General features: G+C 39.6%; 1 long non-coding RNA gene across 1 annotated transcript; it reads right to left on the bottom strand.

The window, feature by feature from the left end:
* Positions 1-22,042: 22,042 nt before the first annotated feature.
* LOC141374929 (uncharacterized) lies at positions 22,043-64,881 on the bottom strand. Its single transcript, XR_012382140.1, has 3 exons — positions 64,709-64,881; positions 52,697-52,746; positions 22,043-23,381 (listed from the first exon to the last, which is right to left on the bottom strand). It is a non-coding gene; the product is annotated as an uncharacterized lncRNA (long non-coding RNA).
* Between the last annotated feature and the right edge of the window lie 7,208 nt (positions 64,882-72,089).

Genomic DNA, 72,089 nt, shown 5'->3' with positions numbered 1-72,089 from the left:
ACCCCAACTATAGGGACTCTACTAATTTTTACTGGAATTTTTTTAAGATATGATAATCAATATCCACTCCCTGTATTCCGAGTTCCTTTAAGATCACTGCACAGTCCTGTGATTAAAACAAGAAAAAACATCAGTATTCTTAATGGGAGTGGAATGTTCCAGTCACTATTTTCACCTGGGAAAAAAGTTGAGGGACTAGAAATGTCCTTCCAAGTCCTTGACTCATGGAGACCTCACTCTTGAACACAGGGCTGCGTGCTTGCCTCACCTTGGCCACATCTCAGCAAATGAGGTCACTGTGACAAGGGGGCGGTACAGGTGGCTCCACTTGATCCTCTCTCAGGCGAGCCTCACTGAGCATGAGCTTTTCCTCTGAGAAACATAGTCAGCAGCATCTTGCAGCCATGGCTTCACTGCGGCCTGTGGAGAGCTCAGAAACTGTAGTCACCCTAGAATATTTTCACTCATCTTCCTGTACTTACCACAGGAAATACCACTGACCAGTGAGACCTTCATGAAATGCTCCTGTGGTGGGTCATATTTTCGTATTTTCTCTTGCTTTTGCTGTTTATGTGTGGCAAAGTACGTGCGTGGAGGTGTCTTGCCTGCAGCCTAATTTCTTTTAAACTCTTAAATATCATTTTCAGACCCTGCTTCTCTGGCCCTAAGCTAATAGTTATCTTCCGTTTATCTGCTTAATGTAATTCACAGGGTAAAAACAGCCTTTGGCCCTCAGCCCCTTTTTCCATATGACTGTCTTCATCTGCTGATTTCCAGCTAAGGAGTAGCTGAGAGAAGTTGAATCTAATAAGGGTGTTTTATTGTGCAGGTGGGCCAGGTTTCTATTTTGGTGGTTGCTATATATTTGACTAGTCTGTCGATTACTGCTTTGCCACTCCCATATGCATCACGCTGTGCTAGGAAGGAAGTGATCAGTGAACACCAGAAATTAAGATTCAAAGATTAGAGAGTCATGATTTCTTTACTTTTGGGGGTTTATTGCTATGAATAAATTATGGTTCAGTGACTAGTGGAGAAACTTACTGATGGACCTCTATTACCAAGTAATTATTGATATACTCTTAATCCATACATAGATCCAACATTGTGACTGCTAGAGAACCCCATTATAGGTGAGCTGGGGAGAGATGAAGTTGTTTTAAGGATGCTTCCATTTGGAGGAGAATGTGAGCTTTTGTGTTTTAAAAATTCTATACTGGGTCTATAAAGGCCAATATGTAGAAATTGTACCTTAGGCCATATCGTATGGAAAAAGATTGGTCAGATTTCAGGAGGAGTTTGAAAGGACTCTATTACTGTATCACTTACTGAAAGAATGATATTTTGGAATCAAAGCTCCAGCATAGTTAAAAGACTAAAGAATATTTTTGATCTGAGAACACATGCTTTTTTGTTTTCTAAATGTAACAGAACCATCAGTTGGATCATGGTTTAAGTATTTATATTTCCACTAAGTAATAAGTAAACCAAGGCAACTAAATTGTATAGTTCCCACTCATGATCCATATTGCCAGTTACAGGCAGATTATAATAACCAGATTCAGTATTTCATTTCCTGAGATAATATAATATTAACCATGTTAGTTTTTTAACCATATTAATTTAACCATATTAATCTTAAAGGGGTTATTGGTTTTCTCCTAGACTCCGTGAATGAAGTTAGATAATTGAGGCATCACCAGACCAACTGTTAAGATTTCTCTGTGTGTGAGTAATCAAAGTAGGAATAATGGGGGTAGTCACTTGATTACCTTTTTACTTTTGAAAACATAACATTGTAACGTTATTTCTAAGGCTGATGTTTGGCTGAGGCTTACCCATGTGGCTGCACCGCTTGTCCAAATACAGAAATACTTCCATTGAAATTGGTAAATAGTTACTACCTTGGGCTCCTCTAATGTCTTTCTAGAACCTTGGCTGACTCAGGGCCTCTCCTGGACCCTCCCCTGATCAAAGTCTCCATTATAATAAATGGTTGGCAGAAAGGGTCACAATCACTTTCTTCTCTATACGCACACCCCTTGGCAATATGAGTTTTGTTTTTTCCCATTAAGAGGTAAAGCCTCTTTTTTCACTCCTTGAATTTGGACTTATCTTGGGGCAGGACTTCACCAATAAAATGCAGTATAAATGATATTATGTAAATTATACACCTAGGCCTAAACAGGTCTTGTGCACATCTGGTCTTTCGCTCTCAGAAACATGCTCTGGAGTCATAAGAACAAGCCCAAAATACTCTGGTGAAAGATGAGAAACCAAGTGGAGCAGAGATGAACTCCTAAACCAGGCTTTCTCAGACCACTCTGAACTGGCAGTTGAACGAAGATGTAGGAGAAAGCCTGGATGAGAGCAGAACTACCCAGCTGAACCTAGTCCAAATTACTGACCCTTAGACATATGAGCTAAGTAGGTGGTCATGCCTACTTTAGGTCCATAGGCTTAAATGTTTCTTATGCAGGAACATTTATTGCAAATTTATAAGATTACATATAACTTATAACATTATCTACACATAAATAGGCAAATAATATACCAGTAGTCCAGCATCTAGGAGGTAACAACTAGGGAATAGCAGGTCCTCCAGGTCCTCCAGAAATCTCCCATGCCCAGGCCAGTGTCTATTTTGATTCATTGGTCCCAATGGTGCAGCAACAATTTCCTCAGGAGAGTATGAGCTTTGACATTTTTAAAATTCCATACTGTGGCTACAAAGGCCAATAAGTAGCAATTATACTTAAGACTATACAGTATGAAAAGAAGATTTATCACATTCCACCAGAGTTCGAAAGGATCCTATTACTATAATACACACCTAGCTGTCATTAATTTTTTAGTTGTAATTAGAAATTATTTGATACTAGGCATTTACCCCAAAGATACAGATGTAGTGATCCAAAGGGGCACTTGCACCCCAATGTTCATAGCAGCAATGTCCACAATAGCCAAACTGTGGAAAGAGCTAAGATGTCCGTTGACAGATAAATGGATAAAGAAGATGTGATACACACACACACACACACACACACACACACACACACACACACACACACAAAAGAATATTACTGAGCCATTAGAAAGAATGAATACTTACCATTTACATTGATGAGAATGGAACTGGAGGGTATTATGCTGAGTGTGATAAGTCAATCAGAGAAAGACAATTATATGGTTTCACTCATATGTGAAATATAAGAAACAGTGCAGAGGATAATAGGGGAAGGGAGGGAAAACCGAATGGGAAGTCATCAGGGAGAAAAACCATGAGGGACTCTTAACTATAGGAAACAAACTGAGGGTTGCTGGAGTGGAGGTGGGTGGGAGGCTGGGGTAATTGGGGGATGGGCATCAAGGAGGGCATGTGATGTGATGAGCACTGGGTGTTAAACGCAACTGATAAATTACTGCACACTACATCTGAAGCTAATGATGTACTATATGTTGGCTAATTGAATTTAAATTAAAAAGAAATTATTTGATACTTCAGAGTGTTTTTAAGGTTTAAATTATTCATTAAAGTTTATTTTTAGCAATCACTGTTTTTCTTACCAAGTTTAATCAGAATGAAATACTCGAGTTAAAAAAATTTTTCTTGGTAAAACTGAGTAAAAAGACAACCCAATTTTTTAAACAGATAAAAACCCAATGAACTGAAAACTTATGTGCACACAAAAAATCTGGCTGTTTATAGCAGCTTTATTCATAATTATCAAAATGTGGAAGGAACGAAGATGTTCTTCAGTAGGTGAATGGATAAACAAACTGCATTCCATCCATATAGTGGACTATTATTTAGCTTTAAAAAAAAATCAGTTGTTAAGTCCTAAAAAGACATGGAGGAAACTTAAATGCATATTATTAAATGAAAGAAACCAATCTGAAATGGCTACAGACTTCCTGTATGATTGGAACTGTACAACATTCTGACAAGGCAAAACTATGGAGAAAGTAAAATGATGAGTGGTTGTCAGGTGTTTGTGTGGAGAGAAGGTTGAGTAGATAGAGCCCTGGGCGTTTTTAAGGCAGTGGGACTGTTTAGTATGACCATTAAGAGTGAAACCTAATGTAAACTATGGACTTCGGTTGATAATACACAATCACAACACAGTGTGATATCACAACCATTAATTGTTACAAGTGGACCACACTGGTGTGGGATGTTGGTGGTGGAGGAGGCTGTGTGTAGGAAGAGGTGGTGTATGCGGACTTTCTCTTCTATTTTGCTGTGAGCCTAAAACCTACCCTAAAAAATAAAACTAGGGGTGGCGGAGAAAATGGCAGAGGAGTAGGAGACCTGGATTTCGTCTGGTCTCAGGAATTCAGCTGAACAGGGATCAAACCATTCTCAACACCTACGAACTCAACAGCAGACCGAAGAAGATTGTAGCAACAACTCTCTGAACAGAGAAGCGACCACTTACTGGAAGGTAGGACGTGCGGAGAAGTGAATCCGAGGCAATATTCGGGAGGAGAGACGGCGGGGGAGGAGGCCTCCCTCGGCTGCTTCTGGCAAGTGATAGAGCCGCGGAGCACAAAATGGGAACTTTTAGAAGTCGGCTCCGCTGAGGGACGTCGCTCCAGTGGCTAAGCTGGGGGTGGAACCCTCGCGGGACAGTGTGGTCTCAGGACCTTCGGGGTCACAAGAAGACCGGGGGTGCCTGAGTGCGGCAGAGCTCCCAGGTATGGGAGCGGGGAAGCCGGCTGCAGAGACGGAGCCGAGGCGCGGGCTCTCAGCTCGGGGTGGCCATAAACTGTGACCCGCGGCCCAGTCGGGCCACTGCTCCTCCAGCAGGGACCCAACAAGCGGCAGATCCAGGGAGACTCCCCTTCCGCCCCCAGGAGGAGCGGCGCGGGAGCGCACCGCAGGGATCTGCTGGGTTTGGAGACTCCACACGGGGTCGGGAGCCAGAGATAGAAACGCTCGGTCACAGGCCGGGTGAGCACGGAGTGCGGCCGGAGACCGGGGAGACGGGAGTGACTGCTTTTCTCTGGGGGCGCACTGAAGAGCGGGGTCCCGAGTTCTTGGCTTCTCCAGGTGGAGATTGGGAGGCCACCATTTTCACTCTGGTCCTCCAAAGGTGTACCGAGAGCTTGCAGGGAACAAAAGCTCCTGAGAGCAAACCCGAGCAGATTGCTTAGCCGGGACTGACCCTCCGGCGAAGACTTTTGGGAACCACGGCAACAGGCTCCTCCCCAAGATCAGCAGGAACAGCCAGCAAGCCAAGACCAAGTTTACCGATCAAGGAGAACGGGAGAACTCCAGCGCTAGGGGAATACTACACATAGAATTCATGGCTTTTTTACCATGATTCATTAGTTTCTCAAAGTTAATTTTTTTAACTGTTTTTTTTTGAATTTTTCTTTTTTCAACCAACATCTTATCAATCCCTTTAAAAAAAAAACATTTTTTATTTTTCTTTTTTAGAGTCATATTTTATCCCTTCATGGTAGTTACCCTTATTTTTGGCATATATATATATATATATAAGTTGTTCTCTCTTTAAAATTTTGAGATACAGTTTCTTCTAACGGATCAAAATATACCCTAAATCACTGGTGTATGGCTTTGTTCTAGTCTCCTGCCTGATCACATTCTCTCCCTTTTTTTTTTAAATCTTCTTTTTTCAAACAACTTCTTATCTTAACAATTCCTTTTATAAAATCTTTTATAATTTTCATCTTTACAGTCATCTTCCATCCCTTCATTGTATGGACCCTTATTTTGTACATATATGTCTTTCTTCCTTTAAAATTTTAGGAGATGCTTTCTCCTAACAGACCAAAATATGCCCCAATCCAGTGTGTGGCACTGATCTATGCACTAGCCTGATCATATTTGATCATATTCTGTTTTCTTTTGTTTTGTTTTGTTCTGTTTTTGTTTGTTTTTATCTCTTTCTTTTTCTTTTTCTCCTCTTTCTTTTTTCTTTATTTCCCTTTCTTTTCCCCTGGTTTCAAGTCTTTTCTGATTTGTATAGAGTATATTTGCTGGGGACATTTTTAACCTGTTAGCATTTTGTTCTCTCATTCATCTATTCTCCTCTGGACAAAATGACAAGACGAAAAAATCACCTCAGCAAAAAGAACAAGAGGTAGTACCGTCTGCCAGGGACCAACTCAATACGGATATTAGTACGATGTCGGACCTAGAGTTCAGAATCATGACTTTAAAGATACTAGCTGGGCTTGAAAAAAGCGTAGAAGTTATTAGAGAAACCCTTTCTGGAGAAATAAAATAACTAAAATCTAACCAAGTAGAAATCAAAAAAGCTATTAATGAGGTGCAATCAAAAATGGAGGCACTAACTGCTAGGATAAATGAGGCAGAAGAGAGAATCAGCAAAATAGAACACCAAATGATGGAAAATAAAGAGGCTGAGAAAAAGAGAGAGAAACAACTACTCGATCACAAGGGCAGAATTCAAGAGATAAGCAATAGGAGAAGACGAAACAACATTAGAATAACTGGGATCCCAGAAGAAGAAGAAAGAGAGAGAGGGGCAGAAGGTATATTGGAGCAAATAATAGCGGAGAACTTCCCTAATGTGGGGAAGGAAACAGGCATCAAAATCCAGGAGGCAAAGAGAACCCCCCCTCAAAATCAATAAAAATAGGTCAGCACCCCGACATCTAATAGTAAAACTTATGAGTCTCAGAGACAAAGAGAAAATCCTGAAAGCAGCTTGGGAGAAGAGATATATAACCTACAATGGTAGAAATATTAGATTGGCAACAGACCTATCCACAGAGACCTGGCAAGCCAGAAAGGACTGGCATGGTATCTTCAGAGCACTAAACGAGAAAAATATCCAGCCAAGAATATTGTATCCAGCTAGGCTGTCATTGAAAATAGAAGGAGAGATAAAAAGCTTCCAGGACAAACAAAAACTAAAGGAATTTGCAAACACAAAACCAGCCCTACAAGAAATATTGAAAGGAGTCCTCTAAGCAACGAGAGCCTAAAAGCAGCATAGATCAGAAAGGAACACAGACAATATACAGTAACAGTCACCTTACAGGCAATACAATGGCACTAAATTCATACCTTTCAATAGTTACCCTGAATGTAAATGGGCTAAATGCCCCAATCAAAAGACACAGGCAATCAGATTGGATTAAAAAACAAGACCCATCAATATGCTGGCTGCAGGAGACTCATTTTAGACTCAAAGACACCCCCAGATTGAAAGTGAGGGAGTGGAAAACCATTTACCATGCTAATGGACACCAAAAGAAAGCTGGGGTGGCAATCCTTATATCAGACAAATTAGATTTTAAAACAAAGACTGTAATAAGAGATGGAGAAGGACACTATATCTTACTTAAAGGGTCTATCCAACAAGAAGATCTAACAATTGTAAATATCTATGCCCCTAACATGGGAGCAGCCAATTTTATAAGGAAATTAATAACAAAATCAAAGAAACACATTGACAACAATACAATAATATTCGGGGACTTTAACACCCCCCCTGACTGAAATGGACAGATCATCAAAGCAAAAGATCAACAAGGAAATAAAGACTTTAAATGAAAAACTGGACAAAATGGACTTCACAGACATATTCAGAACATTCCATCCCAAAGCAGCGGAATACACATTCTTCTCTAGTGTCCATGGAACATTCTCCAGAATTGATGACATCTTAGGTCACAAATCAGGTCTCAACTGGTACCAAAAGATTGGGAACATTCCCTGCATATTTTCAGACCACAGTGCTTTGAAACTAGAACTCAATCACAACAGGAAAGTCGGAAAGAAGTCAAATACATGGAGGCTAAAGAGCATCCTACTGAAGAATGAATGGGTCATCCAGGAAATTAAAGAAGAATTAAAAAAATTCATGGAAACCAATGAAAATGAAAACACAACTGTTCAAAATCTTTGGGATACAGCAAAAGCAGTCCTAAGAGGAAAGTACATAGCAATACAAGCCTTTCTCAAGAAACAAGAAAGGTCTCAAATACACAACCTAAGCCTACACCTAAAGGAGCTAGAGAAAAAACAGCAAATAAAGCCTAAACCCAGCAGGAGAAGAGAAATCATAAAGATGGGAGCAGAAATCAATGAAATAGAAACCAATAGAACGGTAGAACACATCAACGAAACTAGGAGCTGGTTCTTTGAAAGAATTAATAAGATTGATAAACCCCTGGCCAGACTTATCAAAAAGAAAAGAGAAATGACCCAAATCAACAAAATCATGAATGAAAGAGGAGAGATCACAACCAACACCAAAGAAATACAAACAATTATAAGAACATATTATGAGCAACTCTACGCCAGCAAATTAGATAACCTGAAAGAAATGGGTGCATTCCTAGAGATGTTTCAACTACCAAAATTGAACGAGGAAGAAATAGAAAACCTGAACAGACCTATAACCACTAAGGAAATTGAAGCAGTCATCAAAAATCTCCCAAGAAACAAAAGCCCGGGGCTAGATGGCTTCCCAGGGGAATTCTACCAAACATTTAAAGAAGAATTAATACCTATTCTCCTGAAACTGTTCCAAAAAATAGAAATGGAAGGAAAACTTCCAAACTCATTTTCTGAGGCCACCATTACCTTGATCCCAAAACCAGACAAAGACCCCATCAAAAAGGAGAATTACAGACCAATATCCTGGATGAACATGGATGCAAAAATTCTCACCAAAATCCTAGCCAATAGGATCCAAGAGTACATTAAAAGGATTATTCACCATGACCAAGTGGGATTTATCCCTGGGCCGCAAGGTTGATTCAACATCTGCAAATCAATCAACGTGATACAATATATTAACAAAAGAAAGAACAAGAATCATATGATCCTCTCAATAGATGTAGAAAAAGCATTTGACAAAGTACAGCATCCTTTCTTGATCAAAACTCTTCAGAGTATAGGGATAGAGGGTACATACCTCAATATCATAAAAGCCATCTATGAAAAACCTACAGCAAATATCATTCTCAATGGGGAAAAGCTGAGAGCTTTTCCCCTAAGGTCAGGAACGTGGCAGGGATGTCCACTATCACCACTGCTATTCAACATAGTATTAGAAGTCCTAGCCACAGCAATCAGACAACAAAAAGAAATCAAAGGCATCCAAATCGGCAAAGAGGAAGTCAAACTCTCACTCTTTGCAGATGATATGATACTGTATGTGGAAAACCCAAAAGACTCCACCCCAACACTGCTAGAACTCATACAGGAATTCAGTAAAGTGGCAGGATATAAAATCAGTGCACAGAAATCAGTGGCATTCCTATACACCAAAAACAAGACAGAAGAGAGACAAATTAAGGAGTCGATCCCATTTACAATTGCACCCAAAACCATTAGATACCTAGGAATAAATTTAACCAAGGAGGCAAAGGATCTGTACTCAGAAAACTATAAAATACTCATGAAAGAAATTGAAGAAGACACAAAGAAATGGAAAAATGTTCCATGCTCATGGATTGGAAGAACAAACATTGTGAAGATGTCAATGCTACCTAGAGCAATCTACACATTCAAAGCAATCCCCATCAAAATACCATCCACTTTTTTCAAAGAAATGGAACAAATAATCCTAAAATTTGTATGGAACCAGAAGAGACCCCGAATAGCCAGAGGAATATTGAAAAAGAAAAGCAAAGCCGGTGTCATCACAATTCCGGACTTAAGCTCTATTACAAAGCTGTCATCATCAAGACAGTATGGTACTGGCACAAAAACAGACACATAGATCAATGGAACAGAATAGAGAGCCCAGAAATGGACCCTCAACTCTATGGTCAACTAATCTTTGACAAAGCAGGAAAGAATGTCCAATGGATAAAAGACAGTCTCTTTAACAAATGGTGTTGGGAAAATTGGACAGCCACATGTAGAAGAATGAAACTGGTCCATTTCCTTACACCACACACAAAAATAGACTCCAAATGGTTGAAAGACCTAAACGTGAGACAGGAGTCCATCAGAATCCTAAAGGAGAACACAGGCAGCAATCTCTTCGACCTCAGCCGGAGCAACTTCTTCCTAGAAACATCGCCAAAGGCAAGGGAAGCAAGGGCAAAAATGAACTATTGGGATTTCATCAAGATAAAAAGCTTTTGCACAGCAAAAGAAACAGTCCACAAGACCAAAAGACAACCGACAGAATGGGAGAAAATATTTGCAAATGACATATCAGATAAAGGGCTAGTATCCAAAATCTATAAAGAACTTATCAAACTCAACACCCAAAGAACAAATAATCCAATCAAGAAAGGGGCAGAAGACATGAACAGACATTTTTCCAAAGAAGACATCCAAATGGCCAACAGACACATGAGAAAGTGCTCAACATCGCTCGGCATCAGGGAAATCCAAATCAAAACCTCAGTGAGATACCACCTCACACCAGTCAGAATGGCTAAAATTAACAAGTCAGGAAACGACAGATGTTGGCGGGGATGCGGAGAAAGGGGAACCCTCCTACACGGTTGGTGGGAATGCAAGCTGGTGCAACCCCTCTGGAAAACAGTATGGAGGTTCCTCAAACAGTTGAAAATAGAGCTACCATACGATCCAGCAATTGCACTACTGGGTATTTACCACAAAGATACAAATGTAGGGATCCGAAGGGGTATGTGCATCCCAATGTTTATAGCAGCAATGTCCACAATAGCCAAATTGTGGAAAGAGTCAAGGTGTCCATCAACAGATGAATGGATAAAGAAGATGTGGTATATATACACAATGGAATATTATGCAGCCATCAAAAGGAATGAGATCTTGCCATTTGCAACGACGTGGATGGAACTGGAGGGTGTATTGTTGAGTGAAATAAGTCAGTCAGAGAAAGACATGTATCATATGACCTCACTGATATGAGGAATTCTTAATCTCAGGAACAAACTGAGGGTTGCTGGAGTGGTGGGGGGTAGGAGGGAGGGGGTGGCTGAGTGATAGACATTGGGGAGGGTATGTGCTATGGTGAGCGCTGTGAATTGTGCAAGACTGTTGAATCACAGATATGTACCTCTGAAACAAATAAAGTAATATATGTTAAGAGAAACAAAGAAGAAGAAGATAGCAGGAGGGAAAGAATGAAGGGGAGTAAGTTGGAGGGGGAGACGAACCATGAGAGATGGTGGACTCTGAAACACAAACTGAGGGTTCTAGAGGGGAGGGGGGCGGGGGGATGGGTTAGCCTGGTGATGGTATTAAAGAGGGCACATTCTGCGTGGAGCACTGGGTGTTATGCACAAACAATGAATCATGGAACACTACATCAAAAGCTAATGATGTAATGTATGGTGATTAACATAACAATAAAACAATTTAAAAAAATAAATAAAACTATATATTTTTTAAAAATTGGATAAAAGACTTGAATAGACACATTATAATGAATGGTCAATAAGCAAATGAAAATAATTCTCAACATTCTTAGTCATCAGGGATGCAAATTCGACCTACACTGACATATCACTACACACCCACTAGAAGGGCTAATATTAAAAAAGCCATCAATATCCATTGTTGGCAAGGATGTAGAGCACCTAGAATTTTTACACATTGCTGGTGGGAGTGTAAAATAGTGCAAACACTATTTCTTATAAAGTTAAAATATGCACTTACCCAGAAATTCTACTCTGGTATTTACTCAGAAGAACTGGAAACAAAATAAAAAGAAATTGATAAAAAGATATGTGCACAACTGTTGGTTCCAGCTTTATCCATTATAACCCCAAACTGGAAACAACCCAAATGTATGCCAACTGGTGAATGATAAATAACCTGTGCTATAGTCTTACAATAAATTATCTTAAACAGTAAGGTAAAATGAACTGCTAATTCAGGTCACAATGTGGATGAATCTTAGGCATTATGCTGAGCAAAAGAAGCCAAACACAGAACAGTACAGATTGCTGAGTGCATTAAATGAAATTCAGGACCAGGCAAAACTAATCTTTAGTGATGGAAAAGAGTCAGTGGTCATTTGGGGGCTGGATGAGAAGGAGGGATGAGAGATGAACTTCAAAGGGATTAAAAAAATATATATCCTTCCTACGGTCAAGATATCACTTCTAGAGAGGGTAAAACAGATCCCATGCTCATGGTGAATATTGCTAATCAATTATGGTACATTTTTCAGCTTTTTTGGCATTCAAAGACAATGCTCCAGATAGCCACCGTGAACCATCAAAGTTGGCTCAGTCCTTGAAACCTTTCTGCTGTTCCAAACTAAGGCCCCTCCAGCCTTACCCGCCCCAACCCCCCATACACCTCTGCCCCAGAGCAGGAAGTAGGACGGCGGGCTCCATGGACACGTGTCATGTGCACTTGCACCGAGCATTCCTGTTTACAATCGCCTCGTAGTTGGCACCATCCTGAAATTATTAATAGATTTTTTTTAATAATGGACCTCTCATTGTCATGTTGTACTGGCCCCCCAAATTTCATAGCCAGTCCTGGCAGCAAGCCTGTCAGTCATGAAGCCCCTGAAGTCGGTTCAGCTTCAGTTTTCAGTCTGTAGTTTTTTTAAGATACAAAGATAGCATCAATTCTTTCTAATGCTTTTCTTGCTCAGTATCTTGCTCTCTACTTCAAGGCCAAAGCAAATAGGCCGATGACTCTTTTGTGGGGCAAAGAGACATTTGATTCGCTTTCCAGTGAGAAAGCCCTAATTACTATTTTGAATGGGGTTGATTTCTAAGTCTTCCTTCGGACTTTTGTTTTCGCCTCTGGCTTCTTGTAAAGAGGCCATGCCTTCATGTAAAGGGCATGGCCTTTTAACTACCTAGGAGTTTTTAAATACAGGATGGGGCATTTCCGTTCCCATTCTTCCAATCAAATTGCATCACTTTCAGATCTTCAGCACTTGCGTTAGCATTAAGTAAAATAAAAAGCTCTGTCTTGATGCTATGGGCTGAACTGTATCCTCCAAAAATATGTCACAATCCTAACTCCCAGTACCTGTGACTGTGATCTGATTGGGAGTAAACTCTGTGAAGACATGGAGAGAACATCCTATACAAGCCAGGGATGCCTGAGGCCACCAGAAGCTGGGAGAGAGGCATACAATTCTCCCCCAGTGTCCTCAGAAGGAACCAACCCGACCGACACCTTGATCTCAGAAGTCTAGCCTCCAGAACTAAGAGACAGTAAATTCCTGTTATTGAAGCTACCCAACCTGTGGTACTTTCTGTGGCAACCGCAGCAAACTAATGAAGCCACTGAAATTGAAGGGCAGAAAAGCATGACGGTAGACCTCCCAGATAAATTATATTTAATTTCTATTTAATTTCTCTGTTATTTGCCCTTCTTAAACATGCATTAATCTCTGTTTCCTCATCCACACCCTTGGGTTTTCCTTGGGTTATCACAAAGCTACCTTCTGGCTGGAATCTAACGACCTAACCATCAAAATGTGGTCTCCCTGATGTCTACACTAAAGTCACCCGGTACGCTTGTTTAAAACGTCGCTTTCTAAGTCTCCGACTAGAACGACAGAATTAGATTCTTTGGGAAAAGATGACCCGTGAGTCTTCATCTTCTAAAAGTTCTCCGGGTGATTCTGAAGTGAACTAAAGTTTGGTTAGTAAACTAAGTGGTTACTGAAGGAATCTCTGGCTGGATGGCCAGCACATGAGGGAATAGTTCACACACAGCAACAGCCTGCCCCTCCCCAGGGTCTGTCTCTTTTTAGGAGCTAGGTAAGGGAGACCCCCCCTCCGCACACTCATCCCCATTCCCCTGCTCCAGATAAAAGACCCACTTAGTACAAGTTCCAGCATAGGGGAGGAATCTCATCCCCCTTTATCAAAAGCAGCAGAAGGATTCCCAGAACCAGAATCTTTCTGAAACTCTTAATCCCCCTAGCACTTCCAGAGACAAGGAAGGTGTTTGGGTAAATAGTTGAACTCTTAATTACTATAATTTTTACCTTACTCTTTACCACAGAAAACTAGGTTATACACCAAGAGTTTATAGCTATGCTTGGTTCCTTAAAACTACTTTTGAGCCAAAAAGCACTACTACACTTTATCAGAAAGCGACTTCTGGCTGCTTTAAACCCCAATAAGACCTGTTTTGGATAGGCTAGAAAATTCAAGGCCCCAGACCATTCTTGGTATCTGTTCCCCTCTTTCAAGAGTCCTCTTATTTACCCATTAAATTCACAAGATAGAGGACAAATAATGGTGCCTCAAAAGTAAGGGGTTCAAAACCCAAGACACACAGAGACACATGTAGGAAGGAGCAGGCTATGGAATTACAGACACTTTGTGTAGGCAGAATTTGGAAATCCCTAGTTAAATCTGGAGTTTCCAGAAGTTTCTACTGGGAAGTGGTTAAAGTGCCTCTTTGCTTTTTATCTTGTCTGTGAGACAAAAGGGGGTGCTAGAATAGCAGTCCTTTCTGAACAAGTTCTCTGTCTTCCTGCGATCAGCTGCTATCTTCTCTGTAGTATGGTGCATTAGGGTGTTTGTTCTCTCTTAAAACCTGTTACTTGCCTGAGGAAGGGGAGTTTTAGGGTCTCTGTCTGAGGGATATTTATTAGCATGTGCTTACCTTTGAATTTGGCACCCCAAGGAAAAATAATCAGGTTGGAAATACCAAGCCTGTTTTGTTAAACCATTTTCCAATTCAAAGATAACATCTCCTCTGCTTCTTTCCCTATTTTTATTTTTTTTTAAGATTTTATTTATTATTTATTTGACAGAGAGAGAGACAGCAAGAGAGGGAACACAAGCAGGGGAGTGGGGGAGGGAGAAGCAGGCTTCCCGCTGAGCAGGGAGCCCGATGTGGGGCTCGATCCCAGGACCCTGGGATCATGACCTGAGCCGAAGGCAGACGCTTAACCACTGAGCCACTCAGGCGCCCCTCCCTATTTTTAGATAAAAGTTCAGTGCAAAATACAGAAGCCTCTGAATCTAACTCAAGTTTTCACCTTACCACAACACTGATTATCCTGGCTTGAGCAAATCGTACCATTGGGGTACTCTTGACCACTAGTCCTAGACCTCAAATCATAATGTGAAGTTTTCCTTACACCTTTCTCCTTTGATTCAAATTCCCCTTTAATTAGCAGAATGAATTTCTAATCATATCTTCAATCCACTTCAAGCCACTGAAATTGAAGGGCAGAAAAGCATGACGGTAGACCTCCCAGACCTGCCTTCAAGAGGCAGATGTTGGCAAAATGCAATATTGCCAGTGTTTGAGAAGCTCCCTGGTGGTGTTGCTTCCTTCTTTAACGCTCAGGCGCCATGTGGTTGCGACAGTGTGGTGTGCGCATGCGCCCCTGTGCACATGTGCACCAACAAAAGACAAAACTGGAAGGTGCCAAATAGGTGCATTTATTTGGGATCTTAGGGATGGCAATCCTAGAGACACAGGTTCAACTGAAATTGAAAGCATGACCCAGAGAAACAAAGGAGTTAAGAGTTTTTAAAGAGGAAAGAGGGAATTTACCTAAGTTGTTTTGACCGAAATGTGATTGGTGGTGGTATAGGTCCAGTAGCACTAATCTGTATGCAATTGTTTGCTAGGGCTAGGGTCAGGAGGAAAGTCCATTTTGTGACCGTTTTAGCATATAGCGGATGCCTTGGCGTTTAACTGTGTTCAACAAAGATTCTGAGAATTTGAGACACAGGAAGTGCATAAGCCCCACTTCCTCAGGGTCCTCCGAGCTCCATTTTAAATAGCACTCTTAGCAGTGCTTATTCCATTTTATTCTTCCCTTTATCACATGTGTACCTGGGCGCGTGCCCGTGTGTGTGTGTGTGTGTGTGTGTGTGTGTGTGTGCGCGCGCGCGCGTCTGGGGCTTGAGGAGTAAAGGGCCGTTTAACTGTTTGTTTTAAACTGTTTGTTTCCCAGAGCAATATCAACTCATAAATTAATGCAAAATATATTTTCCTGTCTCAATTTAGTTTCAATTTAATAATTTGCAGTTGTAAAATAATTTTAATTTTTACTAAAAGCATATGACTTATCATTAGCCTTTTATACACTTTAAAAATAGAGATGATCATACAGGAAAGGAAGGGAACAAAAGCTATCAGATTTGAAGCTCACATGCAAGATAAATTCAGAAAAGGTAATAATCAAGGTACTTTCCCACCAAAGAGGCCAGTATTATCGATCATATCACGTTTCATATGGCCTCTTATTTCATAAATGTATAAACATTATTTATTAGAAACAATAATTTAAGATTAGATTTTGTTCTTAAATATCATAATTTCTTGCTTTAAAAGAAGTTCCCCAACAGCTATTTTTATAAATTGATGTTTAGTTTTTCCTTTTTAAAAATTCCATTGTATTTGGATTTGAAAAATAAATACCCCACACCCATGGTAACCTGTCTTTTAGCACCATCAAATACAAGGATTCATTGTTTTACAGTGGAGGAATTCATAGCATTTAGTAGCATTTTACTATACCATTATTGGACTGACCAAACTATAGGATTGATTGGTCTTTGTATATAGACAAATTCTGATAAGAAAGACAACTGAAAAGTAGAGAAAAAGAAATGCTAGGTATAAAGCTTAGTTAAATTAAAAAAAATTGTATCAAAACTCACCAAACTTAATACAATTGAAAGTAATGAAAGATGCTGCCCACATGAACTAAAAGAAGTATTGTCTGTCTTAGGAAAATCCCTGATTCAGTAGCTGATCTTAATGTGGAGGTATAAAGAGGGGGCTTAGTCGTCATTCATTAGGTACAGAGAGGAGACTAGTACTGTATTAAGGAAAAAATTACTAGATTAAATGTGAACCAGTAACCCCTAAATGAGTACTAAACTCCCTCTCCCCAAAAAGAAATGGCCATATGTTATATTCTTGCAAATATTTTGCCTTTCCAGGAAAAGGCATTCCAACCTTGCCTAAAATAACAAACAGATAAAGATACAAAATAAAACAATAACAAGAAAATCAAATAATAACAATGAAACCTTTTGACAATGAATGTAGTTCATAACAGAAGTATAGCTAGAAACTAAAAAAAAATGGCCTTGTGCACAGCAACATCATTAATGACCTTGGTGCTAGGTCCTTTGTGCACAATCTCTTTGATGCAATGTAAGTTTCTTCTTGGCAGTCACCTATCAAGGACTGAAGTGTAGTGAAGGTATTCTGTGGCTTGCTCACTAAAGCCACGATTAACAGTGGCCGGTGCTGTTATTAATGTCTGTTGTCTGAATACTACTCTTGGGAATACATAGACAGTAGACTTCTTTCTTACCATGCAATTTTCCATTAACGAATTCTAGTCAGTAGTGACTCAGAATGAATCTTAATTCACCTCCTTGGATGTTTGTGGAAAAAAAATAATTTCAGTCACCCCCCCCTTTTGACAAATCCGCTCATCTTTTATAGTATGTAAACCCATGTAATGTGACAGAGATTTAAAACAGAGTAAGTTCTTGATGTACTTAGAAAATACTTTGTTTTCTAAACTCTAGAATCACAAATCCCTATTTTATTTTATTGTTTTAGCTTTACTGTGGTTGTCTGCCTTTCTGTTGATGTTGATACTTGGATTTTTTAATGAATTTACTAAAGCCAAATCCTTTCTCGCACTTTGGAAATTTTCAAATGTTCTTGTTTATAATTCAAGAAGAAACTTATGCCTTAAATCTTATTCTTTCTGTAAGATACCCTGGGTCAAATGAGGTTGGCATGTTACAGGTATGGTATTGTAGAATATTATCAAGGTAAAATGAAATATTTATATTTTCATTTGTAAAGTAATCAATATTTTGGCTCTGAAATTATGTCCAGTATGCTTTATCTAAAATACATAGTTTTGTACTTCCTTCTCTTATACTGTATATTTATGGTATATATTACATTTATATTACACCTGAGTATTCAGTTAATAAACTCATAATTAAAATCATGGAGAATACTTTTTTTGAAGATTTTATTTATTTATTTATTTATTTATTTATTTATTTATTGAGCAGGGAGGGGGCAGAGGGAGTGGGAGAGAGAGAAAATCTGAAGCAGACTCCACAGCTGAGGTTGGAGCACAACGTGAGACATGATCCCACGACCCTGAGATCATGACCTGAGCCAAAATCAAGAGTCAGATGCTTAATCAACTGAGCCATCAGTTGATGGAGAATACTTGATATATAACTCAAAATTGATACCATCATGAAAGAAGTTGCACCCCTAACATAGAACTTCTACTTGTGTTCTCAAAGAAATTTATTAGGTCATTCTATAACCAATACATTTTGATTATATGAGGTTATTGCAAAGACAAAAAGTGTATATGGGTAAATACTTACAGTGCATTTTAATTATTTCCTAAGAAGTACTGATTATATTGGGTTTGCTTAAGCCTTGCATTTCATTTTCCAATTGTGCCGTCTATTTTTTTAATTAAGGTACAATTGATATATATATATCATTATGTTAGTTTCAGGTATACAACATGCTGATTCAGTATTTGAATACATTGCAAAATGAGCATTACAGTAAATCTAGTGAACATCTGTCACCATAGTTATGAAGAACTTTTTTTCTTGTGATGAAGAGTTTTAAGATTTACTCTCTTAGCAACTTTCAGAAATGCAATACAGTATTATTAACTACAGATATTACATCCCCGTGACTTATTTTATAACTGGAATTTTGTACCTTTTGACACCCCTCCCACTCCCTCCCTTTCTGACAACCACCAATCTGATCTATGAGCTTGATTTTGTTTTGTTTTGTTTTGTTTTGTAGATTTCACGTGTAAGTGAGAATATATGGTCTTTGTCTGGCTTCTTTCACTTAGCAGGATGCCCTCAGTTTTCATCCATGTTGTCACAGATAGCAAGATTTCATTCTTTTTTATGGCTGAATAGTATCCCAATTTTAACATTTTTGTATGTAAATCAATTTTGGATAGGGTTGATTTTTTTTTAAAGCACCAAGCTTTATAAAAGCACATGCTTTGAATGTAAGTCACAAAATATTCCATTTTAAGTTATCTATTATTTTTCTAGAAACAAACTGTATTTAATTTAGAATTGTATTCTCTATTTTTCAAGAAACATTCTGAATGTGCTGGACAGTAATTGCACAGAAAGAACAATCCTTGGAATTATATCATTTTTTATTTGCTTTTCACTTTTGTTTGCCCATCATAAGGTCTGTACCAGCTCTCTCTCCTGTTTTGATCTAAAAACAAAATTCTGTACATCTGTGTGGTCTGTAGATCTTCTGTGTTTGAGTTGTGGCCCATACTCCAGAATCTTCTGATGAAAACAAACCTCTTTTGCACCCGGGAGTAAACTCAAGATGTGAACTATGTGCTGTAGGGAGAAAAGATCTTTGTTTCTTGGCTGGATTAAGTGGTAGGATACCCATACGATGTTCTTGCTGGGAAAAGAACATACTGAGAAACAATGCTATTTTCCTCTACAATCTTCCCTTTAACAGAATAAGGACAGCTCATGTTACATATCAACGTTGTTGATGAGTCATATACAGTGAACTCCCTCAACCTTGTACAGAAGTGCCAAAAATGTAACCACCTATAGAATTTTATCAATCTGATCTCATAGGAATGCCTGAAAAAAAAAAGCTAAAGAAACTCTGCTTTCTTAATCACTACAAGTCCTTACTGTATCTTAATAATGGGCGAGTGGCTATTTTCAAGGAACTCTTTAGAAGAGAAGCACTAATCTTAGAAGTCTTAGAATCTGTTTTTAGTCCTATCCCATCTAGAACCTCAGACTCAAACATCTCATCCTAAACTCCTATCTTCTTCCCTATTTGGTTTTTGTTTTCACCTGCCACCCAGCAACCCAAGTTGGACATATGGTTCATCCTTAACTCCTTCCTTCAGATTTAGTGTATCTGTTCAGGGACATTCCCTGCTGGTTTTACCTTTTAATTCGTTCTCTGGTCCATTTGCTCCTGTCCTTATGAACAGTAATCAACCTAATTGGGACTACTAGACTGTTGTAGACATGTCTGAATTGATATTCCTCCCTTCAACCTTGTTACCCTCATGTCTGCCTTCAATACAGCCAACAGAATGCTATATCTGAAATTGGATATTTGACAGCACCACCTTTGTACTGAGAACCCAACAGTGTTCCCTTGCCATCCATTATATTATAAACTCCACACTCTTTCATATTCCTTCAAACATCTTCATGATATAGCATTTAACTTCTTTTTCAGGCTATAAAACTTTATGTAACTTATTAATCATGATGGTTGCTCGTTCTCTTGTCTCTACCCCCACTAGTCCTACACATGATCCTTTTACATCTAGTTCCTAAGCATGCCCTTTAAGCCTTAGCTCAGATGTAACTTTTGCTAGGAAACTTTCTCTTGCTCTCACTCCCACTTCTAGATCAATGGAAGTATCTTCCTCTGAGTTTCAAGTATTCCTTGGATTTCGCTAATATTGTACCCACTACTTTAAGTTGTAATTTCTGTTTATATATTTGTATCCTCCATTAGAAAGAAAGCTAGCTGGCACATTAGTCCTTGTCCTTACAGAATTCCTGGTGCAAGGTAAATGCTCACTCAATGTTGGTTAAATAAACCTGGTCTTTAACCAGTCATGAAGTTTAACTAGAAAAAGAAAAGGCCTTAGGATACATTATTCTGGGAAACCATGGAATTACCTATTCATCATTAAACCAGGTGATAATATTTTCCAAATTTCAGAGCTGCCTCTGAAGGTTAAATAAAGTATAAGATGAAGTGTAACTTTTGTTTTCAAGATTTATCCCTTCCGCAGTGCCTATCATCTCGGTAAATGAGCCTTCCATCTACCCTACTACTAAAATTTTGATATCATCATTTATATCTTCCTCATGCTCAATCCCATGCATTGAGAGTCATGGGGATTCCATCTTCTTTTTTTTTCTCCCAAGAGAGAAAGCCCCTTTTTTGCTGGGCTCAAGTAGGAAAACTGGGAGGAGGGGAAAATTCCTTTAGGACATATAACTTATGTTGAACTCCTATATAATCCAAGTACCTGTTATTTGCCTGTCAGTATTCATTCTGCCCTCACAGGTCATTACCTACGGTGGAGTGGCCATTATTTCACTAAGGAAGGAAACTTCCTCACCTAAATGTCATCAGAACTATCTTAATTTTAATAAATTTAATATCTACATTAAATTGATGCAGGATTTTTTTTTCCCAGTCAGAGCCACAATCTCAGAGTTGTCATGTTCTAGGGCATTCTTCTGTTATCAAATTTGGGTAATTCTATAAATCTCTTATGAGGAAGTTCTCCTACACTGTACCAACTTCAATTTGTACTGATATAAACTAAGCTGTAGGTTATGCGTATTTAACAAGGGAATTTTTCTTAGTTTAGGTATGTATGCCTAATGTATTTATTCATTATAATATATAATGCCCTTATATATGGTATAATTTATCATCACTGGATAGTTTTTCAATGTATGTGTTATATTAACTTAAAATCCAAAGAGTGGCCTCTCCTGATATCTTCTGCTTCTTCCTAAAATCTGATTGTACTGTTGCAATGTTTTGTACTTCAACTGTGTATGATGCCAACCGGGGAAATCAGCAGAAACTAACCAGTCCCATTGTTAGTATCTTGTAGAATAAGTAGTAGGTTGCTGGAGACTATAGTTCTGTTGTCAGCTGGTTCTGAGCATGTCATGTGGTTTTATTCCATTGTCTTCCTTAGTTTATAATGTTTACCTATCAAAAAACTTCTTGTTCTTTTTGTGGAACAAGAAGTTCATTTTTAAAGAATATTAAGCAAAGGGATTAGGTATCTGCCTGCCCCAGAATGTGCCTCGCTGTTACACAAAGTTCAGTGGTGACATTGCCAATAAAACTTTTGCAGACTCGGGTCCCCCAAATGAATTGATTTTCTTGATTTGTAAAAGATAAAATCAGTAGTTCTTAAGCCATATGTGACCTTATGGATGAAAATTTATAAGTTGGCCTGAATTGGGGACAAGATATTTAGTTTCCAATATTCACCAGAAGTTGTCTGCTTGCCCACCATTCTTTTTTTTTTTTTAAGATTTTATTTATTTATTTGACAGAGAGAGAGATAGCGAGAGCAGGAACACAAGTAGGGGGAGTGGGAGAGGGAGAAGCAGACTTCCTGCTGAGCAGGGAGCCCGATGTGGGGCTCCATCCCAGAACCCTGGGATCATGACCTGAGCCGAAGGCAGAGGCTTAACGACTGAGCCACCCAGGCGCCCTGCTTGCCCACCATTCTTAAGATCAGGAAAAAAAAAAAAGCAAAACATAAATGTAAATATCAAAGAAAGAGCTCATATTTAAATGAAATGCTGATACATCATTTTCTATTTGGTTTTCTCCGCTCTTGCTACAGTAATGTCTATGGTAGTGTCTGTATAATCAGTTAATCCAAATGGTCCTCTTCAAGTCCTGTTGAATCAAGGGAGTTGAATAGCCAATGATTCGCTTTGTTTATATATAGGGACCTTCTTGAAGATTCAGTTGGTAGCTGATAACCAAGTCTATTAAATCTGATATTTAAGTTTTCTGAATTGGTTAGCTCTAGATCAATTCAGTGCTGTCAGTTTCTCCCTAAACAAACTTAGAATCCATCAAAAAAAAAAAAAGTTTCAAGATGAAATTTCCCACATGCCTCAAAGACTATAAACTGATATTGTGAGGATTAGGTAAATGTACTCTCATTGTTTCACACCCCATCCTAAAAAATGTCTTCCTCAGAGAGAAATTACAGCAGCAGTTATTTTACATAACTGAAAATGTAATGGTATTGGTGTATAAATAGGGTTTTGGAACACACGTGTTTTGAAGACTCTTGAGTGGTCATGAAAAATGCAGCTCCCTGGCCTCATCCCAGCGATTCTGATTCAGCAGCAGGTGTTTTTAAAAACCTTTCTCAAGTGGTTCTGATGCAGGTGGTCCAGGAACGCCTCTTCAACAGCACAGTTAGAAACAATTAATAAACAGATTGCTGCTCTTCTTACGTCCGTGCCTAGTAATGACCCTAGGTGTGCTTTGGCCCCTCAGCATTGGAATTCCAACGTGCTGCATACTGATTGGGTGGCTGTGTGGCTCTCTTCTTCTCCTTTGCTGGGTCCAAAGAAAGAAAAGTTGACTCTGGAGCTAATACAGTTTTGCTTTGTTTTATACTTGACAACCTAGAGGGCCTGGTCCCATCCTTTTGTAACTGGAGAAAAGGGATCATTTTCTCCCTGCTTTACCTCAGGAAGCCAGTGTCTGGCGAGCCAGGGTAAGGGGACCTTACCGTTCTCTCCCCTTTGAGGATGGGCAGGTGGGGGTGGGGTAGGGTGGGAGACAGGACTCTTCCAGAAGTTGACCAGAAAAGTCCTTAACACTTAAACTTGTTAAAGGACAAATATCTTCTGACCGCACAAATACTCATCATCTGAAAGATATAAATTGTCAGTAAACGTGAGGCAGGAAAAGGAAAATTAAACAGCTGAAGAGATTTCCTTCTGGCTCTACTAAGACAGCTATTGTTTTCAACTAAATGATAATGAGCAATCAGCAAGTAGCTCACCTACAAAATGCTGAAACTATTTTCCAGGGAAGCCTAAGTTTCCATTTTAGAGAAATGTAACTGCATTTCTTTATCTATAATCTCTTACCAAACTTCCTTGGGAGTCATATCTCTTATTCAGTTTATACCAAGAAGAGAAGTTTTCCTTGCAGCTAGAGGCACCAAGAGGGGAGGTGAGGACAAACAAGTAAACCGGAAACAGGATTTGCCTCAGGAGGAGAAGCCATGTATTTTGAGAAGTAGAGACCCACAGAATATTCTCAGATATAAAACCAAGAACTTCGGTTGATTTTTCCTCATGGTGTCTAGAAAATAATTAGCTCAATCTTCGATGCGTGCTCTGCACTCCTAATCCTTGGAGACACAAGAGTAGGAAATGTAAAATTAGCCTTGCCTTGCTCAAGTTGGGAGGGAAATGTGAGTCCTCTGTAATTTGAGGAGCTAAGAGGGAACAAATCACACCATTTGCTTCATTCTTCATCTGGAAAATGCTCACGTGTCCCTAAATCGCCTGCAGTCCAAATATCTGATCATTAAGGCCACAAATTCTTAGGAAAGACTACAGATCCAGCCTCTCAGGGACACTTTCAAATGCCACCGAATGACTCACAGTTGATCAAGCGTTTGTGTATATTCAGCCGCTGACTTCCGCCATCACATAACCCCGTGCTCCTCGGGAGTTCCAGCATGTGGCTGCCTGCAGCACAAAGGACCGGCCCCTGCCCTCTTCCCCTTTGGTGTCCAAACTCCAGCTAGGTTGCAGTTTCTGTGTATTTTTGTTTTGGATTTGTCTAGATGTGCGTGTGGCTGTGAAGATCGTCAGAAGGCAGCTTGGATAAATTCTATCCGTGTAACTGGTGATGCCTTAAGTGGGGGCAGCAAGTTACACTCGTCAGTGAACTACAGAGGCCAGCTGTTAGACTCCAGGTGGAGCGGAGACCACTACATTGACACTATTAAGCCAACAGTTTAAACGTCCCCATGTAAGTCACTCAAAAGACCTAATGCAACTAAATGGATCACTTTAAGTGCATGAAAACTAGAACGTAATTTCTATTATTACGACCTTTGAAAAAGAATGCAATCTTTTCTGGAATGTAAAAAGCTATTATGGTAGCGTGGACTAGGTATGGGTTGCGCTCACACCTGATGTATGTCTACTCCCTTGTGTAAAACAATACAGTCAGGAAGCCACGTTGATCTGAAGACGATTTAAGCTACAGGGTAAGAACCTAGCAGATAAGCTGCCCAGGACTGATGCTAAGTGCTGTGTCTGTCCACCCTGCCCCCTCACCATTACAACTACTTGGAACTGAAGATGAATAAATATCAGCTATTTTAGGCTTTGGTTGTTAGGAATTCCAGAGAGAATATTTTATGGTTTGCTTGGGTACTTTTCAGATATGCCGTTGGGCAACTTCAGCTCTGCACTTTGAGTATTTGTTAATTCATAATCAATTAAAAACCTGCTAGCTGCCAAGTCTGTAATAGACATGGAAAATAGAGAGTCACAGAGGAAGACCCGACCTGCCTTTGGGGATCTTACAGTTCAATGGGAGGTTCAGAGATGAACACTGATCATTTCATTACTGGATCTGCAAGTTAACTGAGAGGTAAAAGCTGGGACTGCTGAAACCCTTGGAAAGCTTGAGGAGGCCACCAGCGAAGCCCTCTGCTATGTGGTAACTATGAAGTAAGAATTTGCCCTATAATAGGTAGAGAAAGGAGAGGATAATTTTGGCTGACGAGGAACATGGCTGAGGCACCGAGGAGAGTTTGGAACAGGGGGAGTTGAAAATACTGTAGTTAGACTAAGTGAGGGAGTAAGTAATAATGAGCTGAGGCCGGGGGAAATAGGCAGGGACCAGATAAGGCTAAGGAGCTTGGATTTTGTCCTGAGGGTAATGGGCAGCCATTGAAAGATTCTAATGGGAAGTGACATGATCAGATTGGCAGTTTGGAAAATTCATTCTGGCAGCCTTAGGGAGGATAAATTGGAGAGAGATTATCTTGGAGGCAGGACAAGGTAGTTAGGAGGTAATTACAGTGGAGAAAAAACACGAGAAGGAACTGAATAAGTTTGGGTTAGCTGAGCAACATCAGCGCATACATGATGCAGTCTCAGAGCGTGAACAGCATATGGGCATAAGGTGCAGCCAGAACTTGCACAAGTGATCTTACTACACTTTTTGAGGAGATGTGTCTACACTAATAGACATGATTTACTCATTTCCATGCATCTTTTCTTCTTCCATACATCCTCCTCAGCACAGGTGTTAGTGTGTAGTTCCACGCAGAACTTGATAATTCATTGCTCTTTCATAGTTTTCCATAAAACTGGGTTTGGTGAAAAGAGATTAATGAGGGTCTTCCTCCCCCTGTCTACTCAGAACCTGGTTTATGAGCTTGATAGATAAACAGAGATAAGTAAACCCCAAGTTAATGTAACTCTCCTATTCAGATTTCATTTTTACCACTTTTGCTTGAAATCATGCCAACCAAGTAATTAATTGCTATAAAAATGGCAGTGTCGTGAGTTGGTATTAATTGGACTTGTCAATGATTTACAGAATATTGATGCAACTGTAAAGGTATTTTAGATATGGCAGGACTTTGGGGGGATTCCCTGTTTTATTAATGACCTGGTAAGGTTAGTAAGTCAGTGGTGGAGAACAAGAAGATAAATGCAGATATTGACTAAAATATTTGGATTACCAGATTCCAGAATAAGAAATATATTTCTGCATAAAACCAAGTCAATTCTATTGTGCATTTAGTAATGGCTAAAGAAACAAAATAATTTGAGAACCTTCTCTGCATCAAGAACTATGCAGTGTATAGATGCATATGTATATTTGTATAAATGTTTTATTTTCTCATTTAAGGCCTTGTTTACCTCAAGTTAAAGCAACCTCTATAAATTAGGATCAGGGTTTATCCCCAGATGTTCTTACATCAACTATTAAGCCCTTTCCTCCATCCTGTTTATTTCCCATGCCCGCTGTCTCTGAAATAGGCATGCATTTCCTTCTTTCAGGAGAAAGGAATATTTCCAGGCCATCTGTAGACTTTCAGGCATTTAACCACTATTGTGCCTTATTACTTCAGAAAATTTTTATCCCTACTGGTCTGAATATTTCAGGTGGTTTTGGTTGTCAGTCACAGATGTATGGAGGAGAAAGTTTTAATTTCCTTAATCATGTGGAAGTAACACCTCTAGGATTGCATATTTTAAGCTGAGCTCTTCACATAGGCAGAGTTTGTGCTAAGCATATTTGATTAGTTAGTTTAAGCTTCACCCTAATATGTATGAGACAGATCTATCCCAATTTTGCAGGTAAGGAAATTGGATTGAAAACCTTGAGCAGTTCATGCGGGGTCCTTTGACTACTCAGTTGCGAGGCCAACATTCAAATTCAGGTTTGCCTGCCTCCAGAACCCAAGTGTTCAAGCATCACGCTAGAGTGTCTTGTACTTAAAAAATCTACTAGAGCATTGGCACTCAAACTAGTCAGTCCACAAACAGTTACTGGTCCCTAAGGGGACAAAAGAACTTGCCCCAGAATGTAAATTAACACTCATCTTCCTTTATTGGGGAAGTTACACTATTAAAAAAAAAAAAAAAAAGTACCACCTTACTGGTATAGTTGGCTTACATTCTGGTCAATCTTCTGCTTATCTTGTTGCAGCCCAGTAACAAAGAGTCCCATACAGACTGGTTCAGAGACCACATTTAACTTGCCATGCACCAGGTAATTGTGAGACTGCCAACTTCATCCGGTGATAAATACCCACTGGCGCTGTAACAACACGTTTCTTGAGCCCATAAATGCCTCATAGTTAACAAATATTCCACTAAGGAAAAAAGAAGCTGTCATAGATATATCCGAAAATTTTGAATGAGATGGATAAATCTTTTTAAAAATGCTCCATCAGAGGTTGTATTCCAAAATGAAGCTAACTTTCTATTTAGAGATCTGAAATACATACAGTTCTGCGACTTTACTCTGATTTTAAACACTATACTTGTAGGAGTTACAGTAACTACATTGTTCAGTGATTTGGGTACAGGGTATGTTTAGTTCATGTTAACATTTTTCCTTCATATAATCCTTAAAATTATGAATAAAGTCCTTCCTGGAAATTCTGTAGCCATAGACACAAATCAAATGAAAATAATAGGAAGGAGGTAGAGAATCGAATGAACAATTACTTAATTTTTTCAAAACCGACATCTTTGATATGGTTTCCATGGGATGTTACACCCAAGATTCCCAAGTGTTATACGGTTCTGAGGTTAGCAGAGGTTTTGTCAGTCTTTCCTCGGTACAAGGCCATTTGCCACTTGTGCCTGGGGAAAGCCTTCTTTCTGACATCCCTAGATGACTGCTTTTTCTTTTTCTTTTTCTTTCTTCCTCCCTTTTTTCTTCTAGTCTCTTTTTCATTTTCTCTCTCCCTCTCTTATTAAGAAAACTTGCCTGTTCAAAATAAAGTACAGTGCCTCCGTAAATTCCAAGAAGGCAAGGAAACCATGATTTAAGTTAATCTTTATTGTTGAGTGAGAAGCAATTTCACACTCAGTAGGCTTCTGTGTATTCACTTCACAGTATATTAAGATTTCTTATACAATTTCAGAAACTGCAGTGTGCTGATGCCCATTAGTCTTAGAACACAAACTTTGGCAATTTTGAATGATGCAAATGCTTCCATGTGTTGTATTTTCGCCCTGTCCTCTATCGGATGCTTGATCAGGAATGCAACATGAATCTGTCTAACAAAGCAGGAACTATTTATACAGGGTTAAGCTTTTCATCCAAAAAAATGTTTACTGAGCACCAATTATGCACAAGTAATTAGGAAAAGGCTTGACCCTTTCTCTCAGAGGTGCTGTTAAACAATGTCATTTTTCCATTTAGGCTGTAATTCTGTTCAGAAATTAAGGAGCAAATGTTCTGAATGCCACTTTTTTTTTTCCTTCCTAAGAATCAATAGGCAATTACACTGACCTGGGAGGCAAAATAAATTCGCCCTAATATGTGGGTTTACCATTTAGAGGACAGCACACACTTTTACATGCTCACTTAAACATGTGCTTCTCTAGTCCTTTTTGAACTCATGTGAGAAGAACTTCTTTACACATTATGAAAAAGTATTACCCCTAACTGACAAAGTAAAGGATTTTAAATATTCAAATAATTCTTTCAAAAGATAACTTGTTTCCACTTTTTTTTTTTATAGCAATGATATTGAGGTTTACTCAAATTTGTTGTTGTCCTTGGCCTCTGGTACCTGGAATAATCTTCCCATCACGTCTTTGGTTGATATAACTTCCACCATCCTCTTTCGCTCTACAGAGAGTGAAGCACTTTGGCCAAGCAGCTTAATGACAACTGTACTTGACATTCCTATAGCCTTTGCCAGTTCCAGTGTAGGGCTATTATTCTCATTTTACCTTTGAGAAAACTGAAGCTAAAAGGGGTGAGAGTCTGTGAAGCACAGTCTTACAGTTGTCTGTCTGGGTTCAGACCCACGGCTTGTCAAATATGTGATTTGGGACAAGTTACTTAACTTTTTTGCATCAGTTTCTCCATGAGTCAAGTGGGGGTAATAATAGCACCTGCCTTCCTGGTTGTTGTGACAACTTGAATTAGTTAGTGTATGTTAGATACTTAGACCAGTGCCTGGCACATAGTAAAACTACATCTAGGTCAACATTTGGACCCAGATTTCTGACTGCATCTAGTGTTCCTTTCATTACACTAGTGTTTTAGTTATGTCTCATCTAACGACATCCTGTGGTGGTTGATGGAGTACTGGACCAGAGGGAAAAGAAGCATGTTCTTCTGCTATCATTTCTACAGCTTCTTGAATTCAGAAGAATCTAGGCGATGACCTTGTCAATGAAAACAATTTATTTAGTAAGGCATCCAGTGGGCCAGGCTCAGTATCTGATGCTTTACATGTGTTTCTCTACTCAATCCTCATAGAAGATCTATTTCTCCTCATTTTCCAAATGGGGAAATGGAGGCACCAAGAGATTTGTACATCTAATCAGAGGACAGTGGTATGTATCAAAAGGGAGTTTCACATCTGACTTAATAATGGCATCCTTGGAATGAAACAGGAATGTGCTTAATCGTATCAAGCAATCTGATACTCAGAGCTCATCTTCACCCATTACCCATTATTTATGCTCTGAAGCTCAAGAAGTAGTGGCAGGTAGCAGTGGTGGAAGGGGAGGGAGGGATGAGGATTATCAGATGTAGGTAATGACGTTAGCTAGCTGGTTGTGTATGGCATGGCGGCACAGGAGGGAGCAGGAGCAATTTAAAAAGCACACCTTAAAAACACTCCGTTCTGGAATATTTCAGAGAAGGGAAGGTGGCCTACGCACCTCAGTAGCCCCTCAAAGCATCAGTGTCTGCCAGTGCTGGGGTCATGAGTGTTCATAACAGTGGCAGAATTTCATCCAGAAAATGTGAGATTCTGCTTTGTGTCCTCTTTCTATTGCACATTTTGGAGAATTTTTACCCCCAAACGGTAAACAACTATTTGGGTATTAAAGGGATAAGCTCCAATTATTTGGAATGTTTCCATACTTTTAACCACACTCTAAATCTAACCCTTGGAGCAGTAGGGATGCCTGAAATCAGAATCTGGGGGAGCCTAAGAGTTCCATGTGACTAATGATTTGGATCAAACAACAGCATTCTAGAAATATCTTGAATATTTTATGTCTCTATGACATCAATATATCGATCAGCTCCTGTTCAGTGTTCTTCTTTGAAAATCATCGATCTCTTCTCAGCTCATGTATTTAATGATACATTAAAATGTATTTAATGTATCATTAAATACATTTGCAGTTTGTTTGTGAAATGTTACAGGCTTTTCCCTTCTTTGCCCAATTGAGTTATTTCAATGTAATTATAGCCACTGATCCTTTCCAGCCTGGCATAATCATGTTCTTTACCATCAGGGTCAAGTTGGGCTTTGTTGTGTTAGTAAGTGATTAAAGGCTGTTCATAGGGCAGGGTGGAAGCAGGGTAAGCTCAGTTTTTCTCCTCCTTAAATATTAGTACTTGTTGTCTTCATTAATAGTCATCAGAAAATACCTTAATACACACCAACAGTAAGCAGAACCTGTGGATTCTATTCCTGAAGTTGATAGAGTTTGGACAAGTCACAGTCTCTGCATTGTGACTGCATCCAAAGGGGAACCCTCTTGCATTGTGGGTGGGAATGCAAACTGGTGCAGTCACTATGGAAAACAGTATGGAGGTTCATCAAAAAGTTAAAATTAGAACTTCCCTATGATCCAGCAATTGTACTACTAGTTATTTATCCAAAGGATACAAAAATACAGATTTGAAGGGGTACATGCACCCCGATGTTTATAATAGCATTATCAGCAATAGCCAAACTATGGAAAGAGTCCAAGTGTCCATTGACTGATGAATGGATAAAGAAGATGTAGGGTATTTATATGTATATAATGGAACATTACTCGGCCATGGAAAATAATGAAATCTTGCCATTTGCAATGATGTGGATGGAACTAGAGGGTATTATGCTAAGTGAAATAAGTCAGTTAGAGAAAGGCACATACCATATGATTTCGCTCAGAAAACAGATGAACATGGGTGCCTGGGTGGCTCAGTCGTTAAACGTCTGCCTTCGGCTCAGGTCATGATCCCAGAGTCCTGGGATCGAGCCCCGCATCAGGCTCCCTGCTCAGTGGAAAGCCTGCTTCTCCCTCTCCCACTCCCCCTGCTTGTGTTCCCTCTCTCACTGTGTCTCTCTCTGTCAAATAAATAAATCTTAAAAAAAAAAAAAGATGAACGTATGGGAAGGGGAAAAAAAAGAGAGGAAAACAAACCATAAGAGACTCTCAAGGATAGAGAACAAACTGAGGGTTGATGAAGGGAACTGGGTGGAGGATGGGCTAGATGGGGGAATGGGGATTAAGGAGGGCACTTGTTGTGATGAGCCCCGGGTGTTCTATGTAAGTGATGAATCACTAAATTCTACTCCTGAAACCAGTATTGCACTGTATGTTAACTAACTGGAATTTAAATAAAAATTTGAAAAGAAAAAAAAAATTTAATTGAAAAAAAAATGTAGAATTGTATCATTGTAGTTCCCCTCCTGTCACTAGGGATGCAGTGAAAATAAATGAGGTGATCTGTGCAGAATGTGTGGAAGCCCCTGGAACATGCTGTGTCACCTGGCAGTGATTCTTTTCTTGTGGTTGTTGTCTCCCAAGCCCTTCTCCACTAAGTGGTCATTATTATGCTCCGATGGACTGGTGCAGTGGCGAAGCTGTGACAGGGAGTGGGGTTTACACAGGAAGCCAAAAAGTAGCAGGATTAGATGGACCAATTCAGCAGGTAGAAAGCAGATATGGGGGGCTTCTTTCTGAGGGAGAACATGGACCGATTATGAGCAGGCATTACAATGCAATATTAAAGCCATATTTAACATTGTCTTCCCCTTATCTGCCTCCACCAGGCATCTTCCCTTCCCTTTCACCATTAATGTCAGGGGACAGCCATGATGAGCTATGGGGAAATTCAGTGGCAGGGAGGTTTAAAGACTTTGAGATTTGGGGGCACCTGTGTAGCTCAGTAGGTTAAGCGTCTGCCTTTGGCTCAGGTCATGATCCTGGGGTCCTGAGATCAAGACCCACATGGGGCTCCCAGCTTCTCACTCTCCCCCTGCTTGTGCACACCCTCTCTCTTTCTCTCTCCCTCTCCCTTGCTCACTCTCTTTCAAATAAATAAAATCTCGGAAAAAAAAAAAAGACAGATTCCACCCACATTTTGAGGGCACAATATTTTAGTCAGCACTAACCCACCGCTGGGTGGAGTCAGCATCTTCCCATACTAGGATGAGATGTGAAGAGGCATATAGGTTCTCTCCACCACAATCAACCCCACATAGTTCAAAAGTATATTTTACAACCACTCTTAGATGTAAAACCATATTTCTAGAAAGTCTAAGAATATTTAAACTCATTAAATTAAAGGACATAAGTGGATACCTGATGTAGTTCCTAGCACATGGCTGATGAACATGAACCCCTCCCTTGTGCTCCTTCATTAGCAATCATTATTGTGCTTGGTGGACAGATCTATTAGCACCTGGTGACAAGAACACAGAGTGGGTGGGGATGGAAAGTAGGGAGAGTCAGGCAGTGCAGAAGGTAATGAACAAGACTCCTAGAGGAGTCACGAGATGGGAAACCCTGGGGTTTCAAGGGATTTTCATGAGAACTTCAGGGAAACCAGAGCTTAGGGACCTAAGAACTCTAACATGGGCAATCCCCAGATGTGATCACGTTGTACTTCTAGAGAAGGATCAGTGCATTCCAGTGATCTAGTTCCCCTTTGAGGCCAGGGGAAGATAAAAAGAGAATTGGAGAGTTCAAATGCCAAGGTTTTGATGCAGTGAATTGGTTAGGGTACACTTGCATGTATGGGGCCCCAGAGCACAACATTGTCTCAGATTTTTGTGTCTAGGGAGAGCAGAAGTGGGAGACTTCACCATAAAATCGTAGCAACAAACTCTTATTCCACAACAGAATTTGCAAATAACTTCTCATAAATCTCTGCCAAAGGTATCTCTTGGCATTTCTATTTAGAGGCTGGAAATATATCAGTGACTTGGCACTGCTTACTCCAAAACTCATGTTATCTTCCCCTGCATTTGTGCCTAGCAGAATACGCATGCATGTGACCTCTAGGACAGAGATCCCGTTGTCACAGAGAAAACATCTACTTTGAGTTTAACATCTGTTTCTTGTGTTACATATGGTATCCCGTTAACTCCCACACCAATCCTGTGGAGTATGGATTATTACCATCCATTCATGGATGAAGAAACTGAAGGTCAAAGAATTTAAATGACATACTTAACACCCTACAGGAAAATGTGGCAGAGACTGTCTCTGGGAACCCATATCTTTCGTCACAAGTTCATTTTCTGCACAGGAGCTGTTTCCATCGACTGTTCCGTGAGGGAGGTCATTGGGATTAAGAGTAAGGGAAGGCAGCCAAAGCTAGAATGATGATCCTCTATGACCCTCTATTTTGTAGTCTTTAAAAAAAAATAGAATTGGAAGGAAAATAAAGCTTCTATCATTTTTAGGTAAAAATGATCGGAACTGTACAGGGGAAGAAATGATGGGCAGGGTGGTTACAGCTTAGCTAAGGTGACACAGTAAAATGTCTATAATACTTTTAAAATACAGTATTTATACACCACCAATAAAAATGTATATCTTTCCCTCTATCTTTAAGAAAAGAGTTTAGAACTGATAGTAACTTCAACTCCAGCAAAATCATTTTTTGCTACTTTTGGTTTTTTATTCATCTCCATAGAATATTAAGTTTCAAATTACAGAAGTCTTGAACTCCAGTGTATCTATTTTTTCAGCAAGGAATCTGGGTGCAGATATGTTATGTGAGTGACCCAGGAGTGAGGTTATGAATGAATGTCTTAGAGTTAAGCTGAAAATCCTGGTCTGTTATTTCCTAGACTTCTCATCTCTTCCCTGCCAGTCTACTTTATCACTTCCTTCAAATTTGGATTCAGTTCTGTTTAAGGAAGTCCTTCTTAGTTAATTCTTATCCTTGACCACTGTCTTATTCAACACTGCTTTGAACATTTAGGTATTATGATTATATTATAAATTCTAAAAACAGATGTCAAATCTATTTCATTAGGTAGCTCTGCTTTTTAGAGGCATTTAAGTGTTGTTCCCTGCCCCCAACTAAACACCAACTCTTTTCTATTACACATACTTTGTAATAATAGTTCCATTTTACTTGGCAAAAGGGAATGCTAACAGAATTCTACAGTAAATGGGAAAATGGAAATTTGCCATTGGAAAATTTTTCCAGATTTAGGATGTGAATACCAAGACATTTTCCCCTACAATGTAGTGTGACTGATAACACTGTTGATAGGATTTTTGTTATGTTTCACTCTGCTATCAGTCGATCACATGATAGGCTTGTTTCTGCAGGTATTTCTGTTGGAATAAATAAGAGTTTGCATCTTAACTAGAAAATTATTTTATAGTAAATTAAGAGAATTCAAAGCATTAACCCAATGGCAAAATTATGCAGAAATAGCCTCCGTCTAGATAAAGGCCAGTCAAAATATCTGACAATTGGATGAGAATAAATAGTTATTCTCTTTCTTTGTTACAATGGAGAATGGCAAGATGAGTTAATTAAAGCCAGATTGTCTTTTGCTATAAGTGTAGTAGGTGCGAATTGAGCTGAGGATGCTAAAGGATATTTAATGGGATTGCACAGGAAATGTCCTCATGCTACCTAGCACATTCTGTGTGCCAAGGAGTAGACGCTAAGTGCAACTAGTGGATAAGAACACAGCAGGACAAGAAAACATGATACTTATGCTACTGTGACATCCAAGGAAGGATAAAAATGTCATTCTCAAGCAAGTACGGAAGGATGCAGTATTTTACAGAATATGTTGAAGGGAAGCATAGGCTCCATAAAGACTATTACAAAAAGGACTTTGGGTGTGTGCTGAACTAAAAAGTAAAAGCTATCTGTGAATAGTAAAGAGGCCTTAAAGTGAGCCAGATACATTCCATCATAGAACCACATCAGACAAGGAACCTCCATGGCTCACCGAGAAGAAGGTTAACGTAATTGGATAAGACACCAGATTCAATTAGGGTGAATTACCAGATCCTTACTGAAAGTTTATCTTGTTATCTCCAATATTTAAAAATATAAATGTATAAGTTAGTGCACTGAAAATGATTCCCTGCCAGCAATCCACAGTTTAGCACCAACAAGATGGGGATTTAAATACATGAGAGTGTCTTTCTCCTACCTCCTCTGTGCAGGGGCTTTTAGAATAATGATGATCATGCTGTCTATAAGAGAGAGAAATCTTGATCTTTTTCTTAAGCCATAACCAGTCTCTACAATCATAAATCCTATAGTTTTACCCTAAAAGGAGAGGGCATGTGTTATTTGAATGTTTTCATCCCTTCAGAATTCATATGTTAAATCCTAATTCCCAGTGTGATGATATTTGGAGGTGGCACCTTTGGGAGGAGATTAGGTGATGAGGATGGACCCTCATAAATGGGTTTCATGCTCTTTTAAAAGAAATCCCAGGGAGCTTCCTTGCCCTTTCTGTCTTGTGACGACACTGCAGGAAGACAGGCCTCTGTAAACCCAGAAGTGAGGTCTCATCAGATATTGAATATACTGGCACCTTGATCTTGGACTTCCCAGCTTCTAAAACTATAAGAAATAAATTTCTGTTGTTTATAAACCAACTGGACTATAATATTCTGTTATAATACTATAAGGCCCAAATGGACTAGGACATTATATGTAGGATTTTGGGACCCCTGGAGTCCCACCAAAATCTGTTAGTTTCCTAGGGCTTCCTTAACAAAGTACCACAAACAGGGTGACTTAGAACAACAGAAAGAAAACTACTCTATGACCCAGCAATTGCACTCCTGGGTATTTACCCCAAAGACACAGATGTAGTGAAAAGAAGGGCCATATGCACCCCAGTGTTCATAGCAGCAATGTCCGCAATAGCCAAAGTGTGGCAAGAGCCGAGATGCCCTTCAACAGATGAATGGATAAAGAAGACGTGGTCCATATATACAATGGAATACTACTCAGCCATCAGAAAGGATGAATACCCAACTTTTGCATTAACATGGATGGGACTGGAGGAGATTATGCTAAGTGAAATAAGTCAAGCAGAGAAAGTCAATTATCACATGGTTTCACTTATTTGTTGAACAGAAGGAATAGCATGAAGGACATTAGGAGAAGGAAGGGAAAAATGAAGGGGGGGAAATCGGAGGGAGAGACGAACCATGAGAGACTATGCACTCCGGGAATCAAACTGAGGGTTCTAGAGGGGAGGGGGGTGGGGGGTGGGTTAGCCCGGTGATGGGCATTAAGGAGGGCACGTACTGCATGGAGCACTGGGTGTTATATGAAAACAATGAATCGTGGATCACTACATCAAAAACTAATGATGTAATGTATGGTGACTAACATAACATAATAAAATAAATTTAAAAAAAAAGAACAACAGAAATATATTCTTTCACATTCTGGAGGCTAGGTGTCCAAAATCAAGTGTTGGCAAGAGCCCTGTTCTCTCTGAAGGCTTTTCTTGTCTCTTCTAGCTTCCCGTGGTTGCAGGCAATCCTTGTCATGTTACCTTCTACTAATCTTGACCTGACCTTGCTAACTATACTAGACTGGTTCCTCCCAGTTCTGCAGTGAGGCCACCATGCCTTTTCTTCTCCAAACCTTTGGTTTTACATTGCCCTGGGTTTTATCTTGAGGCTGATAAATTTTGAGACTAAATCTATAAGACACGAAGGCAGAACATACCATGGTGAGAATATATTCCTTCCAGCAGTAATTTACCCAGCAGCTGGTTAACAGGGAAATTTGCCCAACTAAGCAATTTCTGTTGTCTTACACAAAGGATTTCTACCCCCTCCCTGCCTCTGCTTTCTGATACACACTGTGACCCTGGGAGCAGCGTCAGTCCTTTCCTACTGTTTGCCAGCAGTGTGCCTTGTGCTTTACAGAGAAGTAAGTATTATCTCCATTTTATACGAAGAAACACATCATCAAAGGAGTTAGTGATGTGTCTGACATTACACAGGGAACAGGTAGCAAAATTCAATACGGCTGATTCCCAAATCCCTTTCATTCTATTTCACCATTCTGTGTCATGCCTTCTTCCTTAACATTTTTTGGGGGCACGTATTTATTTCAAATTTCCTAAGTAATACATGATGAAACACAGAAGTTGAACAAACTAAGATCCCAAATCTCCCTGGTACGTCCTTTTCACTCCTCCTGTCCTTAGTTCACCAACACAGGGATACACAGAGCTTCTCACTGATTTAGGGTTTATCCCTCCGTATTTTTCTCCATGCATTTAACTGTGTAGACAAATATATTTTTTCTCATATTTGAGTGTTGTTTTTTCCTACCTAAAAAATGGATCATCTTATACATTTTACCCTCAATTTGATCTTTTCTTTTAGTTTGTATAATCATCTTTCCAGGTAAATGCTTGCAGAAGTAATTTCTTTTTTTAATGGTTATATGATTTTCCATGGAATGAATGAATTAGAAAATTTTCAGTCATTCATTTATTGATGAGAAACTACATTTTCCCCATGTTTCTCTTGGTTCATTTGCTTGCTTTGGGCCATTATAAAGCATGCTCAAATAAATGTGTTTGCACATGAATCCTAGTACTTTAATTTCTGTAAAGAGATTTCCCAAAGCGAAAGTATACTAGTTTATTTACTTAATAGAAACTTCCAGTTAACCTTCCAAAAGTTTTGTTTTCATTTCCGCATCAACAGTTTATCAGAGTACCCATTTCCCTATACCATTGTCAACACTAGATAATATCAATTTTTATTTTTTGCAAAGCTAAGGGTGAAAATGGCCTCCATTCATTTTTACAAGACTATTTTAAGTTTCAGCACAAGAGTGACCTCCACAGCAAATCCTTGTTTTGCAGTAAGGAAAAAAAAATGAACATGTCTGGGCGTGTGCATTTGTGTGTGTATGCACGCACACTTTCAAAAAGACAAAATAAATTACCCTGCTGGAAGGTAAAGGAGACAAATGGCTCCTTAAACCTAAGGAAAGCAACATATGTAATGGTTGAACAGCTGGAGTTTGACACGGGGTTCTTGTCTCTGAAATCAGGAAAATGATACCTGATTCTTAGCTACTAAAAGGAGAGTAGGAAAATCAATGAATTCATATCTTCAGCACATCTGGACATCCTTGGGAAAAATGCCTTGGAAATGCAAGATGTTTTAGTTTTGTTCCATAGATTACATAATGCTATTTCAAAATATGCACTACCTACCTTTTAAGGGACTCCAAAAATTTCACATTGCCCATAAAAAGAATCTCATTTAAAAATCCATTGTGCTTATTATGTAAGTTACATATCATTACTAGATGCTTGTCAGCTTTATTCTCATTGCAAGGGACTGCTGCCATCTTCAATCTTACTCATTTCTGAATTTCACCGCCTGATTTCTAATTTTGATGTTCTTTAAGAGATACTGCGTTCTAGTCACTGAGAGGGAAAAAAAAAAAAGGAAGAGAGATAGCTAAATGGTCAAAGATATTCAGAAAGCGGGCTTTCTATGGGGATGTGGAGCTGTTCAGTTCAGTGTGAAAATACCCCTCAGGTAAGGTTGGTCAAGCAGGGTATTTCTAATTGTCCTGAATAGTGTGTATCTTTTGAACAGTTTTTAGCAAGCAAGGTGCGATATTGCTGGTTTCAGGTAAAAGTCACCAGAATCAGTTTCTACATAAAAAATAAACATTGATTCACTGAGAGTGATTATGAAATATGTCACTTCAAATGTTCAGCCTGGATTGGGATGCTCACAAGAGGGTTGGCCTGAAAGCAAATTAGTTGAACTGGTCTCTGCAGTGCCTTCTAATTGGCAAAGTGAAAATGACTCTCAGTTGAGTTGTTTGGTTTTGCTTACCACTTACCATTTAATCGGGGTTCTAGGGATAAAAATCCAACAAGCCATACCACAAATGCAATGTAATTGTGGGTGATACCGCTCAGGCTCTGTTTTCCGATATGTCTCATTGTATTTATAAATATTCAGAGAGAGCAAAGAAAATTTGTATTTACATCTGTAAGTAGGAGTATAGTTTGCAGCCAGATAGTTATCTCATCAATTTACATCTGGTTGATGGTTATAAGAGAAAGGAACAGTCTCTAGAAGGATGAAAGTCAGGTGGTTTTTGGAAGACCATAGCCAGGATCAACAAGAAGAAGATGGGTTTTGAAGGCAGAAAAATTTGAATTAGAACCTGAGGTCACTGCCTATTCCCTGGGCCTGGAATTCTCTGTCTCCAGGTATTCACATAGCTGATTTCCTCACCTCAATCTAGACTTTGCACAAATGTCACTTCAATGAGGCCTCCCCCGTCTACCTAATTTTAATTGGAACCCATATCCTACCTGGAACTCTGGATTTCCCTGTTCTTTTTATTTTTACGTATTATGTAGCACCTTCTAAGATACTTTATCAGACATTTATTTTGCTTTAATATTTATCATCTTTTTTTTTTTCTCTCCAGTATATCATGTCCACAATGGCAGGAAATTGGGATATGTTTCATTCGCTGATATGTCTTAATACCTAGAACTGTGCCTGGAAAATAGTGAGTGCTCAAAAAATATATTTGGTGAATGAATAAAAAGCTAAATCTAAATAACAGATTCTTGTTCAAGCCTTTCTCACTATTATGATGATGTCATGTGTGTCAACTGAGTTATTGGATTTGATGCCATTGAGTCTTGAATGCTTCTGCTAGTTTTAAAAGATGTATAGTCATGTTGGCTAATTGAATTTAAATTAAAAAAAAAGATGTACAGTCAACTATGAGACTCTTTAAAAAAATAAAAACACTATCTGTAGTAAGGACTTCGAAAATGAGGTGCTTCAATGGAATACATAATCTGTCCTTTTAAAAACTATCTAGAAAAGGAATTTCCATCTTCCCCCTCAAGGATTTATTCAATGTGTAACCAATCCTTCATTTCTTTCAGGCATCCAAGTTTTTTTCTTATCTTGTTTCCATTGACTGTACTTTTGTCTGGTTGATTCCTGAATGACATGCTTGGAGGAGTCTTTTCTCTTGTCTACTCCTACTGGAGAAAGGATCTTTTCAGTCCAACTTTCCTGTTGACTTACATAAAGTAGATTCTTCCTTGGTTTCAGTCGTCCAGAGGTTGACACTTTCCAAACTCTCTTTAGAATTAGGGATGACGTTAAGAAAGCAAAAGGTTGGGGCACCTGGGTGGCTCAGTCGTTAAACATCTGCCTTCTGCTCAGGTCATGATCCCAGGGTCCTGGGATAGAGCCCCACATCAGGCTCCCTGCTAGGCAGGAAGCCTGCTTCTCCCTCTCCCACTCCCCCAGCTTGTGTTCTCTCTCTCTGTCAAATAAATAAATAAAAATCTTAAAAAAAAAAAAAAAAGGTTTGCTGGGTGGTAACACCTGAGAAAGGAAAAGGGATGAGGGCCGAGTGGGCAGAAGGAGCTGTCAGACTAGAATGAACCTAAGAAAGCCTCTACCATGAGGGTCCGTGGTGCAGAGATTACCTGCTAGGTAAGTCCTAGTTTGGGCAGAATGGACAGGCCCTTGCGCCACCGCCTGATGCAGCCATGAGGTGGAGTTGCCACAGGAAGAGAGCTGCCTCACCTTGAAAGCTGAGGGGGGTCCAGAAGCCACTGAGCACAGGAGTCCTTCAGCTCACCATTCTTGAAGGAAGCAGCTCTCTGGTTTTGAAGGAGAATTGAGCAGTGCATCTCCCTTTCACAGTATGAGAGCATTTGCTGTCCTAGCCCTACCCGCAGCCCTACCCGTCTCCTCAGCACTCCCCCTCCCCCTGCATGTTGATGACTCCCTTGTGCAGCACCTGCGACCGGTCACTGCTGGATTTCTCTGATGTGCTTGGCTGGTATGCACAGCAGGGCACAGGGGCTGGGTAATTGCCATCTCAAGAACACTGCTCAGGCAGTGAGGGAAGGAGTTGGAGGAAAAAATGACCCACTTTCTCCTCTGCTTAGATGGGACAACTCTGACTTTTGTCCTATACAGTCTTCCAGAGATTCCCCCAAGGGCCTGAGCCTGAGCTGTCTGCGGTGTTAACCTGCTTGATAACCTATATTGACTTCTTGCCCTTCCCTCATTTCTCATGGCTCTCTCCCCGTATCTGTGCTTTTTGGAATCACCTCCTAAATAAACTACTTAGACTCAAGTCCTGCCGTAGCATCTCCTTTCTCAGGGAACCTAGCCTAAGATCGGTACCTAGCTCTCTGTGTGGTTGATAGCACTCTACCTACTGACTACAGGTGAGACTGGGAGTCAGGAAACCTGGAGGATATTGAATAATCAGTCCCTATAATCCCAGGAATGTCAAATAACTTGGCAAAACTTATGCAGTATATTAATGGGAATGTTAGAACCAGTGGTCCATCAATTGATTTTGGCATAGTTGAATTCTGATCTTATAAATATGGGGCTGATAAGCATTTAAAAATGGACAAGATACATGCACCCCAGTGTTTATACAATAGCCATATTATGGAAACAACTCAAATGTCCAGTAACTGATGAATGAATAAAGAAGATACACACACACACACACACACACACACACACACACACACACACACACACCCCACACACACAATGGAATTTTACTCAGCCATCAGAAAGAATGAAATCTTGCCATTTGTAACAATGTGGATGGAGTATTATGCTAAGCAGAATAAGTCAGAGAAAGACCATATGATTTCACTCATATGTGGAATTTAAGAAAGAAATGAGCAAAGGGGAAAAGAGAGAGAGAGAGAGAGAGAGATAAGCCAAGAAACTGACTCTTAGCTATAGAGAACAAAGTGATGGTTACTGGAGGGGAGGTCGGTGGGGGGATGGGTGAAATAAGTGAAGGGGATTAGGGAATGCACTTGTGATGAGCACTGGGCATTGTATGGAAGTGTTGAATCACTCACTACATTGTACACCTGCAACTAATATTACACTGTATGTTAACTAACTGGAATTTAAATAAAAACTTCAAAAAATTAAATAAATAAAAATAGACAAGGGATGTTGGTTCTTTAGCTCTATCTTGTGTGTTTCTTCTGAATACAATACATCACCTTCTGCTCTGGTGCTACAGTTATGCTGCTTAATGTTCTTATGCCTTTGAGTTTTAATAATGCTTTCTTTTATTTTATCCCATTTTTTCCCCATAGTAATCTGGTCATATGACTAGAGAGTTGAGTCTCCATTTTACTATGAGTAAAATTAGGCTTAGAGAATTTAAATGTCTTCTTTTGCCATTGGTTAAATTGTTAGTAATTAGAAGAGGTGATGCTCAGACCCAGATTTTCTTGCTCTAAATATAGTCACCTTGTCACTATATCTTGTTGGTTTCTCTCAGATCCACATGCAGGCACAAGCCATCATCTTCCCTTCTTTCCCCTTTATTCCAATTAGCATCATTGAAATTTTGTTCCCGTGTATGTACATTTTTATACTGTCGTATTTGCGTTCTGCTGATCTTTAGGTAGAACTAATACATTGATAAATAGAAAGAAGAAACCTCCCAAGTAACACAAAATCTGAATTTCATTATTAGCTTTGCTGTTTCCTATGAAAATTTTATGCAGTGCTGCTCACAGAAAAATGAACAAATCCTTTGCTACTTGATTACTTTCACCTTATTTTTTTTTTAAATCTAAGAAGAGTGTAGAAAAGCCACTTGAATAATCTATACCCTGGAAAAGAAATCCTTGAAAAGTCTTTCTACTTCAGATATATATAGAGAAAAGCTATAATTATTTATTGCATACAGTCAACCCCAATATGAATTTTAAAGAGTTTTCTCAACTGACAATCTTTTCACCTCATCTCCAACTCCAATTATTTAGTCATACAGAATTTACTGCCTGCAGTGTATGCAAACAGGGTGGAAAGATGGCAGAAACAAAGTACATTATATTTTTTGATAGGGAAAATATTAATTTCAAGTTTTTGTGGTGGAAACTAATGAGAATTTTCTTCAGCATAAACTGAAATATGAGCAGCAATGAGTGGTGCAGATATGAGTAGAAAGCGAGAGATACTGATGAGAGAAGTCAGTCACTTGCATCCTTATTAGTGGGACAATTACACCTGACTGTGGAAGTATGTGTTTAAGATCCTCATGGTCTGGACTCTAGCCAGAGCTGTGTAGTTGGGACCTGGGCTTGGAGACTGAGGCTACGGCTGAGGGGAAATCTCTTTTGACCTCCCATACTCCTTACCTTGGGAGTCAGCAACCTTAATATCCAAGGCTAAAGTCCTTCCAGAGAATATAATCTTCCTCTTAGATAGAGACCAAGGAAACCTGTGGCAATGGGAATATTCCATTCCTCTTAGAAAACTCAGGTCTGCGTTAACTGCTCTCCATCATTTAAGACCAGCAGCGGAGCTCAGGGAAATGACCAAGAGAACACATCTAAGCTGATCAAGATAAAAAGGACCAGTGCTTCTTTAGAGCATTTCTTATGTCCTGACTGGCCCTGATGAGAGCTCTCCTGAGGTCCTGCTGATTTTGAATCCCTGACCTATAGCCCTGTCTCTGTAATAAATCCCAAAGAGAGCAGGTCATGTCAAACCCCTCCCGTGTGGTATCTACCTACCATTATTACCTTCTTACCTAATGGCCTAGGCAGTCTTTCTATACTCCTTTGGGTATTTCAGGACCTTTCACCAAAAGGAACCATGCTCAAAATCCCAAACAGAGGATCACTCACCCTACTAGAATAGAGAAGGTTCATATGTCTCCTCATCTTGAGGGCACCATTCAGTGTTGTAGGCCATAGACACTTTCCCTTGAGTTGGTCTGGCCAGAGAAGATGTAAAGAGTTTTCAGTGTAAGAAATATTAGGCCAAAACATGCTTCTCTTTGGTAAGTGATACTTGGTGCAAGATAGACTTTTGCATGAAAAAGTGAGTGTATCTGCCAAAGGCTGAGTTTATGTCCAGAGCTGTCTGTAATCCAAGTGTGGCAGTCCAAAAAAAAAAAAAAAAGAGATTCTGAAACTTGATCACAGCCTTCAGCAAAAGCAGGACATATCTGCATAAGTATCCCAATAACAACAATCTGGAATCTGGCCTTTTCAAGTATATCACTATAGATCCTATCACTGGGGGGTAGCTGTGGCCCAAGTCAGTCTTCTCTTTCAACATAGCTTTACTTTTTTTTTTTCTTAATTGAAGTGTAGTTGACCCACAATGTTACATTAGTTTCAAGTGTACAATATAGTGATTTGACAACTCTTTATATTATGCTGTGTTCACAAGGGTAGCTACCATACATCACTATTAAAATACCACTGACTGTCTTCCCTACACTGTATCTTTCATCCCTGAGACTTATTCATTCCATAACTGGAAGACTTTATCTTTGACTTCTCTACACTCATTTTGTCAGTCCCCCCACCTTCCTCTCCTCTGGCAACCACCAGTTTGTTCTCTGTATTTATGGGTCTATTCCTGCTTTCTCTTTGGATTTTTTTGTTTTTCTGATTCCACATATGAGTGAAATCGTACGGTATCTGTCGTTCTCTGTCTGACTTATTTCACCTAGTATAATACCCTCTAGGTCCATCCATGTTGTTGCAAATGGCAAGATTCCATTCTTTTTGATGGCCGAGTAATATTCCATTGTATCTATACACCACATCTTGTTTATCCATTCATCTATCAGTAGACATTTAGGTTGCTCCCACATCTTGGCTGTTGTAAATGATGCTGCAGTAAACATAGGCATACATATACCTTTTTAAATTAGTGTTTTCATTTTCTTTAGGTAAATATCCAGTAGTGGAATTACTGAATCATACAGTATTTCTATTTTTAACTTTTTGAGGAGCCTCCATTACTGTTTTCCACAGTGGCTGCTCCAGTTTGCACGTATGAGGCTTCCTTTTTCTCCACATCCTTTCCAACACTTGTTATTTCTTGTCTTTTTGATACCAGCCATTCTGACAGGTGTAAGGTGATATCTCACTGTGGTTTTGATTTGAATTTCCCTGATAATTTGTGATACTGAACATCTTTTCACATGTCTGTTGCCCATCCACATGTTTTCTTTGGGAAAATGTCTATTCAGGTCCTCTGCCCATTTTTATGGAATTATTTGCTCTTTTGGTGTTGAGTTGTATGGGTTCTTTATATGTTTTGGTTATTAACCTCTTGTTAGATACATCTTTGCAAATGTCTTCTCTCATTCCATATGTAGGTTGCCTGTTCATTTTGTTGATGGTTTCCTTCACCATACAAGAACTTTTCATTTTGGAATAGTCCCAATAGTTTATTTTTAGCATAGGTTTACTTTTAAATGTTAATTCTTGAGAGTTCTCCAGGTGCTCTCACATACCTTACTTTTGTTTCACCTCTACTTTATTAGGTAGACATGCCAGGAACAATTTTCACCATTTTAAAGACATAGAATCTAAGGATCATATTAGTTAAATAACTTGGCCTTCAATCACAGCTAATTAGATAGCAATGCTAGAATTTAAACTAACATTTGAATTAACTCCAAAATCCACTTTCTAGAAATCTGAGGTCCACATTTCTAAAACTAATTCACAGCAGAGCTCAGTCTAGAAACTGAGATTTCTAATCTTTAAGGATTATTTATGTTTCACCTCAGACTCTCAGTATATTTCTGTGTTTTTAAGTCTGGGAACATGATAAAGTTTTGAGTTATCATAAATGATGGTCATCAATGTAGTGTTCACAGAATTTACTCAAATAAATTATTGAAGACAAATATAGCATAACAGGTGATGTAATTGTACAATTTCAATGTGATAACCATTGAGCGATATCTCTGGCTTGAAGAAAAGGAACTTACTAGTTTGTCAGAGCTTGATGAAAATAACCTCAAAGGTAATCAGTGTTTTTACCATGAGGTTTGTTGCTCACAAAGGAACCTTCTCTTACCAAATAGGTTTTCCAGGATTTTGGTATAGAGAAGGAGAGGCTAAGAGATTATTAAAACTTCTTCCCCTTTCTCTGCCTCTTTTTTTTTGTGTGTGTGCTTACAATTTTCTATAAGGCTTTCTCTACATGAACAAAATCTTACAACTGAGACAATCACCTCAAGAGAATTCAGCCACACAAAACAAAATTCCCATGATGGGATTGTAATTCTGACAGAACCTCAACCTATGAAATAGTATGATTTCATTTTTTTATCCAGTCTTCCTCCAGATAAACATTGTCTGGTAAATTCTGCTCAGATCCTATCATAGACGGGGGTTATCATAGATCTTCTAAAGCAGACCAACTCCTACCTTCCTTCTGATGAGAACAAGCTAGTTTTTATTTTTAACTGCAAAGCAATGTTTCCTAGTGTTTTTAGACATACATGATTTAATAGTGCTGTTGTTCTGTTTTGCATGAGATTCCATTAACTGTCAACTTCATTTGCCAGTGAAAATGTTCCAGGAGACCATAACAATTTATGGTAAATTTTCTTTTATAGCACAATAAATGATGGAAACTCAGCTGCCAGCCCACGAGAGGAAAGAGTTTTAACCGTTTAGCTCTGGTTCTAACCTGTTATAGGAAACATTGAAGAATCAGCAGAAGCTTTATTTAGCCCAACAGGAAAAAACACTAATATTTGGACTTCTTGTCATATTTAATTTTAGTTTCCTAACACGTGGACAACTTTGCTTTATTTCTCAACTCTCAGCAAAGAGACGAGCAGTTACCTTAGTCAAAAGTTGTTTTTGTGCAAGGTTATTTTGATGGTCCTGGCAAAACCATTAAAAATAGTCTCACTTTCAGAAGTGGGAAAGGAAAAGGGCCTTATCAAACTTAGAAAACAGTTGCATTACTAAATCAGAATTTCAGTACCGTGTTAGATCTTTGGAAATTCTAGATAAAAATTCTACTGGAAATAGAAAAGGCAAGCAAAGAACAGCCCCAAATGGACAATAAACATATGCTCTTCCTGAAGTTAAGGAAAAAATAGTATCAGTTAAGCACACATTTTTATTAAAGGTTCCTATTTAAAATGGCCATGAATTTAAGAGATCTTTTTATATTATTGGAATCTCTGTTGGGTTGTCACTAATACAGTTGAAATCCACTTGCTGACTTAGTTTACTTCTCTGACTCTTGAGCCTTCTATTCCTCCAACTGAAGTATGTAAGTCACAAATAGGCAATTTAACGGAAATGAAGTAAAAAGTTCTATCTCAAGGAAAATGAAAACTGACATTCACACACAAACTTGTACACAAATGTTTCTAACAGCTCTATCCACAAATATCCTGGAACAGCTGAGTATATAAACAAACTGTGGTAAATGGAATACTCAGCAATGACAAGGAACACAATACTGCTGCATGCAACATCATGGATGAATCTCAAGGTCATTATGCTGAATGACAATTGTTAATCTCAAAAGATGTTGAATAGGACTCCATCTACACGACTCTCTCAAGTGAAAACCATGGTGATAGAAAGCATATGAATGGTTGTTAGGAGTTAAGGGTGAGGGGGTTGTTGCAAAGGGGCAACATGGGGAGGAATTTTTGTGGTGGTGTTACAGTTCTCTCTTCTGACTGTGATGGTGGTTCCATAAATCTGTACATGTATTAACCTTCATAAAACTCTATAACAAAAGAAAAAAGTCAATTTTACTCTGATGATTAAAAAAATACAATTTATTATAAGAAGCAGTGAACAAGATTTAAAAAAAAATAATTTTACTACCTTTCCTTCTTCTGGAATCCCATAAGAAGAATTTTACTATTGGAAGCTGACAAAAAATTCTTTTCCCTTTCGATATCTTGGGCCTCTCCCAGCTAAAACTGGCTTATTCTTCTTTAGGTCAAATCTGGTGATGATGATGATGCCGTCATCAAGTATTCAATCTGTGCCCCACACAATTCTGAGTCCTTTACATGCATCTCTACATTACATATTCATAGCAACCCTGAGAAGTTGGTCTTATTAGGATCTCCATTATACTGTGGAGAAAACTGAAGCATGGAAATGTTAAATAATTTCCCCCAGATCCCTCAGCTAGTAAGGTGCTGACTTCGTGTTCAAATTGAGGCACTCTCACTGTAGAACCTGTGCCCTCAGCCATGTTATGGTACTACTTCTTTCTAAATTCTAAATTATGAATACAGAGTCTCTAGTCAAACCACTTGGTTTGACTTCATAACTCCCAAATTTTGTAAAGGCAAGAGACACACATCCATCAAGTGTTTTTGTTCCCCCTTTAGCCCCACTTTCTACTCCTTCTTTTTCTGAAGGTGTATTAGCAGAGCTCAACCATTTAAAAAGTTTATAGTTAACTATCTGAGGATATTGTCTAGACCTAAAAAAGAGACCATCTGCTGTCTTCCTATTGCTAATATAGGTTAGAGCTTCAAACACCTGGTCCCAGAGACACAGACATACTGCTTTTTGTGATATATTTTTTGTGAGGAAACATTATGTATCATTGTGAGAGGTTCATGTGAATATAACTTGTCCTAAGCTGGCAGAATTAACTAATCTTTTCTCCTTATCATTTGGATAAACACAAGACAACTCACTTTTGTATCTGTTCAAATTCCATCAGCCTATTATTACCACTGTGTATTTAACTGAAGTAGGATGTTTAATATCTAAAGAGAAAACACTGCATCATAGAAAAAGTATCATTTATTTTAGATCTTAAAATTCCCTCCCCCGGTTTTTTTTAATTGATACTTAAATCATTTTCATTTTATCATTATTCAACTGGTCAAACACAACTACTCTCACCTTGCTTCACACTCCAAAAATAATAAAAAGGAGTACAAAGGGTAAAATCATTACCAAGCGTAAATCTGTCATTTGGTCTCCAAGAGAAAAAATTTATGGTTGCACATTTCCACCACAATGACATATAGCTCGTGTCTCAGCGTGGGTCCAAAAAAAAAAAAAAATGGAGCCAAGCAACTCATCTGAAATAATATAGAAAATCTCAAGAAATGATAGGAATTTGAGCTTCAGGACGTGGTAGTGAACCATGGAGGCAGGAAGAAACAAACATCACAGAAATGTGACGTCACTAGGAAACGTCACTAGGAAAAGGCAGGAGGGCAGATAGAGGCAGCTGAATGACAAATTGGCAAAGCCCACTAGGGACACCTCAGAACAAGCTCTATAACTGGAGGCTCTATCTGAGGGATATTACTTTTGTAAGCGGGGAAATAACACAGTGACTATAACCCATTTGATCTATTTGGGTCACTATATGTATAGTTTGTTAGTATCAAGTAAGCTTCCGTGAGAAGTTCTGAGAGGTTTGGCTGCCTCATGCATGCTGGGTTGATAAGGGTGGGAAACACTCAGTATTTCTATGAGCCCCGAAGAAAGAGATGGTAGAGACATACTTGAGGAAAAGTGCATGATGTCACTCCCCTGCCTGCAACCTTCTGATCGCTTCTTATCACACTTAGAATAAGACCCAAATATAACAGGTCGGTCTAGCTGGCCGAGATCAGAAATGAGATAGCCTATTGTATAAAGGCATTTCTAGAAAGACAAGAAAGAGAATGTGGAAACAGTTGCCTTTGACAAGCCTACTTCTAACTGACTTCCAGCCCAGCAATGTGGTACTATAGAATAGTTCAAACGATGGTGCTTACTGTATCAAAACTGAAATATTAAAATGATTAGTCCACTACTTGATTTGATGTTTACTCATCAGGATTCTCAAAGAAGAATGAAAAAATTTCAAGTAAATGCTTCTAACAGCTCCCGATTTTGTCATTCTATCAGAAACATTCCTGCCAACGGTGTAATCCATTTCTAGTTCTTTTTTTAATGTAGCCTTTTGAATTTATACATAGTTTTTCACAGAGTATTGACAAGGAATGTTGGCAGAAGAAAGAATCCAGTTCCTGTTTATTTATTTCCTCGTTCTGTAGAATATCAGAGAGCGCTTCTCTCTATTCCTGAAAGCATGAGGTAGAGGAAGAGAATCTCTGCCCCCTCAGCCTTTTCCTACAGCTTTTGAGCGTTGAAACCCACTTTGCAGGAGGGGGATTATTTTCTCATGCTGAGTTTCACAAACACCACGGGACTCCTCTACTTCCTCCTGGATCCACATCAAACCATAGCCGAAGCCTTTTCCGTGCTGTAAACATTTACCGTGCGGCATTTGCATGCCATGCATGACCCGAAACACTGCTCCCCGCAGAAGCAGAGGCAGGAAGGAAGGTTCACGTTTGTGATTCAGAGAGGGCCACAGAGTAGTCTCAACTTCTCTGACACTTTTTTTCCTTCTCAAATCTACCCTAACTCTGCAGACTTTATATTCTGTCATGAACCAACAGAAATAAATGGATGATCTGATGAAGGCTGAATCGAAAAGGAAGCCTCCCACACTTGTTCACTATTGGTGGGAGAATAAACTGATATATCCTTTCTTGAGGGCAATTTTGTAGCATACATCCAAGGCCCTTAAAAATAGCATATATTAACCAGAGAGTCTCACTTCCAAGAATATATCCAAAGGAGATAATCAGACAGTTGAAAAGATGGATCTTTCAGGACATTCATTCCCAAGGTTATTTATAATAATAAAATAGAAATAGTCAACTGAATGGCCAACAATAAAACTTCTTAAATAAATGACACTCCCGGAAAGGATAGTTTGCAGCCAAGTAAACACCTGATGCAGATCTATTTATCTTGACATGTAAAGATGCTCATAATATATATCATCAAATTTTTAAAATTATTAAATAGAAATGTCTGTTGCCATTAGAGATTTTAACTTATATAAACATGATGTAATTGCATAGAAAAAGATTAAAAAGGCTATATGTAACAAAATGTTATGTGTATGAAAAAATGGTTATTAGGTACTGAGATTATGAATTTTTGTTTTTTCTTAATTTTTATAAGAGAAATACATTCTGTGATGAGAAAAGTAATAGCTATTTCTGTTTGGAAGAAAAAATAACTGGGAGAAAATTAGGAGTGATTGCTTTTTCTGGTTCCCAGTGATAGCAGTCCTTTTCCTAGCAGCTGGGACAGAGATAGATCATCAGGTTCTGCTACTTTCTGTCAATAAGATGGCTCTGGGAAGCCTTCATAATGGTCAGGCCACAAGCAAAAAGCCCCCAGGGATATGGATTTGGAAAAAAAGTATGGATTAGCCAATGGCCCTTAGGAGTTTGGAGCATTTGTGTCTATTCCAAAAACTATTGCTTAGAGCCAGAGGTCCTTAGTGTGTGTAGGGCGGTATGGGGGTGGCGAGCTTCCTGAGTGAATGAATGGCATCTTGGAGGCCTTCAGAGGAAGGAGGAGCACCAGTGAGCCATCAGGCCCTTAGGAGCATGTGGTTTTCCTTAAAGATCCTTAAGCTCTTTCCCATGGGACTTCATGCTACGCATGCACACAAGTGCGCTCATAGAATTTCAGTTGTCAGCTGTGGATAATACAAAGGGAGGTGAAAATGACACTTTTCCTGTGTCTATGTTAGATATGGGATTATAAAACAGGCTGATCAGTCTTCTTGCATAAAAGTCCTTTGCGTGCATCAAAACAGATATTTCAAAGCTGCTTAATCAAATATAAGGTTAAAATAAGTAGCTTTTTAGCTATTCAACTTACGTTGGTGTATTTTATCCTAATTACTTCAGAGATAACTGTAAAACTTAAGGTAGGAAAATTAGTACTATTCCTATAAAAGCAGTCAATTGCCTTTCAAAACATTTGAAGAGGCATCCCATGAAGTCAACTTCAGTCATTTTATAAGAGTCAAATTCAATCTAGAAATCTCAAACTCACTTTTTCTTTTCTGAAGGTAAAGTTCATGAAAAATAAGTCTGTTCCCCAAAAATTAACTTGGCAGCTTTTTTTTTCTTCAGAGATATAAAACTTAATGTTCTTAGATATAGCAAGTATTTGTATGCATCATATAGCTTAGGATTAAATAATACTTTTCATTCCTCACCACATACCCTAAAATCAATATAGGGTTGAAACATGAAAATGCCAACATGTGGCTAAAACAACCAGCAAAATCATAACTTTCTGGCAGAATAAGTCAGTATTTGTGTTAGAAGGATCTTTGAAGGAACACATAACTTAGCCAGAATTACTTTTGGTTACAGTAATATATTTTATACTCCATTCATAACCTGTCATTTTAACCACTTCTAAACCCCCAAAGAATCCAGTCTGTTTTACAACCTCAATCTCAAGTGTGAGTACTGGGGAGGAAGGGACAAAAGTAGGGACAATGGATGGTCCTATAATTAAGATTATTTCTATATCATCTAGAAGGCAGAGTAACACCTCCTATTACAGGAAAGAGATTTGAATGTGACTTTACAATGACAATTGGCATTTCAAAATGACATCCATTTTGCCTACAAGAGTAAACAGAACCATGCCTCGGGAAGTGTGACCCAAGGCAAACTGCAGAGTGAGGTTTTCACAAGCCCTTCCTTGCATGGGCAGCAACAACATCCTCCCCCCCACCTTTTCCCAGACACACACATACCCACCTGGCACAGGGTGGTAGATTGGGCCTTCTCCCAGTCCATCAGTTCTGGTTCTGAATAGGAAGAAATAATTAGGTTGTATTGATAATCTGCTCATCAACAGACATTCTTTACAGTAAAGCGTATTTCTACTCTGTATATTCTGTGCTAGAACTATAGAGTCGGTACTGTAGCTATAACTCACTGTCCTGTGCCTATCTGTAATGAGATTTCAGAGTGGCTTGCAGATAACTAAATGTATTAAGTTGTGTGAAATAATGTCACTGAAACCAAGAAACTGGACAGGAGACCAGCTTTCAGTTTCAAGTCCCTAGATCTTCTCTTTCAGTGTTTTTGTTTGGTTGGTTGGTTTACAAAGCACTTAACATTATTCCAACATCACATTTTTCTTGGAGTTCAGTAAGAACCCGGTTCAAAGTGACTTCAATTCTCAAGCATTTGGGGTCAACTCTGGACAAGGAAGTCAGCTGCATTGGCTCCAGCTTCGGTTTATCTTGAGGAATGACAGAGAAGCCCCTTGTTGTGTGTGGCTCATCTTCTGCTCCTGGGGGCAGAGGGAAGATGATCCGGACCCCGCAGGTCTTTCAGAGTGGCTGAAACCACGGAGTGTGCTGGTCACAGGTGCCAGACCCCTCACCATTGCCAGGAGCCAATCTGTTGGTGAGGGTTGGAGATCCTGTGGAGTTCGGTGTGGTCACCCTGGGCAGCAGATATCACTGGGACACAGATGCCCCTCCGAGACTGACAAGAGGACTTTTATCACATGGGTAAAAGAAGAAACATCAGAGGTCTCCAGATCACTGTGCCATTTTACAAATCTCAAAATTTCACCAGCCTGGCCTTTATTTATTTATTTTAGAGACAGAGTGAGAGAGAGAGGGAGGGACAGAGAGAGAGAAACGCCAGCAGGATCCCCGCTGAGCGCGGAGCCCGACGCGGGGCTCGATCTCACGACCCTGAGATCATGACCTGAGCCGAAATCAACAGTCGTTCGCTTAACCGACTGAGCCACCCCAGGGCCCCACCTGGGGACATTTTTGATCATTGCAACCTGGGGAGGTGAATGGGGTTGCTCCTGGCATCTAGTTGGTGGAAGCCAGGGATGCTGTTAAGCATCCTACAGTACCTAGCACAGCCTCCCATCACAGCCCATTATCCAGCTCCAAATGTCAGGAGTACTGAGGTACAGAAAATGAACTGAATAAAAACACTGCAATATTTGTATTCTTGTCATTTGTACTTTCCCTATATGTAGAGGGTCAAATAAAATTTCCAGTACCTAAGGTATCCCTTTAAATGAAACTAAAAAATAATCTTGTAGAATTAAATAATCAATGAGGACCAAAAGGCAAACAAGTAAACAAAAGAAAAAACTGTCAAATGTGGATAAACTCTTTCAAGCTCTTGGTACATGCATTGTACAGCTATTGTACAATGATACAGATAAAATTCTTCTGCTTTCCCAGCAGGCCTCTCAGTTCTCTCTCTAAAATGTCCCTTCACCACGTCTGCGTTATAACCTGAAAACTAGCCTGAATTTGCTCCTGGCATTTGTGGTTAGTGACTATGTAGTAAAGAAGTACAAACACTTGAGTTGTGAAAACCAGCGACCTTTCCACATACAACTCCAGTGGAAACAATTGAAGGACCAATTTTTATTGCTAATTTTTAAAATGATTTCCTGTATATCATCAGCTGTGTTACTGGGAATAAATAAAACGTTCGTAGCCCAGGCTGCACGTGCCCATCTCCACTGGGCTGAGCCTGGGACTTCTCGGCAGTCCTTTCCCAACCATTCTGTTTGTAGGCATGCATTTCCTTGAACTTCCTCGTGCTTGTCCCCTGTTCTTGTGACATAAATTCGTCTTTGTCATTCTCAGCTGAAATATGCAAACCTCTTGCTGATGTCATCTGGGAAATAGATGACCTTGTGGCTAAATATATACTGCATGGCTTTGCAGACTGTCCATCTTCAGATTTAGGACTTAGTCTTTGGCATGTTGGGCTTGTCAGTTTCCCAATTTAAAAAGGAAGTGTTTCCAAGACAACAACCCTGCCTTCTGATGAGCACATGATATCTTTTTTCCATCTTAGTGATGACTTGACTTCATTTTGTACATTTGAAAATTCACCAGTAACATAGCACAAAAATCTGCCACTGTTCTGCAGCTTTTCACTTGTCTCTGTTCTAAGCATAGATATTTTTTACAGTAGGTCCAGGTAGACAGATGATAGCTTGATTGTCTTCAGGAAAATTCAGATTTGTGTGAAAACATAGGCAAAAGTATATAAGTCAAAACAGAACACATTTCCTCATCATGTAGGAATACTTTCTAAAGTTTGAATTAATGTCACATGTTTTTTCTTTGTACTTTTGCCTTAACTTTCTTCTTAATGTTTTCTACCTTAGTTCTACCTAAACTTCCTAAGCTCTTAAAATTTTTTTTACTTCAGGGAACATGGCAGTAGAGGCTCTCCAAAATGTCACAAACATTGTCCTATTTGGGGCTAAAACATGTTCAAATGTAATGATGATGGCCAAAACTGAACCTTGTTAATTTAAAGAGCAAATTTACTGATAGAATGAAGATTGAAGAAATAGATTGAGCATATTAGAATTTACTGACAACCAAGAATTAGCACACCACTGAGGAGGGTACATGTATTTAAAAGAGACAACTGGATATTAATATATAAAATTAACTTTAGACAACTTGATAGTAATATATAAAATATGTTAGAGGTTAAAAGAAGTTAGGATATCCTGGTAGGCTCCCTTGGAAATTTTTTTTTAATCAAGGAATTCCTACTGGGTATCTATGCTCGGCTAAACAGTGTGCTAATCACTGCAGATAGAGGAAGGACTCAGGCATCTCCCTACCTTCTGAGCTTCTCAGGGTAGACATTCAACATGCAGGTGCCTTAGGACTAGAAGTGATAAGACAGAAGCATGTACTGAGTTCATTGTGATCAAAGAAGCAGTCAGTTCTCCTGGGAGGTCAAATGCTAGAAAAGTATGACTAGGAAGTAATATGGAAATATACAGAAAGTCATTTTATGTTTAAAAAATTAAAAGTATATAATATATGCATAATAATTATAGCTATGAAAAATATTTTTAAACCTATGCACAGAGTTCTGAAATTTAGTGGGTCAATTTTATCCTTGTAAAGTTGTCTGAATTTATAAGGTTTTAATTACCAGTGAGAAAGTAAGCCACTTATATTCCCTTTAATCATTTTTTCAGTCCTTAAAATAATCCTTTCTTACATATACTCTAAGGTGGAGAGGAAATAGAACTAACTTTTTGAGAGGCACTGTGCTCTGAGCTTTATACATTTATGTCAAATCCTTTAATTCTTTCTTCAATTCTGTGATTTAAAAAAATACTTACAGAAATAGGGAAACTGAAGCACGGAAGGATTACATAATATATGCAAGAAAGAGGAGTCCAGGTGACCCTGAAGGCTACTATGTTTGATATTATAAATCTGACTCATTTAAAATAAGGATTAGTTTTCCCAAGATGAAAACTTCATTAACGGTTATTTTTAAGGATTCAGAAGCTACTTTTCTGCATATGTCATTATAAGTCACATTTAGTTCAACAGGATTTACTGAGCACTTTTTGTGAGCTCTGTGCATATGATCTTCACATTACTTGCCGTAAGTCCATAGGTACAAACAACCTATCCTATAATTTATTTAATATTTTTAGTTAATGCTGACTTGGAGTTTAACATAAATAAATTTATTTTGAAAGAAATCTTGATAAATACAGATTCCTTGCCATAGTTACAAACTAAAAGTAGCAATAAACTACATCACTCTTTTTTTTTTAATTTTTTTTTTTTAAATATCCTTTCCTGTGCTACCTAAAGCCATGTCAGATTCCACTGACTGCAATATTTGCATGCTAGAATTCTGGAAGCAAGTGCCTCTCAACATGGGTAATCAAATTAGCTCTTAGCACGGTGCCTCTGTAACTTATTTTACTACGTACTCCACAAATAGGCATTTCTTTTTAGACTATAAAACAGATGATTTCTCAGAACAAATAAATTGGATATAACTTTACACGTGTCATGGCAATTTTATTTATTGATTCATTTAGGGTTGTGGTAAATAAATGAAAAGATAAATCCAGAAAGGCGTCCACTAAGAATTGGCCTCAAGCTAGGTCATAAAGCTAGCAACTTGTCCTTGTGGGCCCCCCAAACCAAGTACCTGTTTTCTTATCACCACCCTAATTCTCAACTCAGGCCATGTTTTCCCTTGACAAGTGTCCTCCCTGCTCTCTTGATCTCCTAGGGATCCTTTTCGCTTTTCATAGCCTTCAGGAAAGAATTTGAAACTCATTCACATTAAGCTGATAGGAGCTTAAAGGTTTGTGTCTCCCAGGAATCACTGCCTTCAGGAAGGAGGAAGGTCAGCTGTTAAAAATCAAGTGCAGTGTGTTTGGGTTTGAGTCTTGTCTCTCCCACAACCACCCTCCACATCATCCTCCAAGACCCTTGACAGCTACTTGATACTGAGCAAGTTCTATCACTTCTCTAAGCTTCTTTCCTTCTTGGTGAAGAAGGAATGATATTTCCTTCCTCATAGATTTGTTATGAGACCTTAATGAGGTAATGTAAAGTGCTTAACATTGTGCCTGGCTCAAAGTGTGAACTTCATAAACAATAACTGATATTATTCTTATACTACTAGTTTCCACCAAAGAGGAAAATTCAACCCTACCCCTAAGTAAAAATGAGAACATTCTGTAAACTACAGGTGGAGCCTGATAGCATTATGCTGTTTAGCGAGTGTTTGTTTACAGCCAGCTTTATAATTGGTCAAGGTATTACTTTATTTCCTGAAAAAAGTGACAGGATTAACAGAAATGACTCAGTGAGGTTGTGGGAGCACTAATCAGAAGGGAAACACTTTGAACCTGTTTTACTCAAACAGCAGAGTCACAAAAACAAGTTTAAAAACAAAAAGTCATTCTTCCCCCATCTCTAACCATCTCTGCCCCACATTGGTCTTCCAAGTTTGGCTATAGAAAAATGCCTTGCTTTCTGCTTTCTCTTCTGCTCTCCTATAAAGGCTGAGCACACCTTTTCAATTATTTCTTATAGTACATGTAATTAAAAAGGTTACTGTGACAGATGTGGCTGAGCTTAAAGCTTTGCTCTTACTCTGCTTCGGTTATGGGAGTACAACCCTGAGGATCTAGAAAATCTGCAGAAGGTTAGCTTTGTCCTTGAAGAGAAATGGAGAAAAAGGTTGTGATCTGCACATGACGTGCATTATTTCCTGAATGAGAAGGTGTTTATTCAGATTCCTTCCATGGGGTTCTGTTCCAGGGTTATCAACTGAGAAAATCATCTCCAACGGTTGTTGCTCTTGTTTGGAGGGATTCCCCTCCCTCCCCTCCCCGGGGTGAACTCTTTTGAAAGCACCTGCTGGGTGACATGGGCGAGAAGGTCATGAGAAAGTCAACAATGTGACAGCCGTTTCCTGAGCCATCCTGATCTTATCCTAGAAGATGGATCACGTTCTCTAGCTGAACTTGTTATAAATAGCAGTTAGCAGGAGCTGATGGTACTGAGAAGACATATCAGACTTAGCATAGGATTGACAGTTTGGATATGTCCCATGGGCTCTGCCTAAAAGCTGGTTCCTATCTTGGACATGAGTGGATTCAAATACTATCGCACCCCCTCACCCCCATTTCTAGGCTATCTTTTGCTTCCTCAACCAGCCAAGATTCTTGTAAGCTCGACTTTCTGTAGTTTGTATTGCAGAAAACAATAGATCAAATAGGTTTTCTATTTTATTTAATACAATTTTTCAAATTATACTCAACCTCATTCGACACAGCCCCCAAGTAGTGTGCATCCTTTGTTGACTGGCCCCACCTGTTGGAGATTCACTGGCTCAGAGGTTTTAGACTGGCCTCCAGGATATGATTCTTGCATTCTATAGAAGGTCGAAAAGCCAAGTTTGTTTAAGAGATCAGTTTCCATCCCAGGTTCAACATAAAAGGACCTGAACATTCAGGATGAAGAGCAAACCCATGTGCAGTTTTTTTCAGGTCATCCTAACATTTCCTGTCAATGCAAAGGACTACCAGCCATCACAAAGGCATGACCAAGCACACAGGAGTCAGCACAGACCAGACGTTTCTATCTGAAAAATCTACTGGGTATTAGCTTCCAGAAAATGTTAAAAGATTGTTTTTAAAGTAGTATTTGATAATGTAGACACGATTATTTCTCCCATCAGTTTTGTGCCCCAAGAACATCTCTAATGTTTAGCTAATAGAAGTATTAGAATTTTGCAGGAATTGGAGAAGGTGTGGCTAAATCTCATTTGACAAGAATTTTTGAACACATATCCTGTGGTATGTTTTGTTCAGAAGAGCAAAATGTCTTGCTTCCTTCCAGATTCAGCACAGTGGAGAACTTCTTAACTGAGGAAAATGATAATGGACCAAGAAGAATCCTGAGGTCCTTGCTGATAATATTTTTAAAAAAGTATAATCGTTGCTGTGTGGTTATAGGAATCTTTTATTTTATTGGAAATAGATATAAATTTACTGGAATGAGCTTCATTTATATTAAAATCCTTTTAGAGCTTTAGTACCTGGAAAATATCTCTGAGCCTTAGTTTCATCATCTAAAAATAGATGAACTCTGAGCTTCCTTCTAGCTCTATTACTCTATAGCCATTATTACGTATTTCTAAAATTTACAGACCAAAGTGGATTACTTGACTAGAAAATACCTGTTATTCCTCTAAAAGCTACACATGCATACATATTGTGGTGATATGTTTTAGTCAGGGGAGTCCTAACTGTGAAGAGTACATCTTGTTCTTATTCCTGTCACAAGGATTCTGAGGTAAGTCATTGCAGTTGTCAACAAACGTATGTGGAACCCCCAACACGTATATGGCATTTGAATAGACGCAGGTTCATATTATGGCATTAGGGAGGGCACAAGCATGCCTGTGTCTGAGACCTTCCAACACTGCGGCTCGCCCCCAGCCCTGCCAGTGCAGGATGGTGAGGGAGACCCCACCCTCTGACCTTATCAGAGGCCTTCAACCTGGGAGAATGGTTATTCCCAGTCCCATTGTTTTGAACTTCCTGATCCTACTTGCTCCCTCTGACTCACCAAACATGAAATCATAGCTAAGGAAGCTTCAAAGGGACCATGGAAAGCCCTAGACACACACAGTTTAAACGATAAAACGGTGTCAACCTCGAGACTATAAACAAGATCATGGCGTTCATCATGACAGCTGCCCTGTGTAAAGACCTACCCTCCAAATAAAGCTGGGATTCCTTAGGCAGCTTCCTAAAGCCTTCCCAATCTAGACCCACCCACTTCTTCCATCTGCACAAACACGATGCTCCAACAATACTGCATTCTTTATAGTTCTCTGTATGTGACAAGCTTGTTTCTAACTTTTTCCTTTCAGATTACATGCTGTCATATGCCTAGCATGCCTTCTTCATCTTCCCCTTCCACCTGACCAAGCCTTAGCTTTTTCTGATAACCTTGGATAATGTTAGTCATGCCCTCTCTCCTATTAGCTGTTCACATTTCCACCAAAACCTCTATTGTAATTCTTGGTTGACATGTTTCTCTCTGCTACCAGATTTCGGGCTCCTTAAGGGATCGCCCTTTGTTTTATTTATCTCTGGATCCCCAAGGCTCAAAGTTTGTCCAGTCATGGCTCCTGCCTCAAAGCAGAGACATCTTTAGTAGGAGTGTGTGTAATTGAGTGAAGGCTGGTGGGTAGTGAGCTTGATCAGTCACTTCAAGCCCAACTGGATAGCTTTAGGGAGCCGCAACCTGCATCTAATTAGTGAGAGATGCCGAGAAGCAGATGCCATTTCATTGCTCTTTCCATTAATGGTGCTCATAAAAATTAAACAACATAGAAGGAATGGAAGTTAGTACTTTCACACCATGTGTTTTGTTTCTCTGATACATTTTGGAGGAAGAATTGGGGTGGTAGAATCATTAGGTAAGTTGAGGGGTCTCCCAGGCCCATTTGAGAGGACACAGGTTTTTAATCTTCCAATAGGCCACAACTGAAGTTATAAATGAAAACACAAAGCAAAACAAAAACCTAGGTCTTCTTCAATCACTTAGTCCAGCTCCATGGATGTATGGACAAGAATGTATGGGTGAAAAATTAGAATAATTCCTGTCTAATGATCCACAGGTACCTTTTCAGACTTGGCAGAACTTCAGTAGAAAAAGTGAGGCGGAAGTGAAGGTATATTTTTTAAAGTAATGAATACTGGTTGCTGTAACAAGCACCCCCTAAATCTCAACAGCATAACACAGATTGCTGTTTCCTCTCACATCAAGGAGGGAGAAGTGGGGAGCTCTGCTCCAAGTGAATATCCAGCTAGCAGCACGTGACTGATGAGGGGAAAGGTTTTAGACGATGGGCCTGGAAATGTTGCCTATGGATTTCCTCACATTCCTTTGCCCAGAAAGCAATATGAAGGCCCCCTCCATCAGCAATGGGGGGTGGCTTAGCTATTTCTAAAAAGAGGAGAACCCACAGTTCTCTCACAGAAGAAAGTACAAGGTCAGGGAGAAGAAGGGACGGGGAAAATCGAACATCAGAGTAAATGGCGAAGTTGGCACAGCACTCAGGAGAAGCTTGCCCTCTCTGGGCCCCTCTTACACAGAGCAGCCTTTACCTTAGATGATCACCCAGCTGAAGAGTGGAGTCTCTATAAATATGGAGCAGATAGATATAGGTGTTCTGCTTCAAATTTGTGTGGGAATGTGTGTGGTGTGTTGTGTGGGTACACATATGGCACAGTTGGGGTCCAGAGTGTGAAAAATGACAGGAAATAGTGAAAAGCATAGATTAAAATACACTTACATCAGCCGTATACTTTTAGCAAACCCTCATTTCTTGTTATATTCAAATTATTCGGGCCTTGTACTACAAACACTTCCCATACAAGCCCTTTTTCTTTCATGGCCTTTTAGTTTCGGGCACACACTCTTTCTTCTGCCTCTTCCAGTCAGAAAAAGCGGTGATTAATTCTCACCTGTTTTCACCCACCTCTCCACCTTCTTCCCCTTCTCTTTCGGCCAATTGCTACTATTTTTAAAAGGTCTTAGCAACTTGTACTTATTTCTACACTAGCCTTACTGAATGATAATTGTTTTGCTTGGTTACCTTGCTGAACTGTGAGTTTCCTGAAGACCAGCTCTTCTTGCATGCCCAGTGCCTCACAGAGCTCCAGGCTTGTAAGTTAACATGACCATATACATTGCGAACCAGACGGAGAAATTTCTGAGAGGAAGAGTGAAGTAGTAATAATTATGTGAGATGGCAGGAGTAAACGCAGCCTCTCCCTGGCAAATAGGGACATCGAAACTCTCTAAATAAGCGTCGAATGAGGAGATAAGCTCTCCTCTGGCCATCCCTTTTTTTTTGTCTGGCGATGGCCATCCTTTTTTTTGTCTGGCGATGCTTTATCTTTCATCTCCGTGACTTAGAGCCATGCCTGTTGGGTCGTCCATATGTGATAAGGATTTGTTGAAGAGTTGAAGGACTGGGAGAAGACAAAATCTGGCAGTTCGACAAGCTGCTGGTCTTGCTCAAGCAGAGAGCCTTGTCTAAAGCCCTTTGACCATTTGTCTTCTCACTTTTCCATCCAATATGTTCCTTCAACAGCCTCGTCTAATATGGTGGACCTCCCAACATATCTTTCCATAACTCTGCTAGGACCTGAAGTTTCCCTCATGGTGCAACACGACACAAGTCCATGGTCCTTAAAATAGGAAACTAATCTGCTGCAGAGATGGAACTATTTTGATTCAGGGGTTTTTCCAGTGTTTCATAAACATCATGGTAGATCTGAGTCCTCACCCTGAGAGCCTTCCTGAAACTGTCCTCGACTTAGGCATGGCTAAGTAGCATGAGGAGTGGGAGGCAGAATGTTTCTCCCCGTCCCACTTTTTGACTGCTGCCACCCAGAAGCAGCTGCTGCTAGGGAGGAATGACGAGGGGAGGGGTGTTTGAGGCCATTACAATCAGAGGAAGCCAGGGGGATGATGGAACTAGGAAGGACTGCGTTGAATTTAACTGAGTCATCACCCAAAGAATCGAACGTCAGAAATGAGAGATTGTGCATTTGGGGAACAGGTGATGATGAGGGTGAAGGGACACTATTTTAGAATCTTTTGGAAGCATCGTGGAGGAATTTGGGGAAGCAGCTCTGGAATCGTAGATGGGATTATTCCTGAAGTCAAGGTCAGTAAGATCCCAGAAGCTGAGTCTATGGGCCCCAGCAGGAAACCCCTCCTGAGAAGCGCACATCCTCCTCTTTCTGGGCAGGTTGTGATGCGGAAGCACGATCTTCCATGCCCTAATTAGCGCTCTTGGTTTGACAAGGGTGGCTCCCGTTCTGAAGTTTCCTTTGTGTGTTGTTTCACAGAAGATTTCACGGGAAAGGACCACAAACTCAGTTCCTCTCAATTTTGTTGAAGAATGTCAGCAAATTACAATGGTTCAGAATCAAAATTTCATAAGCTTGGCTGTAGAATATTTATGATGCAAAAACAATCACACCGCGCTTTGCTGCACTGCTTTATTGACACAGCCTTCCTGTCCCCACATCTTGCTTCCTCTCAGGAAAGTGGGACGTGTTGGATGATTTCCCAGCTTCTATTTGGAGAGGAAGTCTCCAGGTTTTCCACCATCCAGCCCCCGCCAATCTGCGCTCGCTGAGCAACACCTGCAACCAAAGGCTAGGCCCGTTCTCTTTTGTGCATTTGCAGCTATCAAAATAAACGAGCCATCTTGGATGGGAAAATTATATCTTTTTTCAGAGTAACCTCACTCTCCACATGTGCACAGGGATGCCTACGCCCTGATGTTATGAACACTGCCTCTGACTAGAATTACAATCAGGCATTTTGCATTCAAAACCGATGTCAATAATTGTCTCAAAAGAAAGAGCTTTTAAAAGACCTCGTGTCCTGGCAGCTTTTCCCTGCCCATTTATTTTGCACACAGTAAATTCTTAAACCCACATACTAATGGAAAACAAGGGAACGGCCTGCCTCCTCTGCCCAGATGTCTCACTATTGCAATATTAATAATTCTTGGTGGGTACAAGTCCCCTCTCCCACCTGCTCGTTCACTCCCATCCCAAGCATCGGTCTCAGGAGCCACCATTCTACAGAGAAACCACAAGTGCTCTGCTCCTCACCCAACTGCCTGTCCTTCCAGACTATCATGTTGGCTCGGACAGCCTGGGAGCTTATGACAGCTTCATGCTCAGCCTGAGGCTTGACAGAGGAGATAGAGGGTGTACTGTCTGCTCAGATGGATTTTCCTCTATTGGTTATTATTTGTAACTGTGGCTTTAAGAATGGAAATAGTCTTTTGAAATTCCTTTGATAGAAAAGGAGCAAAACCCCACACATCCATGGGCGAAAAACCTGACTGCTGATTCAAGGAGCTCTGATGGTTCATGAGCCCCTTCACTTGTCTTATGGGCATCCATAGCCGTGTGGATGATGGTGGGGTGAGGAGTCAGTGTGGTTATACAAAGGTCTGTGTACATGACGATAAATTGCTTGGCGGTACAGAACCCAGCTCCACTCTGGAATTTGCTCAGTCAACGTGGCTGGGTTGATGAGAAGCAAGAATGCAATCCTTTTCCAGACTTTCTGACACAGTCAAAGCGACCCCAAGGCCAAGTGACCATATCCTGTTTCATCAGTACTCTCCCGGGATTGGTCACTTCCTTTAAAGTGACTGAGTACTAGATCAAAACCTTCAGACAACACCATTATTGAGGGCCCCTTTCCAATCAGATTGTCTTCATAGAAATATTCACCCCAGCATCCATCTCCTCTGAATCCCTCTGAAGTGTTTAGTCTTCTTGCAAAATTCTCTAGTTTCGTGCCCTCGCTATAGTTTTCAGTTAATTCAGTAACATCCTACTCAGAATATGCCTCATCGTCTCCTTACCTTGATTTTTGCCGTCTGTCCCAAGCTCACCTCTCTTCTGCTTATCGGAAGCCTATCAGTTTTTTAAAGTCCCAACAGAAGTCTTTCTTCAAGAAGGAAGTCCACACTAATTTTCCTCTCCACAGACTCTCAGGCGTCCTTCTTGCCTTCTGGACTTTGTTGACAGCGGTCATGTTCTGCCTTCCCTTTCCAGTCAGTCACGTGGCATATCTTGGCACCAGCTAGATTGGAAGTTTGCTTAAGGGTCAACCATTACCTGGGCAACAGTTGGCATTGCCAACGACGTCTAACACAGGCTAAGTTCTCTGTTAGGATTTCTTGAATGCTAGAGCAATGGGAATATCCATGGCCAGCCAGTAAACTTACCTTCTACATCAGTTCAAGAGAATTGTGACCATTAGGCATGATCTCCTTCAACCTTGTTTCCCTTCTGTCATACCTATAAAACATCAATGACCACTCCCTTCCTTTTTTCTGTCCTTAATCGTAAGAATATGAAGTATCTCTTGCACAAAGCTGATCCCTCTACATGTTTTATTAATTCTGTTTCTCCCACCCTCCTGCCGCTGATCATTTGCTTTCCCACGAGTCCTTATTTCTCTTTAGTCTCTAAAATTGTCCTCCCTTGACCTCAAATCCTGCTTATTCAGTTACTTCACTTCCCACCCCTTTCAGCTTCTCAGAAGATTAATCAGTGTTTGCTATTTTCATTTTTTAATCCTTTTATTCTCAACTCTCTGCCACCGGTTTCAGCCCTGCCACTCCATCATACTTGCTTTAAGCCCATCGACTATCTCCTACTTATATAGTACAATCAGCTTTTTTGTCTCGCCACCTTACTGGCCTCTGTGCTATCTTGGATATTGTCAGTCGCTTTCTTCTTAAAGCTTTGGGTTCTTTTTACTGAACACCTTTGGCTTTTCTCCTATTTCTCTAATACTTCTCTGCTTCAAATCTTTCCTGGGCTCTTTTTCCTTGAAATACCTTAAATGTTGATTTTTTTCCCCTGAATTTTATGCTCAAACAACTTCTCTTTGGTTCCTGGGTCACCAGTTAGCTCTGGATGCATGAGATTGTTACTGCAGTAATGATAAGCATGACCAGTATTTACAGAGCACTTTACACCAGGTATTATTCTAAGTAGTTTCACAGGTACTAACTCAATCCTCGTATACATCGTATTTTACAACAAACGTTTTATAAATGGGAAAAAAAACCCCAAATACCTTGCCTGTAGTCAGAATGAGTAGCCTCAGGATTTTAATCTGCAAAATCTCGCCCCAGAGCCTGTGCTCAGGTGCAGATTTTGGGTTGCATATAGACATTTGGGGCTCATTTTTCTGGAACAGCAGACGGTAGCCCCATCTTCTAGCCATCCCTCAACCTAGAACTCACAGAATCCTTCTTAACTCTTGCTCATGCCTCACCTCCCGCAGCACACCAGTTACTGACTCCTGAGGATTTCATTTGCTCTATCTGCCTTCAACCTGTGCTCCCTTTTCCAGGCCTTTCACCACTGCCTGGATGCGGGCCACCATTGCATTTGACTGGACTACGCAAACAGCCTCTTAACTGATCTCCTTGCTTCCAGTGCTGTCTTCCTCAGACCCACAATCACCATGTGGCCACAGAATGTTTGCAGTAAAACACACATCTGACAGTGCCAGTCCCCTACTTTAAAACCTTTCAGGAGCTCCTGATTCCTTGGGATTAGAAGTCCACCTTCTGTAGAATAGCATCTAAAGCACTTAGGCGTGCTGACCCCTTCAGCTTCATCTGTGACATAAAATTACTTGTTGTTCACCCTGCACATAAGACTTCTATCCTTTACTGATACTCTTCCCTTGGCCTGTTCTGTCTATCTGGGTAACTCCTGTGTTCCTTTACATCCCATCTAAGGCTACACATCCTGTCCTTGCATTTAGTGTCTTTGCATTTCTTACCAAATATTAATAATCTGTATGTGTTTGTCTTCTCCACTAGGTTATTAGCTCCTAAACATAAAGACTCTGTCCTATTTTTCTTTGACTTTGTAATGCCTTATATAGTGACTGATACAAAATAGGCACTTTATAAATGTTTGTTTTAATGAATAAATTAATGAACAAATGAACGAATGAATGAATGAATATAAATCACTGTTTTTCTTTTACTGTGAGTTATTTCTCAGTAGAGCACACACACACACACACACACACACACACACACACACAGAGACTTAAATAAGAGAATGTTCCTGTTTATAGTGCTGGATGTTTTATAGCCCTAAGTATTAATTACAACATGTTTATTTTCCTTAAAGCAAGACAAACATTATAGAAAAATACTACTAAATTCCATAGCACTGCCCCTTGTTTTCCTGTCTTCCCTTACTAAAATTTCCATCTATATTTTCCTAATGCAAAATGTAAAATGCTTATTCAGTCACTATATGTGCTCATTAGTAGTGGTATGATTTATGTTAGGATTAACTGCATGTTATAGAGAAGGCCAAAATAATAGGGGCATAAGAACAATAGATTTTTTTTTTTTTTTTTTTTAATCTCATGTTCAAGAACTCCTAGGGAGGCAGTCCGGGGCTGATAGGCAGTTCCAAGTTCATGTAGAATTCAGGTTCCTCCTATTTTGTTGCTTTTTGAGGCATTGCCTCATAATCCAAGATGGCTTTTGGAAATTTAGCTATCTTTTCTGCATTTCAGATGGCAGGAAGAAGGAAGACAAGAAAATGTGTTTGCTTCTCCCTCTTAAGAATGCTTCCTGGAAATCCCATAGGACTTGTCCACTTATATCCCTCCCTAGTGGTCAGGACAATGACAGATTACAGTTTTTGTTTGTTTGTTTGTTTGTTTGTGGTATTTTCTTAGCTGGTGGTAGTGTGAGCAGCAAAAATTGAGATTCTGTTCTTTGGGAGAAGGAGGAGTATATGTTGATGTAGGCAACCAGTCGTCTCTATTACAGTTTAGTCTGAATATAAAGAAAATTTGGAAATCTCAGAAATATTATACTGGAGAACAGCCTAGGATCAGCCGAAAGATGAACTGGAGATGATTATTACCTAGCTGGTGAGCCTGCAAATAAAACCAAGAGCAAATAAACAGAGTGAAACTATACATATGGCCTCATAGAACTGAAGATCAAGGGTTATGGATTCACTTCCCTGAATCAAGAAAATGCACTGTGGCCTCTCTGCCATTATTTAAGCTCACTTATAACAAACACCAATGAGGAGCTGCCTGGGCGGCTCAGTCGGTTAAGGATCTGCCTTCGGCTCAGATCATGATCCCAGACTTCTGGGATCGAGCCTCCCTCTCCCTCTGCCCCCACCTTGTGCTCTCTCACTCTCTCTCTCTCATGCTCTCTGTCTCAAATAAAATCTTAAAAAAAAAAAAAACACCAGTGAAGCCGATGATATACATGTTCTGATTTTTTTAAGCATTTCCAAATTGATTTTATTTTTTTATTTTTATTTTTTAATTTTTTATTATGTTATGTTAATCACCATACATTACATCATTGGTTTTTGATGTAGCGTTCCATGACTCATTGTTTGCATATAATACCCGGTGCTCCATTCAGTACGTGCCCTCCTTAATACCCATCACCAGGCTAACCCATCCCCCCACCCCCTCCCCTCTAGAACCCTCAGTTTGTTTCTCAGAGTCCACAGTCTCTCATGGTTCGTCTCCCCCTCCGATGTCCCCCCCTTCATTCTTCCCCTCCTGATATCTTCTTCTTCTTTTTTTTTTCCTTAACATATATTGCATTATTTGTTTCAGAGGTACAGGTCTGTGACTCAACAGTCTTGCACAATTCACAGCGCTCACCATAGCACATCCCCTCCCCAATGTCTATCACCCAGCCACCCCATCCCTCCCACCCCCCACCACTCCAGCAACCCTCAGTTTCTTTCCTGAGATTAAGAATTCCTCATATCAGTGAGGCCATATGATACATGTCTTCCTCTGATTGACTTATTTCGTCAGCATGTTCTGATTTTATTTACTCCTCTGTAATGTTGGTATTGTAACAAGATTCATTTACAAGGTCCATTACTTTAGACCAGCACTTCTGAAACTTAACAGTGCAGAGGAATTACCTGATGCCTTCAGTAGGGCTCAGGTGAAGTCCAAGAGTTCTGTTGTACTTTGTGTTGTAAAGCTTTTGGAGCCTCAGCACATGTCAATCCATGTGTTGGTTTAGATCTCCAGTGATATGAACGCCAAGTTGGTGGAGATATGTAAAAGACTTTTGGAAGAACCCATGGAAAACAGAAAGGAGGGAATGAGAGAAAGGGAGAGCCTGCAGACTGCCACGAGGGCTTACCTGGATAGGAGAGAGAAAGGGAAGGAAGAGTACGTTGGAGGAGTATCATTTTATCGATAGACCAGTAGGGAAACCTGAGCCAAAGATGCCCGTCAGAGTCCTACAGTCCATAGGAATGGGCCTGCACCGATACTCTTGCCTGCACAGTCGCTGGCAGGGAGCAGCTCGTGGAAAGCATGGCTTTGGCACTGACAGGGTGGGGGATCCAGAGGGGCAGTGGCTAGGGCCATTAGAAAATTACACTTCAGGCAGCAGGAGATCTGAGTGGTGCATTCTAATAGTTGCTGCAATTCATATTCTTGCCTTTGTAAGTACAGTACACGGAATATAATTCAATGCTTATTTGAAGTCCTTGCAGAGTCTGTGAGTGTTTATTACAAATATTAATTTTTCAACATGGATTTACAGTACTTGGCCTGGAGTGCCTTCAGTAAATATTTGTTATTGAGTAAACAAAATTGAAGATGAAGGAATTACAGCAATAAAGAATGAGTTGGTACAGGGCCCAAGACACACCATGGAATTTGCATGGGCAGGGAGGACAGATTATTTCTAACCTATGGTCTTGGTATTTGCTTCTTTCTCATAAAAGCTGATTGCAGCAAATATTACTCAATTTTAGGTCGCAGTTAGTTGATGTTTGTAATTAGCTTAACAGTTTGAAATCACTTCTTTAAGGAGACCATGGAAAAAATAATTTAATGGAAACAAATTAACCATCATGGAATTTATATAACTCACCCATATGCATTTTGAACAGTGAATATAATTACATAATAATTTTGACTCAAAATTAAATCATTTGTCATACTTTTCTAGGATGAAATTAGCAAAGTCCAATTTATTTTGTGTAAGGTATCAACATTGCTCACTTTTGGAAATAAACGACCTTGAGAGATAAAAATTCAGTTGGAACTGTTATATTTTCATTCAGATTCATTTTCAATATGTTACAGTTCATAAAATTACAAGTCAAAAATGACTATTTCTGAATTTTTAAAATGTACAAACCTTGACAGAAAAAGGAATTATGTCCTTTTATGAGTTTGGGGTTCAAATTTTCTCTAGCTTTTTTTTTCTTCTTATCAGAATCTTAAACCAAAAGACTTGTGTCTTTATTATCATATAAATGGTGATATAACTCGGTACTTCTTATTGGCAAACAAGTGGCAAAACTCAAAAAAATCTACCATTAGCAGGGAGGGAAGAATGAAGGGGGGGAAATCGGAGGGAGAGACAAAACATGAGAGACTCTAGACTCTGAGAAACAAACTGAGGGTTCTAGAGGGGAGGGGGGTGGGGGGATGGGTTAGCCTGGTGATAGGTATTAAAGAGGGCACGTACTGCATGGAGCACTGGGTGTTATGCACAAACAATGAATCATGGAACACTACATCAAAAACTAATGATGTAATGTATGGTGATTAACGTAACATAATAAAAAAATCTACCACGTATTAGAGAAGTGAATGTTATACTGATAAAATTTAGGGTGGGGGATTTCTCTGCACACCAAAAGAGAATCAACAGTCTATTGATCATGTCATTTTTATCATCTTGATTCTACATCTACAAGCATCATTCACTGGTCATTCAATGAATCCTTACTGAATAGGCTAAGGACAAGTCACTGTGGCAAGTTCTATTGGGAATTCAAGAATGAATTAGGCCTACAATATACCCTCAAAATACTTTGGAACATATAAAGGTAAGAGCATCTGAATAAGTTACTCCATGTCACTTTCTTTGTAACTCCTTGAGGCAGGCTTATTAATTAAAGTGTAAAGGCAAGTGTGTGAAAGTTCTGTGGGGATAAGATCTCTGTTTTGCCTATTATATTTTGAGTTCAAGAGAATAGTGGTTTTCTTACCAGGAGACTCAAGCTTCTGAAAGAGGTTACATTTGGCTTTGGAATGGAAGGGGAGTTAATATTTCAATAAATGAAAATGATGGAATCGGCATCCAAGACTAAGGGAATGACAAGATCAGAGACCCAAAGAAGAAAAAAACAGCCTAACTTCCAGAAATAATGAGTATTCTGGATGGTTTAGAATGTAGGGAAGTAGTAAATAGAAGGAATAAAAAGGTTTGAATCAAACTTAAGAGAGCTTGGAGTAACATGCTGAGGAATTTGAACAGAAATCTCAGAGGCTATGCGGATAGCGTTCATGTTTTAAAAGAGAGTCCTTAATATTACTCTTTAGGTAAGATGACCCAGTAGTAATACGTGGTATTGGGGCTCCTGGGTGGCTCAGTCAGTTAAGCATCTGACTCTTCATTTTGGCTCAGGTTATGATCTCAGGGTCGTGAGATAGAGCCCTGCATCAGGCTCTGCTGGGTGTGAAGACTGCTTGAGTCTCTTTCTCTCCCTCTCTCTACCCCTCCCTCCCACCCCCCACACCCCCAACCCCCCCAAGCATGCACTCTCTCAAAAAAAAAAAATAGTATGTAGTATTACATGGGGTAAAAAGTGTGAATTTTTTGCTTTTCAGAAAATAAAGCTTTTCAGTGGCTATTGTGGGGAGCCAATGAGCTAACCCACAGGTGACAAGAAAGATTTCTAGGTAGCAGACCGGGAAATGGCTAATTACTAAATATGCAGTGGACTAAGTCCGCATGTTTTGCATGTTTCTCAATAAAACTGGAAGTAGAAATTGAAAAGCAAGAAAGTTGAGGTCATCCTGGATTGGAAGATGGCACAGCAGATATGGCGAAGAACAAGGGAGTATGGAATCTTTTGTTAATGAAGACAGCATGGATGAGGCTGACCACCTGTCTTGTCTCTTTCAATTCTTTTCTCTCTTTTCCTAAATCTACTGACATGCTGGACAGTTTGCCCAGGGGATAGGAGCAAGAATTTTGGAGTCACTTCTATCTGGATAAGAGTCCCAGCTCTGTCAGATAGTCACTAGCTGTGTTATGTTGGGCAAATGACTTTACCTCAATGATCCTCAGTTGCCTGATAAGTAATATGGAGGCAAAAAAATAATCTATCTCATGGAATTATGAGACTTAAGTGAGTAAATGCACATAACACACTTATAAGAATGTCTGCTGT

The sequence above is a fragment of the Callorhinus ursinus genome, unplaced genomic scaffold (assembly GCF_003265705.2).
Source record: "Callorhinus ursinus isolate GAN/ISIS: 27379988/994484 unplaced genomic scaffold, GSC_fseal_2.0 scaffold23, whole genome shotgun sequence".
In the NCBI taxonomy this organism is placed as follows: domain Eukaryota; kingdom Metazoa; phylum Chordata; class Mammalia; order Carnivora; family Otariidae; genus Callorhinus; species Callorhinus ursinus.
Note: the sequence above shows the minus strand (reverse complement) of the source record. Positions and strands in the feature narration are given on the sequence as shown.